Here is a 72,089-nt window from a genome sequence, read left to right on the forward strand (position 1 = left end):
TATGGAGGTGACAAAGAGCTCATCGTAAATGGTTACGTTGATGCAAGCTTTGACACTGATCCGGACGATTCTAAATCGCAAACCGGATACATGTTTACATTAAATGGTGGAGCTGTCAGTTGGTGCAGTTCAAAGCAAAGCGTCGTGGCGGGATCTACGTGTGAAGCGGAATACATAGCTGCTTCGGAAGCAGCCAATGAAGGAGTCTGGATGAAGGAGTTCATATCCTATCTAGGTATCATACCTAGTGCATCGGGTCCAATGAAAATCTTTTGTGACAATACTGGAGCAATTTCCTTAGCGAAGGAATCCAGATTTCACAAGAGAACCAAACACATCAAGAGACGCTTCAATTCCATCCGGGATCTAGTCCAGGTGGGAGACATAGAGATTTGCAAGATACATACGAATCTGAATGTTGCAGACCCGTTGACTAAGCCTCTTCCACGAGCAAAACATGATCAACACCAAGACTCCATGGGTGTTAGAATCATTACTATGTAATCTAGATTATTGACTCTAGTGCAAGTGGGAGACTGAAGGAAATATGCCCTAGAGGCAATAATAAAGTTATTATTTATTTCCTTATATCATGATAAATGTTTATTATTCATGCTAGAATTGTATTAACCCGAAACATAATACATGTGTGAATATATAGACAAACAGAGTGTCACTAGTATGCCTCTACTTGACTAGCTTGTTAATCAAAGATGGTTATGTTTCCTAACCATGAACAAGGAGTTTTTATTGGATTAACAAGGTCACATCATTAGTTGAATGATCTGATTGACATGACCCATTCCGTTAGCTTAGCACCCGATCGTTTAGTATGTTGCTATTGCTTCCTTCATGACTTATACATGTTCCTATGACTATGAGATTATGCAACTCCCGTTTTCCGGAGGAACACTTTGTGTGCTACCAAACGTCACAACGTAACTGGGTGATTATAAAGGTGCTCTACAGGTGTCTCCGAAGGTACTTGTTGAGTTGGCGTATTTCGAGATTAGGATTTGTCACTCCGAATGTCAGAGAGGTATCTCTGGGCCCTCTCGGTAATGCACATCACTTAAGCCTTGCAAGCATTTCAACTAATGAGTTAGTTGCGAGATGATGTATTACGGAACGAGTAAAGAGACTTGCCGGTAACGAGATTGAACTAGGTATTGGATACCGATGATCGAATCTCGGGCAAGTAACATACCAATGACAAAGGGAACAACGTATGTTGTTGTGTGGTTTGACCGATAAAGATCTTCGTAGAATATGTAGGAACCAATATGGGCATCCAGGTCCCGCTATTGGTTATTGACCGGAAACGTGTCTCGGTCATGTCTACATTGTTCTCGAACCGTAGGGTCCGCACGCTTAAGGTTTCGATGACAGTTGTATTATGAGTTTGTGTATTTTGATGTACCGAAGGTTGTTCGGAGTCCCGGATGTGATCACGGACATGACGAGGAGTCTCGAAATGGTCGAGACATAAAGATTGATATATTGGACGGATATATTTGGACACCGGAAAGGTTCCGGATGAGATTGGGATTATACCGGAGTTCCGGGAGGTTACCGGAACCCCCCGGTAAGTATATGGGCCTTATTGGGCCTTAGTGGAAGGGAGGGAGAAGGAGCAAGGGAGGGGGCGCCCCCCCCAAGCCCAATCCGAATTGGGAAGGGGGCCGCCCCCCCTTTCCTTCTCTCTTCCCCCCTCTTCCTTCCCTCTCCTACTCCTAATAGGAAAGGGGGGCCAAACCTACTTGGAGTTGGTTTGCCCCCCCTAGGGCGCGCCTCCCCCTTAGGCCGGCCTCCTCCTCCCTCCCTCCTTTATATACGGAGGCGGGGGCACCCCATAGACACACAAGTTGATCATTGAGATTGTTCCTTAGCCGTGTGCGGTGCCCCCCTCCACGATATTACACCTCGGTCATATTGTAGCGGTGCTTAGGCGAAGCCCTGCGACAGTAGAACATCAAGATCGTCACCATGCCGTCATGCTGACGGAACTCCTCCCCGTGCCTCTGCTGGATCGGAGTTCGGGGTACGTCATCGAGCTGTATGTGTGTCAAGAACTCGGAGGTGCCGGAGTAACGGTGCTTGGATCGGTTGAACCGGGAGGACGTATGACTACTTCCTCTACGTTGCGTCAATGCTTCCGCTTCGGTCTACGAGGGTACGTAGACAACACTCTCCCCTCTCGTTGCTATGCATCACCATGATCTTGTGTGTGCGTAGGAATTTTTTTGAAATTACTACATTCCCCAACACATCATAGATGAATCCATGATGATTGGGGGCATCGATTGCTCCTTCCCACTGAAACTATGGAATGGATCCGAGATGAACGCCAACACAGGGAGGATAGCAAGAGCTCTGGCCTGCATACAATCATTAGGAGATAACAACAATGGCAGGAATGGAGGCAGTGATCTTGTGAGGGAGGAGGCATGGGAGGCACATGTAGAGAAATTGAACATATATACACGTGGAAGGGAAGCGGGTTGAGAATGGAAGGGAAGAAGACACCCTCAATCTATGGAGGAGCCCAACCTGTTCGTCTATCTTCCGAATTATTCAAGGCCTAATTAGTGCCCGGTTACTCACCCTTGATGTGTCAAATCAGTCAACTAACTCTGTTAATTATTGCTTACTTTATTCACCTACTCATGAAGCCAACGGGCTGAGAGGAATAGACTCTCCCTTGATGTGTGAAATCAGCCACTAACTCCCATAATTATTGCCTTTTTTGCATTCCAATCGGAGAGCTTTATTCAACGAACGAACTCCTGGCATCATCAGCTAATAAGCTGGTAAGCAGGAAAGCGGGTTTTGAGCCAGTCCAACTTTTGGTAACCATCAAAGTGCATGCATGTTTTGCACAAAGATGGGCCGGCACATTGGCTGCTCATTTTACATGTTGAATATCAAAGGAAGAAAAAACTGAAGCTAGCTCTCTAATCTCTCCTAGTACTGGTGCCACTACAGAAAGGCTATAGTGACGAGTTTTCCAGAGATTGACAATCTCCAGGCAATCTGCTTCCATGATCACATGTGAGAAGCCGCGTAAATTTGCAAAGATGACTCCATCTCGCAGCACCAAAGTCTCAGGAATGAACGGATCGGAGACCCCGAAGTGAGGCTTACTCCAAGCCCCAAGTAATGCAGTACTTGAGCGCGCCACTCCGCCTGCACCCACCTTATCAGAGTCCATTCCCAAGGCTGCATCCGTGTTGATCTTCACCACTCCTTCATCAGGCGGTACCCAGCCATGTCCAGGAAGAATGGACGCATGAGACTCGGGTATATCAAGCAAAGCAAGATCCTCCCTGATGCGCTTGACAGAAGAAAAAGGATCGAGCTGCTCGTCATCATGGGTGACCCTATTTCTTGAATGGCAGATAGACAACATGACCGAGATCATCACCGCCCTCTCGCTGTCAGAGAACTGCCCATCACATAGAATATCACGAGACCATGTATTTGGGTGCAAACGAGGTCTTCGGATGCCAAACATCGAATGCGCTTGGTTCCCAAACATCTTGGCATGAGAGCAATGCACTAGAGCATGCATCAAATCCTCATCCATCACAAGATTACTGATGACTTTGATATGACGGCGCCGAAGGGTGCATTCATCGGGTAGTATACCATGGATAACCCGCCACCAGAATACACGCACCTTTGGCAAAACCTTGAGCTTCCATAGTAGTTTCCACATCTATTCATCGGTATGTGAGGTATTGGTCACCGTCCCTTCCTCTAGAGCAACACGCTCTTTTCGAGTCATGAGAGCACGATACGTGGATTTCACAGAGTAGATACCACTTCTTTCATGGGCCCAAGTGAGAAAATCATCACCACCACCACGGCGCAAAGGAATGTTTAGGATAGCTTCGGCTTCTGGTGGGATAAAAAAGTGTCGGACCAACTCTTGCCGCCATGTCCAGTTTTCTGAGTTAATAAGTTGATCAACAGTGACAAGTGTTGTGCCCCCAAGCATGACCGAAGGAGACAAAGTGGAAAGACCCGGGATCCAACGATCCTCCCATATAGAAATAGAAGCTCCATCGCCCACTCTTTTGATCAAACCAACTGTGAGTGCTTCCCTTCCTGACACAATAGCTCGCCAAATCGCGGAAGCAGACTGTGGAACCGTAGCTTCCATGAACTCACAATCGGGAAAATAACGCCCCTTCATGACCCTTGCACAAAGAGAGTTAGGATTTGTAATGAATCTCCATCCATGTTTGCCCAAAAGCGCCAGATTGGACAATTCCAAATCACGGAAACCCATGCCACCTTGGGCTTTTGGAGATGCAAGTTTGTCCCATGCCACCCAATGCAACAAGCTGCAATCAAGAGACCCACTCCACCAAAACTTTGCCATGCTAGATGAAAGGCTTTTGCAAACCTTTTTTGTTAGTCTGAAACAACTCATACTGAACATTGGAATGGCTTGGATGACTGACTTAATAAGCGCTTCTCTTCCAGCACAAGCCAGAAGTTTTTCTGCCCAACCGTTCATATAACTCCTCGATCTTTCACCTATATGATCAAACGTATCACTTGTAATCCATCCAACCGCAGTAGGTAATCCCAGGTATTTACCACTGAACGCCTCCACCATAATTCCCAACACTAACTTCAGAGCTTGCCGTCTATTGGTGTGGGTATTTGGCAAGAAAAATATAGTGCTCTTATCTCTGTTCGCTGACTGACCAGAACATATGGCATATATATGCAGAATCTCATTCAGTCTGTGCGCACTTTCTTCTGTTGCACTAATGAAGATAAGACAATAACCGACAAAAAGCAAGTGACTCACCCATGGTGCTCGAAAGGACACTCTTATACCTCTGTCCACATTAGGACCACCATAGAAGTTGAGTAGAGAAGTAAGGCCTTCCGCACATAAGAGAAAGAGGAATGGTGAAACAGGGTCCCCTTGTCGCAATCCACATGACGGTGTAAAATATGGTTGTAGTTCACCATTTACTCTCACCGAGAACCTGACCAAAGTTACACATCTCATAATCAAGTTCACAAAATTTCTGCTAAAACCAAGCTTGAGCATGATTGCCTCGAGTGATGCCATTCAACACGGGCATAGGCCTTCATCACATCCAAGTTGATAGCACATGTATAATTCTTTCCCTTCTTCCGCCTCCTCATAGTATGGACACTTTCAAAAGCTACAACCACATTATCAGTGATCAAGCGGCCAGGAACGAAAGCACTTTGTTCCTCTCCCACCACTGCATCCATAATCTCTTTCATACGGTAAGTAATCATCTTAGCCCCAATCTTGTAGGGCACTAGATACAAAGAGATGGGTCGGTATTGAGTTATAGTCTGTGGATTTTTTGCCTTAGGGATAAGAGTAATCGAAGTATCATTAAAGCCCACCGGTAAATCACCACCATTCACAAAACCAAGGATAGCCGACACAAGGTCACCTTGAACAAGGTTCCAGTGCCTTTGAAAGAAGCCTACAGTAAACCCATCGATTCCCGGAGCTTTTGAAGGTGACATCTGAAATAGTGCAGTCCGGACCTCCTTTGGCTTGAATGGTTTACTCAGGAAAGCGTTCATGTTCTCGTTCACACACTCCGGAACAAACTGCAGAAGCTCGCTCATATCATTAACACCTTGGGAAGTATATAAATTTTGATAGAACGCCTGCATCTCCGCCTTATCTTCAGCTTCAGACTGACAGAATGACCCATCTGAACATCAAAGATTGGCAATCCGATTCAGCCGCTTCCGCTGCGCTGCTTGTGCATGGTAATACGAAGTGTTTCGGTCTCCTTTGCGAAGCCAAGGAACGCGGGAGTGCTGCTTGATCCATATTTCCTCTTGCCGTAGTGCTTCTCGAAGTTTCAGCACCGTGGCCTTCTCCTCATCGGTTGGTTCACTGCCAATAGATTGCTGTCGCAAGAGCTCCAGCTTCTTCTGCAGTTTCTTTACTTTCTTGGCTAGGCAACCAAACTCACGAGCGCCCCAATTCCCCAGCTCGCTCTGTAGCTGAGTTAAAGTGGCTTGAATACCTGCAAGTCCCTATCCATTACAGTTTCTACGCCACGCCTCCGCTACAAACTCATCATAATTCACATGGGACTGCCAAACGTTTTCATACCGAAAGTGTTTCGGTCCTTTTCTATGTTGCTTCTCTTGGGTATGAACCAAGATCAAACAGTGGTCTGATTCCACCATGCTAATGTGACGAACGCGCACATGGTCAAACATTTGTAAGAACACTTCGTTTGCCAAACCTCTGTCAAGACGGGCTTTAACATTCATATTGCCCGCCTGCCTGTTATCCCAAGTATAGGGTAACCCTGTGTAGCCAAGATCTTGCAAACAGCATTCCTCCAAGGTTTCCCGAAATGCACGCATCTGTCATTCCGGTCTTGCAGCCCTACTGAAATGTTCTGTATTGTACAAGGTCTCATTAAAATCTCCTAGGCACAACCATGCTTGATGTGGGATCGCATGCAATGCCCTCAAACATCTCCAACTATGGTGCCTATCTTCACTTCTCGGTTCCCCATAGAACCCTGTCAATCTCCACTCACGAGCAAGCAAGTCAGCTTCCCTAACCATGACATCAATATGGCTGGGACTAAAATTTTTCAGCTCAACATTAACCTCTTGTGACCAAAACAGGCCTATACCACCATTTAGTCCCGAACTATCCACCGTAAGACACCCCACAAACCCCAGATTAGACTGCAAACTTTCCATCCTCTTTGCCCTGATCTTCGTCTCCATAACAAAGAGCAGCGCGGGCCCGTCTTGCTTCACAAAGTTGCGAAGCTCTCGAACTACCTCGGGGTTCCCAAGCCCCTGGCAGTTCCAACTTAGGCATCTCATTGACCCTGGCAGGGCTGACCTGCAGCCGCTACCAAATTTTCAGAAGATGGGGGTGTAGGCTTCTTCTTTTTAGGATCAGGTTCTGCGCCATTAGCATCACCATGTGCATCTCCATCCAGATCAACTGAGCCATCACTTTTCTGCGCAGTAAATACCACCATATCCGTAGGGGCACCACCGGTTACCTGGTTGCTAACATTACTTGGCAAAGCCAGCGGATCAACCATGCGATAAACTTTCTCTGGCTGAGGTCCACCTTTTCTCTTCGGATTTTCTCTCTTCTTAACTGGAGAAGTGACTTCAGCATAAGTAGCCACTTTGTAACTTGACGAGGAGGCAGCTTTCTTATTAGATGTTGAATTCTGGGGTTCCTTGAAAGATCCATCACTCGAGCTAGCCGGTTTCCTATCCTCGGTCGCCCTCAGACTAGTGCTAAAGGGCAGGTCTCCGTTCTCATCACGAGTACCCGGGGTAGGACAAACCAGATCAGAGTGGCCTAGGCGACCACACGAAAAACAGAAGTTTGGGACTTGTTCATATTGGACGTCATACCAGTCCCTGGACTTTCTTTTTGCCGAATCGATCAATATCCATCTGCGTAAGGGCTTACTCACGTCAATCATGACCCTAGCTCTCAGGAATCCTCCCACAGGATCAAACTAAACTGAGGTTGCGTCTTTATCTATCTGTTTAGCAATCGCTTTACCCCAAGCCTCCATTCACAAGTTGAAAGACAGGTTAAGAACCCTAGCCCACAACTGTAGTTTCTCAAACCTTAAGTCTGACGGCCTCATGCAATCTTCAAAGTCTGTCAAGATCACTGCATGCCGACTCACATGCCAAGGAGATCCTTCCCGCACGCGATCACGATCACGTCGGTTCTCAAACTCTGCCACAAAACTATTCTCCCCCACGGGCTTGAAGAACAGACCCCTAGGGTTTCCCTAGGCCGGCCTCAAAGCATTAGCAATTGTTTGTATATGTAGCACCTTGCGATGCAGTACCTTGCCAGCGATCACCCACTTTTACTGGACTCCTTCTTCAAGATCATCCACCACCAGAGGGGTGGATTCTTCCTCTGTGAGATCCAGATTTCCCATAGCCTCCTCCAAACCCGCCCTTGCCGCGCGAGGCGACTGCTGCCCCCTTGCGCTGCCACTTGGATCTGTGGACGTCGCCATCAGCAGACCAAAGAGATGTGCGCCCCGCCAACGAAGACCGGTGGCCACCGCTTTTCCACCAAAACCCTAATCGCCTCCACAGGGGCTCCTTGTTTTTCAGGGAATTTTTCCACGCCTGTTAAACGTATTGCCTCGTTTATTTACCTCCCCATGTAGCCCGGGCTGGGAGGAAAAGACTCTCCATATACATACATGCATGGGCTACTGATGTGGATTATGTGCATGTAAGAGAAATATTATAATGGGGATGACATGGCACATCGCTGATGTGGACAGTGTGCATGGTGAAAGAATAGGGACGAGACTTGCCTGCTCCCTCGACGTGTGCCCATCCGTGCTCCCGCATACGTGGCTTGATTTCATTGAAACAGAATAAGGCCCGGCCCCACTGTCAGGACCCCGACTCAATGCCACATTGATCTAGCATGTAACACCTCATATCACTTTGCGGCCTCACGCACGGTATTCCCACGGGTGTCGCCTTACCTTTGCCCGGGACCGTTTGCGCCTTTTGGCACAAGTATATGATAGTGTCGCTAGCATCCATATGATAAGGAGCCCGGGCTGACATGGCTAGTCGTAAACCCAAAGTGGCACAAACTTACAGGGACAGGCATCCATGACCCAACATCGAACGTGTCGGTCATCAGCGAGTGAATTCCAGGCTGTAGCACTGGGCTAGCAGGACTTCGGTGAACCGGGCTGTAGCGGGCTAACAGGACTCTGGTATTCATCGCGTGACATTTCCCCGAAGGGACAGACACATGAACGAAGAAGGACACATGCCGGCCAGCCTAAGTGTTCCCTAGCAGTAGCAAGCTACCATGGCTCAGTGGAAACACTAGGAGACATTTCCCGGTAAGAGAGGCTACTAAAGATAAACAACTAGATAGTCAGATCCCACACATACCGAGCATTTCAATAACATACACACAATATGCTCGATATGTGCAAATACAACATGGCATCACAACACGACTCTACGACTCGAGTATGTATTCATTAGGCTCCAAGGGGCGAGATATTACAAACAGGGGTCTCACGACCCAACATTCAGAGCATACAAGTCAAAGCACAAGCGGAAGCTAATATGTCTGAGTACAGACATCTACAAATGAAAAAGGCTTGGAAGCCTGACTATCTACCAGATCCTGCCGAGGCACAAGATCGTAGCTGAGGTATCAAGCTAAACGTCGAAGTCCACACGGAACTACTAACGAGACTGACGTCTCTCTGCAAAAACATAAAATAGGCAAACGTGAGTACAAATGTACCCAGCAAGACTTACATCAGAACTAACTACATATGCATCATTATCAACAAAGGGGATGGTGGAGTTTAACAGCAGCAAGCCAGCTTTGACTCGGTGGCTATCCTAAACTACGACTGCAAGTAACTCTTTGAGGTGGCGCACACGAGTCCACATATTCACCATATCAATACACCACTATGGATCCGCTCCCGTCTCCCTATGAGAACGCCATCCATAGCACTCACGCTTATCTTGCGTATTTTAGAGTATCCACTTTCACTTGTCTATGAACTATGCAAGGGGTCCAAGCTTCCATATCCGAGGAATCCGACTATTTGAATAGATAATGATAACCCTGCAGGGGTGTACTTCTTCACACACGCTCTCGCCACTTATCGCCCTGTACACGTCATGTACCTCGGCAACCTTCAAGCGGAAGCCGGGCGAGGGAGTCGGCCACGGCCTACCTAAATACTCAAGTCTCTCGTCCAGGTTTATCGCCTATTCGAGTTCCATACGCAAGGAGATCCGGCCGGGGTGTTGCTCACGGCCCCAAACAATGTGTGCAGGGTTCCCGAGCCCACCATCCGGGTGCCACTCGGTACACCAGGCCATGTGTGCCTAGTCTGTCCCAAGCCCACCCTGCTGGGTGCCACTTGGTAGAAAAATAGCACTACCTACAAACACCAGAAACTAGTTGCAACTCCTGGACAGAGAACAAGGGTGATTAAGAAGCCGAGAGGGCACTTAAGCATTCCAATGTGTGTTAGTAACTGTTCATGGATCACAAACACAGAACTCAGTTCCTAAGGACGGCTGCAATGAGACAACCCACCATGTACTCCTACATGGCCTCTCACCGCTACCTTTACCAAATTGTGTTCTCACACTTAGCTCACACACGGTAGGACATGTTCACACACCTCTGACTCATCCCCGATGAATCAGACCTAACTCAACTCTAAGCAATAGCAGGCATGACAAACAAGCATGGATGAGTAGGCACATCAGGGCTCAAACAACTCCTACTCATGCTAGTGGGTTTCATCTATTTACTGTGGCAATGATAGGTCATGCAGAAGATAAAGGGGTTCAACTACCGCAGCAAGTAACAGTTGTATCGTTGTTGTCCTAATGCAATAAAATAGAGCAGGAGCGAGAGAGTAGGATTGTATCGGAATGAACAAGGGGGTTTTGCTTGCCTGGTAGATCAACAAGGGAGGCACTGCTTCATAGACAGGTACTCTGGAACGGTCTCCGGAGCAAGACCTATCGAGAAGGAACGGTGCCAACAATCAATACACAAGCATATGCAACAATATGATGCATGAACATGGAATGAAGATGTGATGTTGTTTGAGCTAATGCAACTAGTATTCAATTCGAATGAAGTCCATTTGAACCAAAGGTTCAAATGCAATTCCAAAATAAGCTCTTTATATAAGCCATTATAGTGTTTCACTTATACAGCAGGTATAACTTGGTTTTTCATGCATGAAATTGGTACAGATGGATAGATTGCATTTTTCTGATAATTTTTCATATATAATTTATTTCAATCTGAGCTACGGTTGAATTGATATGAATTTTTGAAGTTTTGAACATTTTCTGGAATTTCCTGATTTATTTTAATTCCAGAAAATATATTACTGCGCCAGCATGACATCAGCACGACGTCAGCAGGTCAACCGGGGCTGACCAGGGTCAAACCTGACGACCGGGTCCCACATGTCATTGGCTTACTGTTAACTGGGAGTTAATCCCGTCTTGACTGAGATTTGACCCGCTGTAGGGCCCGCGTGTCAGTGGTAGTGAGGTGGCTAATTAGGGGGGGTTAGTCCTAATGACGTGCCACGTCGGCACCCGCCGGAGCACGGCCGGCGAGGTCGTCGCCGGCGACCACAGAACACGGCGGAGTCCGCGTTGGGGGCCACGGGGCGGCGTCTGAGAGCACCGGGGCGTAGCCCGTGCTCTCGCGCATCTAGTGGAGCAGGCGGGAAGCCGCGGGGGCGCCGGAGCTCGCCGGAGCGGAGCTCGCGGCGGCGGCCGGAGCTCGGCTCGAGCGGGCGCGCGGCTACGACACACGGGAAAGCAGGGGAGGAGGGGGAACCGACGCGGGGGGGAGCTCACAGGGGACCGGAAGAGACGACGGCGAGCTCGGGGGAGGCGCTGACGGCGGCGAGCGGCGACGGAGATCCATGGCGGCCGGAGGTGATGAAGGCGACGGCGACGGCTCCACGGGCGTCCGGCGATGCACAGCTTGGCGGAGAGGCTTCAGAGCGAGGAGGCGGAGCTCCTGGGTGCGTCGGAGGAGCGAGGGGACGGCGGGGAGCGTGGCAACAGCGAGCGGCGGCGACGGCGATTCTCGGGCGCGCGAGAAAGAGAGCGGCAGAGAGGGAGAGGGAGTGAAGGAAGGGGAGGGCTCGATCCAGACGGCACCCACGCATCTAACCGCGGCGTCGACGTGGCGGGGGAAGCAGGCAGGCGACCAGGAGGTGGCCGGACGCGTGCGGGCGCGCCGCGGGCACACGCCCGTCCTCCTGTCGGGGAGGAAGACGACAGAGGAGGGGGGCCAGGTGGGCTGGGCTAGCTGCTGGGCTGCGCGGTGCCGGGCCAGCACAGGATCTGGGCCGCAGGTAGGTCCAGGTAAGGTTTTCCCTTTTATTTTTATTTTTCTATTTTCTGACATTTGTTTGGTTTAATAAAATACTAAACCATTTTATTTTCTTATGCCAATTTTTGTAGGAACTAGTGGTATTATTCCAGAGCTCCCCAACAAGTGGCACAATTTTTGGACATATATTATATATATAACATATATATATCCAATGCAAATAATTATGCATTAATTCCAATGGCCAAAAATAAATACTTCTGAGCTCCCAAAAATATTGGTTCGAATTTTACCTCTGACCAATATTTTTAGAGAAAAACAGGAACATTTACTTGGGCCAAATTGAAGCAATTTTTATCTGAGTCATTTCCAGAAATGATTATGAGGGTTTCACAAATCCTCATTTCAAACTTAAATGGAATTTAAACATGATGCACACATGACTAGCTAGTCTAGGTCATACCAGAACTAGGGATGTGACAACTCGCCCCCACTTAACAAGAATCTCGTCCCGAGATTCAAGCGTAGGATAAGATGAAAGGGAAGCGCAAACTAATATAATCTTCACGATCCAGGTTGCACTTCAAATGAACGTTGATTCGTTCACCATCATTGTCTCGAAGTCTTGCTCTGAGAACTCCATCCCACATGACAACAAGTAGAAAGGAAGAATTTTAGAGGAATCAATCTTCCTGAGATTCGAGCAACTTAGGATCATATTAATGATCACAAGATCAATTCACGGAATGAGACATAGAAACATTTCTGGAGTTGAGAGGCAAAACATGCATCAGGAGGGACGGAGGACGCAATTTGATGAGGGTTCCAAGTAGCAAGGATAAACTGCCATGATTCCATAACGGGGCACCTTAGGGAAGGTGGCTCGTAGAATCATCCCTTAAGTGGCAAAAAGAATTACCTTTGATTCAAAGATCACTGAGGCTCTTTATACCAGCTTAAGGCAAATCACAATCGATCATTTGAAGAAGTCCGAAAGAAGGACATTCTCGGGCCAGAATGGATGATGTGGACTACCTTGTTGAAGACAACACAAGGGATGATTTTGCTTATCATCGGAAATGGATGGGACCCAAGATAGGATGGCACAATGACAATGCAAGTTGGGAACAAAGTACAAGTGCTGGGAATGATTCTAGTAACTGGGGAGAAACTCAATAGCAGAGAGTGATTCCACTATTGAAATGGTTATAGCATAACTGGGGAAACTGAGAACAATCCCGGTTAGTAACTATGATAGCACCTAATGCTTGTGCGTGCTTTCAAAAACTTGAGCATTTCCATATTCATCAAGGTTTTACAACATCCGTGTCAAGGGTGCTGACAACACAACATACTACCATGATGAATAGCGATGGACGATGCAGATGCAAAGGAAGATAACACTTTCTCAGATTTCACCTTAGCGAGCCCAAAGGGACATAATCTGGATGATTGACCGAGAGGCATTTAGCACTCCGCTTCTAATGTTCTCCTTGATGTGCTGGTGTATCCCATTCATAGATATGGTTTGATATCTAGAACATCAGGTAAAAGGTCGGACTTCGGGAACACAAAAATCATAATGCACAACTAGGGAGTAAATCCTACGAAGTCCTTATGGGAAGGTGGCCAACTTCTTCAATCAAGATACTACAATAATAGGTCTTCCGGCGGGGTGTGTTGGCCACGATATCCATTTTATCGGTTATCACGAGACCAATATTATAGTTCTTGGGAAATGTTCCAACCATCATATCTGCCTGAGATTCAGATCTGGTTGGTGTCAGAATAATCCAGACTCATCGGGTCTGGAAAGAAAAATGAAAGTTTGCAACACAAATCGACGAGATGACGTTGCGAGATTCTCGGGAAATGAACTACGATAGCAAGCTCCAAAACATGAGCTGGTTCTGCTACAAACATGTGAACACATTGTCCCAGACAAACATGATCCCATGATAGTCTTACAATAAAACACTAGCGAGTTCCGGTGGGGAACCATCATCGAGGATAACGAAATCTTGTACAAATCCGTCTGGTACCTTCAGGACTAGTACTTAGAACTTATTATCCTTGAACAAATCAACCAGTGGCTTGGTGTGCTAGGAATACGAATGGGGTGGAGGTAATTAATCTACCAAACCATGGAATACTTTGCACGTATGCATGACTGATTTGGGATGATTCCCGAGGAACAAAAACAATCTTTCTCGAACTCACGGCGGCAACTTGCACCAAGTACCGTGAATTAGAGGAAGTCACTTCTTTCACCCAACATAGACTTCATGAACGGAATATGAAGATAATGCTTATAGAAGTTTCCAACACTAGCTTAATGTTCAACAAAATCATGGAGGAGATAAGGATGTTGTCGATGGGATCAACAACAATTTATCCAGATTCCCATGGAGATGGAATTCCATAACTATGTGGACAAGGTGATAGTATTGGTCAGACCCAAAAGATATAATGGTGTATGCCCGAGGAAAATCCACGAGTAAGACAACATTACGAACATCGTTGGTTCTAATTTGATTTGATGATAGCTCAAACTCAAATCAAGGGTTTGGGGTAAGACAATAAATCCAACAATGGACCACGAGGATCAATCAATGAAGATATCATCTTTCTTCAACACACACACACACACAAAGATATCCCTTTGGAATGAACTGAGTCGGACAAGCTTTCATCTTCCAACTCTCCAAGTTGTTGTTTAGCTTAACCAACCAGCTCAGGGGTATCCAACACGGCGTCTTGGAGAAAGGGTGGTTTCGAAAACCAACTTGATCACGAGCTCAACATAGCGGTCAGGTGACATCCTGGTGATACCTCCGAGAAGACATTCGGAGAATCACGAACCACCGATATGTTACTAAGCTCGAGAACAATCTTGCTTTTCAGGGCAAGACGATATGACCAGAAGAGCGAGGGATTGCCAAAATCCTAACTCATTGATCGAAGGGTGCACCAGGAAATAAGGACTAGGTAGCACCATCAGTCTTAGAATGATGATTCAAGAACCAACACACTAAGAATGAAATTATTGTCCATTAACTACCAAGCAACACAGTTGCTAGGAGTATTGAGTTCACACACCACGATTCACTTGTCGGCATTCCGGTTACAATAACATGGAAACCGAGGAATGAACAATGATGGCAAGAAGCATCACTGTATCAAGAGTTCATAGGACGGTGTGCAATTCCCATGACATTCTTGATATAAAGATGGTAATACTCCAAGGTAGAACAGAGCAAAAGCTGGATTGGCAATTGATCTGCAGAACACGACTACTTTGACCACTCCAAGAAATGGATAAGGTGCCGGAGTTTGTTTCTCCTAGTCATTCCGGAATAGAATGGCTTGACGGACCACAAAAGTAATAGGTATCGATGAACGAATGCACGCATACTCTTGACTATCAAATGATAGACGGGGGTCAGAATACAGCTAAAGAGAACAACTCAAAGGAACATATAATTTTCTGAGTTGTGGATGCATAGATTAGTATGTCGAGCGAAGCTCAACATTTCTTCTGGATAACCCATGCGGAAAGGTAGAACTGGCAGATTCACAATATAGAATGGATGACTCATCATGAGTACTCTGGTTGTGATCTTTTGATCCAACAAACTTCTGCCATAAGTGGTTCATAGTATTTGGAAGAAGGAAATACCACGGACCTCGAGGACTAATGCAAAGGTTACTAATAACCTAAAGGAACTAGCAACACTATCAACACGAGGTAAGTGGAGTGAATCTTGGGTCAAGAACCCAGGAGTAGAATACCTACTACTAAATGGCATCACAGGATGCTTTCGAGAAGAAAGGCCAGAATCATCACACTAGGATACAAATCATGGCTAGATTACTAGATGATCCCCTAAGACACCTAGGGTCATAATAATAGTTCCAACATATATGTCGAGGCAATAGAATACCTCAACTCAGCAATTTGTGTGATTAACCTGGCCCAAAGGAACATCAAAACCAGAAGGAAAGGATTTGCAAGTGCATCAGATTGTTTAGAATCCTGGGATGACTCGGACAGCATAACGGCTGTAAATGCTCAAAAGATTGGAGACATGCTACAAAATGGTGGCATAGCCACTCCGAAGCACAATATCAAGGTTTCAAGATCAACAGTTATGAACATACGGAAGTAGTAAAACTGAGCTGAGATTTGAAACTAACAATTCTATAAGTCTATGGATTTGTGACACGTCATCCTAATAGATAGATGAGAAGGCCTAGTTCTTAATCCCCGTAGAAGAGAAGAGGATGACTCAGATCAGAAGGCCATGAGGTATAAGGAGTAAAAAGAGCCTTACGCTCCCTCCCACAATCAATTCCCTTACATAACTAAAGCATTTCTAGACTCAACTTCGACCAGTTTGGCTTGGTAATCCTACAGGCAGTCAGGCTCTGATACCAAAGCTGTCAGGACCCCGACTCAATGCCACATTGATCTAGCATGTAACACCTCATATCACTTTGCGGCCTCACGCACGGTATTCCCACGGGTGTCGCCTTACCTTTGCCCGGGACCATTTGCGCCTTTTGGCACATGTATATGATAGTGTCGCTAGCATCCATATGATAAGGAGCCCGGGCTGACATGGCTAGTCGTAAACCCAAAGTGGCACAAACTTACAGGGACATGCATCCATGACCCAGCATCGAACGTGTCGGTCATCAGTGAGTGAATTCCAGGCTGTAGCACTGGGCTAGCAGGACTCCGGTGAACCAGGCTGTAGTGGGCTAACAGGACTCCGGTATTCATCGCGTGACATTTCCCCGAAGGGACAGACACAGGAACGAAGAAGGACACATGCCGGCCAGCCTAAGTGTTCCGTAGCAGTAGCAAGCTACCATGGCTCAGTGGAAACACTAGGAGACATTTCCCGTTAAGAGAGGCTACTAAAGATAAACAACTAGATAGTCAAATCCCACACATACCAAGCATTTCAATAACATACACACAATATGCTCGATATGTGCAAATACAACATGTTGGGTTTCGTAGTAATTTCAAAAAATTTCCTACGCACACGCAAGATCATGTGATGCATAGCAACGAGGGGGAGAGTGTTGTCTACGTACCCAACGCAGACCGACTGCGGAAGCGATGACACGACATAGAGGAAGCAGTCGTACGTCTTCACGATCCAACCGATCAAGCACCGAAACTACGGCACCTCCGAGTTCGAGCACACGTTCAGCTCGATGACGATCCCCGGACTCCGATCCAGCAAAGTGTCGGGGAAGAGTTCCGTCAGCACGACGGCGTGGTGACGATCTTGATGAACTACAGCAGCAGGGCTTCGCCTAAACTCCGCTACAGTATTATCGAGGAATATGGTGGCAGGGGGCACCGCACACGGCTAAGGAACAGATCACGTGGATCAACTTGTGTGTTCTAGGGTGCCCCTTGCCTCAGTATATAAAGGAGCCAGGGAGAGGGGGCGGGCGGCCAAGGTGGGCGCGCCAAGGGGGAGTCCTACTCCCGCTGGGAGTAGGACTCCTAGTTGGACAAGGAGAGAGGGGGAAGAGGTGGAAGAGAGGAAGGAAAGGGGGGGCGCCGCCCCCCTTCCCTTGTCCTATTCGGACTAGGAAGGGGAGGGGCGCGCGGCCACCTCTTGCCTCCTTCTCTCTTCTCCCTCAAGGCCCATGTAGGCCCAATAAATCCCCGGGGGGGGGGGGGGTTCCGGTAACCCCCCGGTACTCTGGAAAAATGCCAGTTTCACCCGGAACGATTCCGATATCCAAATATAGGCTTCCAATATATCAATCTTTATGTCTCGACCATTTCGAGACTCCTCGTCATGTCCGTGATCACATCCGGGACTCCGAATAACCTTCGGTACATCAAAATGCATAAACTCATAATGTAACTGTCATCGTAACCTTAAGCGTGCGGACCCTACGGGTTCGAGAACAATGTAGACATGACCGAGACACGTCTCCGGTCAATAACCAATAGCGGGACCTGGATGCCCATATTGGCTCCTACATATTCTACGAAGATCTTTTATCGGTCAGACCGCATAACAACATACGTTGTTCCCTTTGTCATCGGTATGTTACTTGCCCAAGATTCAATCGTCGGTATCCAATACCTAGTTCAATCTCGTTACTGGCAAGTCTCTTTACTCGTTCCGTAATACATCATCTTGCAACTAACTCATTAATTGCAATGCTTGCAAGGCTTATGTGATGTGCATTACCGAGAGGGCCCAGAGATACCTCTCCGACAATCGGAGTGACAAATCCTAATCTCGAAATACGCCAACCCAACATCTACCTTTGGAGACACCTGTAATGCTCCTTTATAATCACCCAGTTACGTTGTGACGTTTGGTAGCACCCAAAGTGTTCCTCCGAAAACAGGAGTTGCATAATCTCATAGTCATAGGAACATGTATAAGTCATGAAGAAAGCAATAGCAACATACTAAACGATCGGGTGCTAAGCTAATGGAATGGGTCATGTCAATCAGATCATTCTACTAATGATGTGACCTCGTTAATCAAATAACAACTCATTGTTCATGGTCAGGAAACATAACCATCTTTGATTAACGAGCTAGTCAAGTAGAGGCATACTAGTGACACTTTGTTTGTCTATGTATTCACACATGTATTATGTTTCCGGTTAATACAATTCTAGCATGAAAAATAAACATTTATCATGATTATAAGGAAATAAATAATAACTTTATTATTGCCTCTAGGGCATATTTCCTTCAGTCTCCCACTTGCACTAGAGTCAATAATCTAGATTACACTGTAATGATTCTAACACCCATGGAGCCTTGGTGCTGATCATGTTTTGCTCGTGGAAGAGGCTTAGTCAACGGGTCTGCAACATTCAGATCCGTATGTATCTTGCAAATCTCTATGTCTCCCACCTGGACTAGATCCCGGATGGAGTTGAAGCGTCTCTTGATGTGTTTGGTCCTTTTGTGAAATCTGGATTCCTTTGCCAAGGCAATTGCACCAGTATTATCACAAAAGATTTTCATTGGACCCGATGCATTAGGTATGACACCTAGATCGGATATGAACTCCTTCATCCAGACTCCTTCGTTTGCTGCTTCCGAAGCAGCTATGTACTCCGCTTCACATGTAGAACCCGCTACGACGCTTTGTTTAGAACTGCACCAACTAACAGCTCCACCGTTTAATGTAAACACGTATCCGGTTTGCGATTTAGAATCGTCCGGATCAGTGTCAAAGCTTGCATCAACATAACCTTTTACGGTGATCTCTTTGTCACCTCCATATACGAGAAACATATCCTTAGTCCTTTTCAGGTATTTCAGGATGTTCTTGACCGCTGTCCAGTGATCCACTCCTGGATTACTTTGGTACCTCCCTGCTAAACTTATAGCAAGGCACACATCAGGTCTGGTACACAGCATTGCATACATGATAGAGCCTATGGCTGATGCATAGGGAACATCTTTCATATTCTCTCTATCTTCTGCAGTGGTCGGGCATTGAGTCTTACTCAATTTCACACCTTGTAACACAGGCAAGAACCCTTTCTTTGCTTGATCCATTTTGAACTTCTTCAAAATTTTGTCAAGGTATGTGCTTTGTGAAAGTCCAATTAAGCGTTTTGATCTATCTCTATAGATCTTAATGCCTAATATGTAAGCAGCTTCACCGAGGTCTTTCATTGAAAAACTTTTATTCAAGTATCCCTTTATGCTATCCAGAAATTCTATATTATTTCCAATCAGCAATATGTCATCCACATATAATATTAGAAATGCTACAGAGCTCCCACTCACTTTCTTGTAAATACAGGCTTCTCCGAAAGTCTGTATAAAACCAAATGCTTTGATCACACTATCAAAATGTTTATTCCAACTCCGAGAGGCTTGCACCAGTCCATAAATGGATCGCTGGAGCTTGCACACTTTGTTAGCTCCCTTTGGATCGACAAAACCTTCCGGTTGCATCATATACAACTCTTCTTCCAGAAATCCATTCAGGAATGCAGTTTTGACATCCATCTACCAAATTTCATAATCATAAAATGCGGCAATCGCTAACATGATTCGGATAGACTTAAGCATCGCTACGGGTGAGAAAGTCTCATCGTAGTCAACCCCTTGAACTTGTCGAAAACCTTTTGCGACAAGTCGAGCTTTGTAGACAGTAACATTACCATCAGCGTCAGTCTTCTTCTTAAAGATCCATTTATTCTCAATTGCTTGCTGATCATCGGGCAAGTCAACCAAAGTCCATACTTTGTTCTCATACATGGATCCCATCTCAGATTTCATGGCTTCAAGCCACTTTGCGGAATCTGGGCTCACCATCGCTTCTTCATAGTTCGTAGGTTCATCATGATCTAGCAGCATGACTTCCAGAACAGGATTACCGTACCACTCTGGTGCGGATCTTATTCTGGTTGATCTACGAGGTTCAGTAGTATCTTGTTCTGAAGTTTCATGATCATTATCATTAACTTCCTCACTAACTGGTGTAGGTGTCACTGAAACAGTTTTCTGTGATGAACCACTTTCCAGTAAGGGAGTAGGTACAGTTACCTCGTCAAGTTCTACTTTCCTCCCACTCACTTCTTTCGAGAGAAACTCCTTCTCAAGAAAGTTTCCGAATTTAGCAACAAAAGTCTTGCCTTCGGATCTGTGATAGAAGGTGTATCCAATAGTTTCCTTTGGATATCCTATGAAGACACATTTCTCTGATTTGGGTTCAAGCTTATCGGGTTGAAGCTTTTTCACACAAGCATCGCAGCCCCAAACTTTCAGAAACGACAACTTTGGTTTCTTGCCAAACCATAGTTCATAAGGCGTCGTCTGAACGGATTTTGATGGTGCCCTATTTAACGTGAATGCGGCCGTCTCTAAAGCATAACCCCAAAATGATAGCGGTAAATCAGTAAGAGACATCATAGATCGTACCATATCTAGTAAAGTACGATTACGACGTTCGGATACACCATTACGCTGTGGTGTTCCGGGTGGCGTGAGTTGCGAAACTATTCCACAGTTTTTCAAATGTACACCAAACTCGTAACTCAAATATTCTCGTCCACGATCAGATCGTAGAAACTTTATTTTCTTCTTACGATGATTTTCAACTTCACTCTGAAATTCTTTGAACTTTTCAAATGTTTCAGACTTATGCTTCATTAAGTAGATATATCCATATCTGCTTAAATCATCTGTGAAGGTGAGAAAATAACGATATCCGCCACGAGCCTCAATATTCATTAGACCACATACATCGGTATGTATGATTTCCAATAAATCTGTTGCTCTCTCCATAGTACCGGAGAACGGTGTTTTAGTCATCTTGCCCATGAGGCACGGTTTGCAAGTACCAAGTGATTCATAATCAAGTGGTTCCAAAAGTCCATCAGTATGGAGTTTCTTCATGCGCTTTATACCGATATGACCTAAACGACAGTGCCACAAATAAGTTGCACTTTCATTATCAACTCTGCATCTTTTGGCTTCAACATTATGAATATGTGTATTACTACTATCGAGATTCAATAAGAATAGACCACTCTTCAAGGGTGCATGACCATAAAAGATATTACTCATATAAATAGAACAACCATTATTCTCTGATTTAAATGAATAACCGTCTCGCATTAAACAAGATCCAGATATAATGTTCATGCTCAACGCTGGCACCAAATAACAATTATTTAGGTCTAATATTAATCCCGAAGGTAGATGTAGAGGTAGCGTGCCGACCGCGATCACATCGACTTTGGAACCGTTTCCCACGCGCATCGTCACCTCGTCCTTAGCTAATCTTCGCTTAATCCATAGCCCCTGTTTCGAGTTGCAAATATTAGCAACGGAACCAGTATCAAATACCCAGGTGCTACTGCGAGCATTAGTAAGGTACACATCAATAACATGTATATCACATATACCTTTGTTCACCTTGCCATCCTTCTTATCCGCCAAATACTTGGGGCAGTTCCGCTTCCAGTGACCAGTCTGCTTGCAGTAGAAGCACTCAGTTTCAGGCTTAGGTCCAGACTTGGGTTTCTTCTCTTGAGCAGCAACTTGCTTGCCGTTCTTCTTGAAGTTCCCCTTCTTCTTTCCTTTGCCCTTTTTCTTGAAACTAGTGGTCTTGTTAACCATCAACACTTGATGCTCCTTCTTGATTTCTACCTCCGCAGCTTTCAGCATTGCGAAGAGCTCGGGAATAGTCTTGTTCATCCCTTGCATATTATAGTTCATCACGAAGCTCTTGTAGCTTGGTGGCAGTGATTGGAGAATTCTGTCAATGACGCAATCATCCGGAAGATTAACTCCCAATTGAATCAAGTGATTATTATACCCAGACATTTTGAGTATATGCTCACTGACAGAACTGTTCTCCTCCATCCTGCAGCTATAGAACTTATTGGAGACTTCATATCTCTCAATTCGGGCATTTGCTTGAAATATCAACTTCAACTCCTGGAACATCTCATATGCTCCATGACGTTCAAAACGTCGTTGAAGCCCCGATTCTAAGCCGTAAAGCATGGCACACTGAACTATCGAGTAGTCATCTGCTTTGCTCTGCCAGACGTTCATAACATCTGGTGTTGCTCCTGCAGCAGGCCTGGCACCCAGCGGTGCTTCTAGGACGTAATTCTTCTGTGCAGCAATGAGGATAATCCTCAAGTTACGGACCCAGTCCGTGTAATTGCTACCATCATCTTTCAATTTTGCTTTCTCAAGGAACGCATTAAAATTCAACGGAACAACAGCACGAGCCATCTATCTACAATCAACATAAACAAGCAAGATACTATCAGGGACTAAGTTCATGATAAATTTAAGTTCAATTAATCATATTACTAAAGTACTCCCACTTAGATAGACATCCCTCTAATCCTCTAAGTGATCACGTGATCCAAATCAACTAAACCATGTCCGATCATCACGTGAGATGGAGTAGTTTCATCGGTGAACATCATTATGTTGATCATATCTACTATATGATTCACGCTCGACCTTTCGGTCTCCGTGTTCCGAGGCCATATCTGTATATGCTTGGCTCGTCAAGTATAACCTGAGTATTCTGCGTGCGCAACTGTTTTGCACCCGTTGTATTTGAACGTAGAACCTATCACACCCGATCATCACGTGGTGTCTCAGCACGAAGAACTTTCAGAACGGTGCATACTCAGGGAGAACACTTCTTGATAATTTAGTGAGAGATCATCTTATAATGCTACCGTCAATCAAAGCAAGATAAGATGCATAAAAAGATAAACATCACATGCAATCAATATAAGTGATATGATATGGCCATCATCATCTTGTGCCTGTGATCTCCATCTTCGAAGCACCGTCATGATCACCATCGTCACCGGCGCGACACCTTGATCTCCATCGTAGCATCGTTGTTGTCTCGCCATTCTTATGCTTCCACGACTATCACTACCGTTTAGTAATAAAGTAAAGCATTACATCGCGATTGCATTGCATACAATAAAGCGACAACCATATGGCTCCTGCCAGTTGCCGATAACTCGGTTACAAAACATGATCATCTCATACAATAAAATTCAGCATCATGCCTTGACCATATCACATCACAACATGCCCTGCAAAAACAAGTTAGACGTCCTCTACTTTGTTGTTGCATGTTTTACGTGGCTGCTACGGGCTTAAGTAAGAACCAATCTCACCTACGCATCATAACCACAACGATAGTTTGTCAAATAGACTCCGTTTTAACCTTCGCAAGTACCGGGCGTAGCCATACTTGGTTCAACTAAAGTTGGAGAGACAGTCGCCCGCAAGCCATCTCTGTGCAAAGCACGTCGAGGGAACCGGTCTCGCGTAAGCGTACTCGTAAGGTTAGTCCGGGTCGTCTCGTCCAACAATACCGCCGAACCAAAGTATGACATGCTGGTAGGCAGTATGACTTGTATCGTCCACAACTCACTTGTGTTCTACTCGTGCATATAACATCAACATAAATAACCTAGGCTCGGATGCCACTATTGGGTTTCGTAGTAATTTCAAAAATTTTCCTACGCACACGCAAGATCATGTGATGCATAGCAACGAGGGGGAGAGTGTTGTCTACGTACCCAATGCAGACCGACTGCGGAAGCGATGACACGACGTAGAGGAAGTAGTCGTACGTCTTCACGATCCAACCGATCAAGCACCGAAACTACGGCACCTCTGAGTTCGAGCACACGTTCAGCTCGATGACGATCCCCGGACTCCGATCCAGCAAAGTGTCGGGGAAAAGTTCCGTCAGCACGACGGCGTGGTGACGATCTTGATGAACTACAGCAGCAGGGCTTCGCCTAAACTCCGCTACAGTATTATCGAGGAATATGGTGGCAGGGGGCACCACACACGGCTAAGGAACAGATCACGTGGATCAACTTGTGTGTTCTAGGGTGCCCCTTGCCTCAGTATATAAAGGAGCCAGGGAGAGGGGGCGGCCGGCCAAGGTGGGCGCGCCAAGGGGGAGTCCTACTCCCGCTGGGAGTAGGACTCCTAGTTGGACAAGGAGAGAGGGGGAAGAGGTGGAAGAGAGGAAGGAAAGGGGGGGCGCCGCCCCCCTTCCCTTGTCCTATTCGGACTAGGAAGGGGAGGGGCGCGCGGCCACCTCTTGCCTCCTTCTCTCTTCTCCCTCAAGGCCCATGTAGGCCCAATAAATCCCCGGGGGGGTTCCGGTAACCCCCCGGTACTCCGGAAAAATGCCAATTTCACCCGGAACGATTCCGATATCCAAATATAGGCTTCCAATATATCAATCTTTACGTCTCGACCATTTTGAGACTCCTTGTCATGTTCGTGATCACATCCGGGACTCCGAATAACCTTCGGTACATCAAAATGCATAAACTCATAATGTAACTGTCATCGTAACCTTAAGCGTGCGGACCCTACGGGTTCGAGAACAATGTTGACATGACCGAGACACGTCTCCGGTCAATAACCAATAGCGGGACCTGGATGCCCATATTGGCTCCTACATATTCTACGAAGATCTTTTATCGGTCAGACCGCATAACAACATACGTTGTTCCCTTTGTCATCGGTATGTTACTTGCCCGAGATTCGATCGTCGGTATCCAATACCTAGTTCAATCTCGTTACCGGCAAGTCTCTTTACTCGTTTCGTAATACATCATCTTGCAACTAACTCATTAGTTGCAATGCTTGCAAGGCTTATGTGATGTGCATTACCGAGAGGGCCCAGAGATACCTCTCCGACAATCGGAGTGACAAATCCTAATCTCGAAATACGCCAACCCAACATCTACCTTTGGAGACACCTATAATGCTCCTTTATAATCACCCAGTTATGTTGTGACGTTTGGTAGCACCCAAAGTGTTCCTCCGGTAAACGGGAGTTGCATAATCTCATAGTCATAGGAACATGTATAAGTCATGAAGAAAGCAATAGCAACATACTAAACGATCGGGTGCTAAGCTAATGGAATGGGTCATGTCAATCAGATCATTCTACTAATGATGTGACCTCGTTAATCAAATAACAACTCATTGTTCATGGTCAGGAAACATAACCATCTTTGATTAACGAGCTAGTCAAGTAGAGGCATACTAGTGACACTTTGTTTGTCTATGTATTCACACATGTATTATGTTTCCGGTTAATACAATTCTAGCATGAATAATAAACATTTATCATGATTATAAGGAAATAAATAATAACTTTATTATTGCCTCTAGGGCATATTTCCTTCACAACATGGCATCACAACATGACTCTATGACTCGAGTATGTATTCATTAGGCTCCAAGGAGCGAGATATTACAAACAAGGGTCTCACGACCCAACATTCAGAGCATACAAGTCAAAGCACAAGCGGAAGCTAATATGTCTGAGTACAGACATCTACAAATGAAAAAGGCTTGGAAGCCTGACTATCTACCAGATCATGCCGAGGCACAAGATCGTAGCTGAGGTATCAAGCTAAACGTCGAAGTCCACGCGGAACTACTAACAAGACTGACGTCTCTCTGCAAAAACATAAAATAGGCAAACGTGAGTACAAATGTACCCAGCAAGACTTACATCAGAACTAACTACATATGCATAATTATCAACAAAGGGGACGGTGGAGTTTAACAGCAGCAAGCCAGCTTTGACTCGGTGGCTATCCTAAACTACGACTGCAAGTAACTCTTCGAGGTGGCGCACACGAGTCCACATATTCACCATATCAATACACCACTATGGATCCGCTCCCGTCTCCCTACGAGAACGCCATCCATAGCACTCATGCTTATCTTGCGTATTTTAGAGTATCCACTTTCACTTGTCTATGAACTATGCAAGGGGTCCAAGCTTCCATATCCGAGGAATCCGGCTATTCGAATAGATAATGATAACCCTGCAGGGGTGTACTTCTTCACACACGCTCTCGCCACTTATCGCCCTGTACACGTCATGTACCTCGGCAACCTTCAAGCGGAAGCCGGGCGAGGGAGTCGGCCACGGCCTACCAAAACACTCAAGTCTCTCGTCCAGGTTTATCGCCTATTCGGGTTCCATCCGCAAGGAGATCTGGCCGGGGTGTCGCTCACGGCCCCAAACGATGTGTGCAGGGTTCCCGAGCCCACCATCCGGGTGCCACTCGGTACACCAGGCCACGTGTGCCTAGTCTGTCCCAAGCCTACCCTGCCGGGTGCCACTTGGTAGAAAAATAGCACTACCTACAAACACCAGAAACTAGTTGCAACTCCTGGACAGAGAACAAGGGTGATTAAGAAGCCGAGAGGGGCACTTAAGCATTCCAATGCGTGGTAGTAACTGTTCATGGATCACAAACACAGAACTCAGTTCCTAAGGACGGCTGCAATGAGACAACCCACCATGTACTCCTACATGGCCTCTCACCGCTACCTTTACCAAATCGTGTTCTCACACTTAGCTCACACACGGTAGGACATGTTCACACACCTCTGACTCATCCCCGATGAATCAGACCTGACTCAACTCTAAGTAATAGCAGGCATGACAAACAAGCATGGATGAGTAGGCACATCAGGGCTCAAACAACTCCTACTCATGCTAGTGGGTTTCATCTATTTACTGTGGCAATGATAGGTCATGCAGAGGATAAAGGGGTTCAACTACCGCAGCAAGTAACAGTTGTATCGTTGTTGTCCTAATGCAATAAAATAGAGCAGGAGCGAGAGAGTAGGATTGTATCGGAATGAACAAGGGGTTTTTGCTTGCCTGGTAGATCAACAAGGGAGGCACTGCTTCATAGACAGGTACTCTGGAACGGTCTCCGGGGCAAGACCTATCGAGAAGGAACGGTGCCAACAATCAATACACAAGCATATGCAACAATATGATGCATGAACATGGCATGAAGATGTGATGCTGTTTGAGCTAATGCAACTAGTATTCAATTCGAATGAAGTTCAAATGCAATTCCAAAATAAGCTCTTTATATAAGCCATTATAGTGTTTCACTTATACAGCAGGTATAACTTGGTTTTTCATGCATGAAATTGGTACAGATTGATAGATTGCATTTTTCTGATAATTTTTCATATATAATTTATTTCAATCTGAGCTACGGTTGAATTGATATGAATTTTTGAAGTTTTGAACATTTTCTGGAATTTCCTGATTTATTTTAATTCCAGAAAATATATTACTGCGCCAGCATGACATCAGCACGACGTCAGCAGGTCAACCGGGGCTGACCAGGGTCAAACCTGACGACCGGGTCCCACATATCATTGGCTTACTGTTAACTGGGAGTTAATCCCATCGTGACTGAGATTTGACCCACTGCAGGGCCCGCGTGTCAGTGGCAGTGAGGTGGCTAATTAGGGGGGGGGGTTAGTCCTAATGACGCGCCACATCGGCACCCGCCGGAGCACGGCCGGCGAGGTCGTCGCCGGCGACCACAGAACACGGCGGAGTCCGCGTTGGGGGCCACGGGGCGGCGTCTGAGAGCACCGGGGCGTAGCCCGTGCTCTCGCGCATCTAGTGGAGCAGGCGGGAAGTCGCGGGGGCGCCGGAGCTCGCCGGAGCGGAGCTCGCGGCGACGGACGGAGCTCGGCTCGAGCGGGCGTGCGGCTACGGCGCACGGGAAAGCAGGGGAGGAGGGGGAACCGACGCGGGGGGAGCTCACAGGGGACCGGAAGAGACGACGGCGAGCTCGGGGGAGGCGCTGACGGCGGCGAGCGGCGACGGAGATCCTCGGCGGCCGGAGGTGATGAAGGCGACGGCGACGGCTCCACGGGCGTCCGGCGATGCACAGCTTGGCGGAGAGGCTTCAGAGCGAGGAGGCGGAGCTCCTGGGTGCGTCGGAGGAGCGAGGGGACGGCGGGGTGCGCGGCAACAGCGAGCGGCGGCGACGGCGATTCTCGGGCGCGCGAGAAAGAGAGCGGCAGAGAGGGAGAGGGAGTGAAAGAAGGGGAGGGCTCGATCCAGACGGCACCCACGCATCTAACCGCGGCGTCGACATGGCGGGGGAAGCAGGCAGGCGCCCAGGAGGTGGCCGGACGCGTGCGGGCGCGCCGCGGGCACACGCCCGTCCTCCTGTCGGGGAGGAAGACGACAGAGGAGGGGGGCCAGGTGGGCTGGGCCAGCTGCTGGGCTGCGCGGTGCCGGGCCAGCACAGGAGCTGGGCCGCAGGTAGGTCCAGGTAAGGTTTTCCCTTTTATTTTTATTTTTCTATTTTCTGACATTTGTTTGGTTTAATAAAATACTAAACCATTTTATTTTCTTATGCCAATTTTTGTAGGAACTAGTGGTATTATTCCAGAGCTCCCAACAAGTGGCACAATTTTTGGACATGTATTATATATATAACATATATATATCCAATGCAAATAATTATGCATTAATTCCAATGGCCAAAAATAAATACTTCTGAGCTCCCAAAAATATTGGTTCGAATTTTACCTCTGATCAATATTTTTAGAGAAAAACAGGAACATTTACTTGGGCCAAATTGAAGCAATTTTTATCTGAGTCATTTCCAGAAATGATTATGAGGGTTTCACAAATCCTCATTTCAAACTTAAATGGAATTTAAACATGATGCACACATGACTAGCTAGTCTAGGTCATACCAGAATTAGGGATGTGACACCCACCCCCTTAAAATCAGGGGATGATTAAATTAGAAAGAAAAAAGGAAAAAAAAAGACAGCCGTATGGTGAAGTAGGAGCACAGATGGGAGCATGAAGAGGGAGCAGGCAAGCTGGATCCAAAGAATAGGGGTAGTGGGGAGCAACTTCTTAAGAATGTTAGATTTGTTCCAGATTGGTGTCCATCTGCTCCCTCTCCACGACAACTCTCCATCTTCTACACGGGAATTAATCTCCCACTATATTAATCCCCCTCTCCCTCAGATGGATTTCGTTCTCCTTCCTCATCTAAGAGTACCACGATTCAGTGTCTGTGGCGAATCGATTCAGCTTCTGACTTGCTATATAGTGTGTCCCCTGCCGTTCTTCCCTCCCAGAGTTCAAGAGGCACCTGTAGGAGGAGTAGGTCATGATGATTACAGGTGATCCGTTCGTGCCGCTACCCATGTCCAATCTATTGGTCTCCTCAGTTCCTCGCTGATCGGGGATGGAGATTAACAGGCGCCTTTTTGGTTTGGGGGCAACTTGGAAGCAAATCTGCCTGATCCTTTGTTTTAGTTTTGAAGTCCCTGTTATTCAAATCGGTTGACTGTTGATGCGGTGCCTGCTGACCGGGAAACTTCTGCAGTTCTGGGCGTCACAAAAACTTGTTTCAATCTCCTCTTTATACCAGGTTCTTACTAACCCCCTCACCCCAAATACTTCCTCTACTCTGTTACTCTTTTGTTTATTATATATCCATTTTTAGTGCATATCTTGAATATGTTAAGAGATGAGTAAAAAATTGAAATATGAGTCACACATGTGTGTTGTCGTACTTTTCCCAAACTTAATTTATCAGCAGGCTATTACCTTGATTGACACCATTTTGTTACAACAATGTTAAGGTTCGTTGGGTCTCAAAACAATTAAACGACCATTATTCCATTAGTTAATCTCATTTCTGATTAAAAAAATATCGAGCCCTTCTATTTATAAGATTAGATAAAAAATAAATATATACCCCAGATTATTTTTCACATGGTTGTCCTGTTTGGCGAGATCGTGGACGTCAAGTGGACAGCGATACCGATCATCACCACCTGTTTTAATCCCTCGGCTAACCCTAGTGGGTGCTGCTGAGAACTGTTGCATGTGTATACAACCTTATAGAGGTTAGTTAGGTTTATTTATGAAGGCCCTGAAATCTTCAGTCCTATGATATATACGATATGTATCGATTTATCTACAACGCATTTGATCATTCTATTGAAAACTAACATGTTTGTTAGTTCGTGTAGCAGTTCACAATCTTGGATTTTGGAACAGAAGGACTTCAATAAGTTTATGATCCCTGTCTATCTATCTAGCACCCGAGTAGTACATTTTTTTCTCTCCTCTTCATAGGCAGGATATATGTTATCTTCATAATCTTTCTCAAGCAGAATCTTAAAATATGGCATACAAGAGCATTGCACTATAGTCCTCTATCCTTTACATTGATGTACGGACCTAAATGTGATGCCAAATTCATGATTTCTCTTAGTTCCCTAATCTCTGGTCAATGTTACTTTATTGAGTCTCAAGGTCATTTTGACTATTTATGTACATCTGCTTCATCTTGAACCAGCTCATGATCCATACATTTATAGATTTTCTTGCGAGAATCCTTGATCTGTACTTCTATTATTATGTTTCCTGTACTTTGTGCAGAACCTTTTCTCTGTATAGATTATTTTTCTAATGTCTACCAATGAATTATTTGACAAATCGAAGCAGTGTAGCCATATCTTGCTTGAACATATATTATTGTCATCCAAGATTTTGTAAGTTCAATGCAATCCAAGAAGCTTGCAATTTCGAAAAAACAATCCAGAGCTAAATCTCTAATCACGCCTCTAATTGTATTATGCCCACTTTCTTATTCTTGCAATCTATGGCTATATTATTCTTACATTCATGTACTAAGGTCATCTCTCTATTGTATCAGCTACCCTATATATCCTTCTATTAACATATAACATATATATTTGATGGTGAAACTTGTGCAAGCAAATATTGTAATGTGAAGACTTGCCAAAGATGGTGTATGTTTGGGTATGTATAGGGTGTCTTCCAGGCCGGTAATTATTTATTGTCTGATCGTTTGATGTCGATATACTTGCATCTTAAAATCTTCGAGTGATGGCTCAACAAGTCATGCATTGTAAACTGATTTGTATATATGGAATTTGGTTAAGCAAACTACTGTATTTAAATCTCCCCATCATGTTTTACAATACCTTTGTTTGTAGTACAATCAACTCCGGATCATTGCAAGAGAAGTAAATTATATTTTTTGGGTTGGCACCTGTCTTTCTAAAATATACCAAGTTTACGTAAACTCATTTTTTAAATATGTATATCTAAATTAGTCATAATTTCCAGGTCTCCTATTTGACCTCTAAGAATACATGTAATGATTTTTAAGTGTTATATATAGTGTATACAATATCCCTCTTCATAATACCCTGCTTCATCTCACACTGGTTAAGTGCAGAACAAAGAGCCTTTCTCTCTGATTTCATATATAAAACTCTGAAGTGTGATACGATTACGATATTTTAATTGCTCCATGGCATGCCAGCATAATGCTTTCTGAAATGGCAGGCTATCTTTCTCTAACCATACTGGTTGTACATTATTATAACATTTAGACTGAATGAATGTGTCTGTAAGGGAATGGAAGCATTGATCATCTACCCAATACTATTTTCTTGCTGATGATTCTTTTTGTTAATGTTCTGCAAATTCTATTATACAAGATATTAGAAATGTTTTATACCCTATCAATCTTTAAAACTACATACTGCTATGCTAACTTTCTTATCAATGTGCGCTGATTGAATCACTGTTTCCCCTTCTTCCTTTTCATGAAAAAATGAGCCATTGTTATTAATAGTCTCATATGTTCTTAATGATATTTCAAGAAATTTTGAGCTATCAATTCCCGCTGCAACCCGCGGGGAATCATCTAGTTTATGAAGTATTCATGCCATTATATTATCATTCTTGGATGTTTTACAATCATTTTATAGCAACTTTATATCATCTTTTGGGACTAACCTTTTGACCCAGTGCCCACTGTGAGTTGCTATTTTTTTTATTTTTTACATCGCAGGAAATCAATATCAAACGGAGTCCAAACACCGTGAAACTTTTTGGAGATTTTTTATGGAGCAGAACACCCAGGATGGGCTAGAGCAGCACCTGGGGGTGCCCCCAGGGGGGCACAACCCACCAGGGCGTGCCTGGGGGCCCAGACGCGCCTAGGTGGGTTGTGCCCACCTCAGTGGCCTCCCGCACCCCCTATTTACCCTATAAATTCCCAAAAATTCCAAAAACCCTCGGGGTTAACCTGAATCAAAAGTTACGCCGCCGCAAGGCTCTGTAGCCACCAAAAACCAATCTAGACCCTGTTCCGGCACCCTGCTGGAGGGGGGAATTATCATCGATGGCCATCTTCATCATCCCGGCAGCCACCACGATGAGGAGGGAGTAGTCCACCCTCGGGGCTATGGGTTTGTACCAGTAGCTATGTGTTTAATCTCTCTCTCTCTCTTTCTCGTGTTCTTGAGATGCCATGATCGTGATGTATCACGGGCTTTGTTAATATAGTTGGATCATATGGTGTTTTTCCCCCTCTATCTTGTTGTGATGAATTGAGTTTTCCCTTTGAGATTTCGTTGTTATCGGATTGAATACTTTTATGGATTTGAGAACACTTGATATATGTCTTGCAATTGAATACTCGTGGTGACAATGAGGTATCGTATTGATTCACTTGATATATGTTTTGGCACTCAACTCACGGATTCCCGAGGTGACATTGGGGTAATCTATGCATAGGCACGTTCTTTGTCTTTGTTTCTCCGGTAGAAATCTTGGGGCACTCTTTGAAGTTCTTTGTGTCGGATTGAGTATTATGAATATGAATTTGCTTTGGTGTTATTTTAGTACAAACTCTAGGATAGATCGAACGGAAAGAATAGCTTTGAGGTGGAGTAGCGTGTCATTTACTCTTGTGCTTCACTTATATCCTACGAGTAAATTGTTGAATGAATTGAATATCATGAAGTTGAAATTATATAATGCCTAGTGGTAGCTTCACATTGGATTTAGAAAGTGAAATCTTTTGAGGCTTGACAATCATAATATCGGTCATACAAGCAATTCACGAATAATTAGTACAAGGAAGAGAACTTTCACATGCAAATACACTATCCTCGAAATCTTTTGTGATTGTGAGCCCCCATCAAAATATTATGTGCCAAAATTGTTGACGTTGGACAAGGAAGACAACGTAATGATTTATGTTTGTTTATATTCACATAGAAGTTATATTGTCATAGATCTTTCAACATGTGGTGCTTGCCCCCCATAGCCAAAAATTCTGCACCAAATAGATATACTACTTGTGCATCCAAAAACCCTTAAACCCAAATCTTATTTTCAAGAGTCCACAATACCTACCTAAGGATTGACAAGATCCTTCAAGTAAGTTGTCATCGGTGCAAAAAGGCAATAAAAGTTGCTTCTAAAAGTGTTAGATCATTTAGTTTAAGAGAAAATTAAGCGTTGTACGAACTTGTGATGGCAAAGAATAAAAGCGACAGACTGCATAATAAATGTTGCTATCATAAGGGGCAATATAACGTGACATCCTTTTGCATTAAGGGGTTGAACATACAAACAAATAAGCGCATGACAACCTCTACTCCCCTATGCGAAGGGCCTATCTTTTACTTTTCAGTATATACTTTCATGCAAAGAGTCAAAGTTTTTCTCTCTACTCCTTTTTACTTTTCTATTTTGGCAAGCATCATGTGGTTAGGAAAGATCTAGGCACATATGTCCAGTTGAATATGGGTAGCATGACTTATTATTGTTGACATCACCCTTGAGGTGAATACGTTGGGAGGCAAAAAAATAAGCCCCTATCTTTCTATGTGTCCGGTTGAAATGTTTTGCTCATGTGTATGCGGTGAGTGCTAGCAATCATAGAAGACTATATGATGGTTGAGTATGTGGAGCTCTTACTTAAACTCTGTTGAATAAGTTGAATTGCAATTGCTTGGTGATTGAGAACATAGGTTATTGGGTTTCAGGAGAATTCATTGTTTGAACCTTAACATGTGAATTGGTTACCACTATAACATGAGAAGTTTTATGAGAAAGAATTGCTGTTATGATGCTAGGAAAAATGATTGAAATTATCATTGATCAAACTTATGCACTTTGCTAGCATTCACACTTCATAAATTATTTCTTTTATCATTTACCTACTTGAGGATGAGTAGGAATTAAGCTTGGGGATACTGATACATCTCCAACGTATCTATAATTTATGAAGTATTCATGCCATTATATTATCATTCTTGGATGTTTTACAATCATTTTGTAGCAACTTTATATCATTTTTTGGGACTAACCTATTGACCCAGTGCCCAGTGCCAGTTGCTGTTTTTTGCTTGTTTTTTACATCGCAGGAAATCAATATCAAACGGAGTCCAAACACCGCGAAACTTTTTGGAGATTTTTTATGGACCAGAACACCCAGGATGGGCCAGAGCAGCACCTAGGGGGGGGGGGGTGCCCCGAGAGGGGCACAACCAGCCAGGGCGCGCCTGGGGGCCCAGGTGCGCCCAGGTGGGTTGTGCCCACCTCGGTGGCCTCCCGCACCCCCTCTTTACCCTATAATTTCCCAAAAATTCTGAAAACCCTCGGGGTTAACCTAGATCAGAAGTTCCGCTGCTGCAAGGCTCTGTAGCCACTCAAAACCAATCTAGACCTTGTTCCGGCACCCTGCCGGTGGGGGGAATCATCACCGGTGGCCATCTTCATCATCCCGGCGGCCACCACGATGAGGAGGGAGTAGTCCACCCTCGGGGCTGGGGGTTTGTACCAGTAGATATGTGTTTAATCTCTCTCTCTCTCTCTCTCGTGTTCTTGAGATGTCATGATCTTGATGTATCACGAGCTTTGCTAACATAGTCGGATCATATGGTGTTTTCCCCACTCTATCTTGTTGTGATGATTGAGTTTTCCCTTTGAGATTTCGTTGTTATCGGATTGAATACTTTTATGGATTTGAGAACACTTGATATATGTATTGCTATTGAATACTCGTGGTGACAATGGGGTATCGTATTGATTCACTTGATATATGTTTTGGCACTCAACTCCCGGATTCTCGAGGTGACATTGGGGTAATCTATGCATAGGGGTTGATGCACGTTCTTGACTTTGTTTCTCCGGTAGAAAACTTGGGGCACTCTTTGAAGTTCTTTGTGTTGGATTGAGTATTATGAATATTAATTGCTTTGGTGTTATTTTAGTACGAATTCTAGGATAGATCAAATGGAAAGAATAGCTTTATGTTATTTTAGTACGAACTCTTGAATAGATCGAACGGAAAGAATATCTTTGAGGTGGTTTCATACCCTACAAACAATTTATTCTTATGTTCTCCGCTAGATAGAAACTTTGGAGTGATTCTTCATTGCACTTTGAGGGTTGGTTATATGATCCAATTATATTAGCATTGTTGAGAGATTGCACTAGCGAAAGTACGGACCCTAGGCCTCATTTTCAAGCATTGCAATACCATTTTTGTGCCCGTTTACTATTTGCTACCTTGCTGTTTTTATTTATTCAGATTATAAAAATATATTTGTACCATCCATATTACACTTTTAATACCATCTCTTCACCGAACTAGTTCACCCTTACAATTTTCCATTGTATTGGGTGTGTTGGGGACACAAGAGATTTTTTGTATTTGGTTGCCGGGTCGTTTGAGAGAGACTATCTTCATCCTACGCCTCCCATGGATTGATAAACCTTAGGTCATCCATTTGAGGGAAAATTGCTACAATTGTCGGATATCGGGTTCCGGCAAAACCCTTAAGGTTTGAACTCTGGGGTGCGCACGAAGATCTTCTCCCTACCGAAACACGCCCACAACCTCGCCGCGAATCTAAGCTAGCACGATGAACAACACAAGAGACACAAGGTTTATACTGGTTCAGGCCATCGTTGTGGTGTAATACCCTAATCCAGTGTGTGGTGTGGTGGACTACCTCTTGGGCTGATGATGAATAGTACAAGGGAAGCACAACCTCTCGAGGAGAGGTGTTCCGGTGGTGGTGGGTGTTCTGCTTAATCAGGATTCGATCCCTTCCTACTGTGGTGCTATCTCTATTTATAGAGTCCCTGGTCCTCTTCCCAAATATTGAGCGGGAAGGGATCCAACAACGGCCATTTTGAAAGGGGACAACTAGTACAAGCTATCCTGACTAAAGGTGGTCTTCGACTACCAAAGGCACTGCCGATGACGCCGTCTTGGGCTCCAAGGTGACCTTCGTCCTGCCGTCCTGCTGGTGTTCGTCTCGTTGCACTGATATGGAAACCTTTGCTTGATGCCTCGCTACTCCGCGCCTGCGCTTGCCCCCTTTGCACCAAAGAGGAAACGAGGACACTGCGCAAGCTGGCGCCCGCCTGGTCTTGATCGTCATGGCTTGCGTCATGAGCACCTCGCGAGGTACCCCTTGCCTTGATCTCTCCGCCTCCTCGCGAGCCTGCCTGGTGAGGTCGCTCCTGAGGAGGCCTTGTGTTGTCCACCCCACGAGGCTTGGCCCCTCGTGAGGGTCCTGAGCTTGGGTTGATGAAGACGGGCCGTACTGGGCCGGTAGTTGAGCCACGCCGCAGGCAGGCAAGTCTGGGGACCCCCATTCCCAGAACACCGATAGTAGCCCCCGGGCCCAAGGCGTGCTCGGACTTGGCTTAGCAGCGAAGCCAAAGGGCAAGGGCGGAGCGCCGCGGGCCCCAACAGCCTGCGGCCTTGGTCGACGCTTGGCGACTGATTGGACGTGGGTGTCTCCGCTTCCCCACGCTCCCCCAATATCCGCCTGGCTAGGCGGCCATGAAGCTTTACATAGTTATTTCCTCTTCGCTGCCCGCGTGCTTCCTGTCCCGTTTCTTCCTCGAGCCTCTGTTTCCGCTTCCAATCTGAATTGAGCTCTGCCCCCTCCACCACCATGGCGCCAACGAGCAAGGAGAAGGGGAAGAAGCCTCTGTCCTCATCCAGTTCGCCTCCGGCAATCGAGCCCGCCGTCGGCCGGTCGTTGGTGCTCAACTTGGAGGCCCTAAGCAAGGTCTGCCCTCCGCTCGCATCAAGCTTCAATGAGTGCGGAAATACGATGGCTTGGCCCGCGTCCCACGCGTCCATTGATAGGACAGTCACCGAGGTTTGATTCTTCGTCGATGCCCTGTGGGCTGGCCTGATTCCCCCCTTCTCTGCTTTCTTCAATGCGGCGCTCACTCATTATCAGATCCATATGATGCATCTTGATCCTCAATCCATTACCCTCCTCTCCGTCTTCGCCTTTATTTGTGAAGCCACGGTGGGCATTGCTCCTTCCGTCGCCCTCTTGCGCCACTTCTTCTCGTTGCACCTAACCGACCCCTTGTAGTGCTCGGGGTGCGTGAGCTTCCAGGCCGTGGCGGAGACGGCCGCATCGGGGATCGATTTTGGACTCATGCCTTCCACAAGTGGGTTTCGGACGCGGTGGCTGTATGTGGATGTTGGAGTGCCCAGCCCTCTGCTCTCGCCTCCGATGTTGCCTGCTGTGCCCAATCTAGGCTGGGGCCACGAGAGACTCGTAAGCCCCCGGCTCTCCTTCGTCTGGCATCGACTGAGGAGGCTGAGGGAGGTCGGTGTGACTGTGCCCCGGGTGGTGAAGGAGTTCCTCCATTGTTGCATTGCTCCTCTTCAGCGCCTCTCCCGGCCGATGTGGGCCCTGACGGGCGACCTAGACCGCATGAGGCTTCAGGAGACGAAGTTGGCGCCAGAGACGCTGAAGAAGGTGCTCGAGGTCTTGACTGGCGACCCTTCGCTGGGCGATATTCGGCACGGGGGTAGCCTCCTGTATCTCCGCTCAAACAGGGCTGATTGCGCGAGACAGATGCCTCTCTTCGATGAATGGGGGCTGCGCCTAGCTGGCCTTGCGGGGCCTCGCGAGAATCCTGTCGCTGTCGCTCCCTTCCTCGCCACCAGCACCGATCTTGCCCCAGGAGCGGGTGCAGGGAGGCAAGCATCGCTTGAGGATGGAGGCTCTGGTGTCACGGCGCTGACGCTGCACGGGGCTCCCGAAGCGTCGTCCTCCGGAGCTTGTGAAGCCTGCCCTGAGGCGATCGTCGATGGGGGGACGCAACCCACGGCTCCCGAGGCCGGAGCCCCCGAGGCCTCGGCAGGCCATCAGGAGGTGGTGCCTGATTGCTCCTCCCAGCTTGGCGCCCCTGAGGTTGCCTGCCTAAGTGCATCTTCATCCGCGCCGCGCGCTGGTGAAAGTGCAACTATCCCTAGGTGGTTTTGGTAATTCCTAACAACATATAGCTCATTGAGCTAACATTATTCCAAGATGAATATTTCAGGAAAAGCTCAATGAATGGCATGGCATGGATGAGAAAAGTGGACCCCTCAAAAATGCTAAGGATAAAAGGATTGGCTCAAGCTCAAAGCTCAAGACATTTTATATTTTAGTGATCCAAGATCACATTGAGTCTATAGGAAAAGCCAATCCTATCAAGGAGGGATGAGGTGTTGCTTAATGAGTTTCTTGCTCCATAGTGCTTAGTGATATGCTCCAAAGCCCTCAACTACTTTCCCACATCCACATATGACCTAAACCTAAAGTCAAACTCGGCCCTACCGATTCTTTCTATCCGGCGCCACCGATTCCAAAAGTCATAGCCACTGCCACAAACCCTAAGCAAATCGGTCTTACAGATAGGGATCTCGGTCTCACCGAGATGGGATTGTAATCTCTCTGTTTCCCTTCGTAATGTTTCGGTACCACCGAGATGAGCGATCTGTCCCACCGAGATTGCAATGTAAACTCCCTGTTTCCTTTTCGTAACATTTTGGTTCCACCGTAATGAGCGAACCGGTCCCACCGAGTTTTCCTAACCAACTCTCTGGTTAGCTTATTACCAAAATCGGTTCCACTGAGTTTCTGTAATCGGTGTCACCGAGATTATGTTATGCCCTAACCCTAATCATATCAGTCCTACCGAGTTGCATGTCGGTCCCATCGAAAATCCTAACGGTCACTAGATTTGCTGAATCGGTCTGACCGAGTTTCTCAATTCGGTCCCACCGAGTTTGGCAAGTTGTGTGTAATGGTTAGATTTTGTGTGGAGGCTATATATACCCCTCCACCTCCTCTTCATTCGCGGAGAGAGCCATCAGAATGAACCTACACTTCCAACTTGCTGTTTCTGAGAGAGAACCACCTACTCATGTGTTGAGGCCAAGATATTCCATTCCTACCATATGAATCTTGATCTCTAGCCTTCCCAAAGTTGCTTTCCACTCAAATCTTCTTTCCACCAAATCCAAATCCTGTGAGAGAGAGTTGAGTGTTGGGGAGACTATCATTTGAAGCACAAGAGCAAGGAGTTCATCATCAACACACCATTTGTTACTTCTTGGAGAGTGGTGTCTCCTAGATTGGCTAGGTGTCACTTGGGAGCCTCCGACAAGATTGTGGAGTTGAACCAAGGAGTTTGTAAGGGCAAGGAGATTGCCTACTTCGTTAAGATCTACCACTAGTGAGGCAAGTCCTTCGTGGGCGATGGCCATGGTGGGATAGACAAGGTTGCTTCTTCGTGGACCCTTCGTGGGTGGAGCCCTCTGTGGACTCGCGCAACCGTTACCCTTCGTGGGTTGAAGTCTCCATCAACGTGGATGTACGATAGCACCACCTATCGGAACCACAACAAAAACATCCGTGTCTCCAATTGTGTTTGAATTCTCCAAACCTTCCCTTTACATTCTTGCAAGCTGCATGCTTTACTTTCCGCTGCTCATATACTCTTGGCATGCTTGCTTGAATTGTGTTCAGATTGCTTGAGTTGTGCTAAGATAGTAAAATCTGCCAAAGACTAAAATTGGGAAAAGGATAAGTTTTTATTTGGTCAAGTAGTCTAATCACCCCCCTCTAGACATACTTTCGATCCTACAAGTGGTATCCGAGCTTTGGTCTCCATTTGCTTTGATTTCCATAGCTTTTGGTGGTCATAGCCTTGGTTTCACAACCTAGGAGATTATGGCGTCTAGCGAGGGAAATTATCACCGTAGAGGTCCTTACTTTGATGGTACTAATTTTGCTAGTTGGAAGCATAAGATGAAAATGCATATTCTTGGACATAACCCCGCCGTTTGGGCTATTGTGTGTATTGGCTTGCAAGGTGAATTCTTTGATGGGAGAGAACCGAACCGTGAAGCTAGAGCGGAAGAGTTGAAGATGCTGCAATACAACGCTCAAGCTTGTGATATCCTCTTTAACGGATTGTGCCCCGAAGAATTCAACAAAATCAGCCGTCTTGAGAATGCAAAGGAAATTTGGGATACTTCGATTGATATGCATGAAGGTACCGACTCCGTCAAGGAATCCAAGTTGGATGTGCTTCAAAGTCAACTTTACAAGTTCAAATGAAGGATGGTGAAGGTGTCGCTGAAATGTACTCTAGGCTTTCTCTTATCACAAATGAGATTGCCGGCTTAGGAAGTGAAGAGATGACCGACAAATTCATCATAAAGAAGATCCTAAGAGCTTTGGACGGAAAATATGATACCGTGTGCACATTGATCCAAATGATGCCCAATTACAAAGATCTCAAACCAACGGAAGTCATTGGAAGAATTGTTGCTCATGAGATGTCACTCAAGGATAAGGAGGAACTTCACAACAAGTCAAGTGGTGCTTACAAAGCCTCATGTGAAGCCCCCACATCATCAAGTGAGAAACAAACCTTCAATGAAGAATTGAGCTTAATGGTGAAGAACTTCAACAAGTTCTACAAGAGTAGAAGCAAAGAGAGAAGCTCCAAGTCAAGGTCCTACAATGACAAAAGATCTTCTAGTCGAGAGCGCAATTGCTACAATTGTGGAAGACCCGGACACTATTCCAATGAGTGTACGACACCCTACAAAAGAAGAGAAGAATCACCTAAAAGGAGAAGTAGAAGAGAAGAATCACCATCAAGAGAGAGGAGGAGTAGAGATGATCGTTATGAATGAAGAACATCCTGGAGAAGCAAGGATTCGGAAAGGAAGAACAAATCATCAACGAGCTACACAAATTGAAGACATCAAGCTCATGTTGGTGAATGGGTATCCGACTCCGCCTCCGACAATCTCTCCGAGAGAAGCTATCACTCTGACTCCGAATATACTCAAGATGAAGGTGTTGCCGGTCTAGCACTTGTGTCAACCAACTCCTACGACATATTTGATTCACCAAACGAAGGACTTGGAAGATGCTTCATGGCAAAAGGCCCAAAGGTAACACACCCCGAGTATGTTGATTTCAATAGTGATGAAGATGACTTGTTAGGTGATGATGATTTACTTGTTGACAACTCTAGTGATGAATACTATGATGAAACGTCAATTAATCATGCTAATCAAGATAAAACTAATGACAATGATAAGGAGAAGATTGAACTCCTAACTAAAGAACTAAACACTCTTAAGTTAGCTCATGAAACTATCTTAGAAGATCATCGAGAACTTTTAAGGACTCATGAGAAGTTACGCTTTGAAAAGCTCAACCTTGAGCAAGGGCATGAGTTCTTAAAGGCAATCAATGGTGATCTTCGTAAGAAAAGTTCTTCTTACATTGCCAAGTGTTTACTCTTATCTACTTACATGCCTCAAGTCAAGTCTATTAACAAGAACAAGAAGGATTCTTCCTCTAGTAGTAACAACAATTATGCTAAATCCAATGTTGTTGCTTCTAGTAGTTCTCTTGATTCCACTAATGATTCTCTTAGCCAAGTTACACTTGAGCAAGAAAATAGCTTATTGAAGGGAATTATAGAGAGAGGTGTTTACAAGAGCCTTGCCGGGAGTAAGCAATTTGAGGAAATTGTACGCAAGCAGGGAAGGCACCGGAAGAACTAATGTGTTGGTTTTGAACGAAAGTTCAATGCCAATGGAGTTGAGTGGGAAGAAGATCAATACCCCAAGAAAAAGTTTGTTACTCAACAAGAGAAGTATGATCCTACTTCCTTCAAGGGGACACAAGCTCAAGATGATCTTCCACCACAAGACCACAAGCAAAAAGGCAAGGATAAGCTTCAAGAGGAGATTGATGCATTTGAAGAAGCTCCAATGGCCTTGGTCAAGTGGGTTCCCAAGACTACGTCAAGCTCTACTTCATCAAGTACGACTACAACTCCAAGGATTCCCATCAAGATGATGTGGATCCCGAAGAAGAAGAACTAGAGAGTTCTTGAGGGTGACTCCACCAACATATTTCACTCATATCATTTTGGCAACAACAAGTGCAATCAACTTTCACATCTTGCACTAGTTCATGGAGTCACAAACCCTCTTGTTGGTAAGACAAGGGACAAGGTAACCTAATGCTTTCATAGACATCATCTTGTGTGTGCATCACTCTATGTCTATGGATATCCTTGTTTGTTCCTTGTGGGACTAACCCGTGTAGGTATTGAAAGTGCAACTCACTCCAAAGGATTGCTCCAAATGATCTACATCAACATTGAGCATCCACATCTTCAACACCTACATGAAGCCATCATCGAAAAAACCCAAGGTTAGTTCATCCCTCTTAGGGGGATCTCACATCTAGGGGGAGATTTACTCTAAGAATTGAGTCAAAGCAACTCTAATGGTGTGAACACATCAATGCATTATGTAAAAGTGGTAACCCCACTTGAGCTTAAACGATGAGTATGACCTATGATCAAATGTTCTCATTTGACTCCTAAGCCAATATACTCATATATAGATGACCTAGTCATCGCCAATTGCTTGATAGATGCTAGAATTGGTTGTGCATGCTTTGCCACATATTTCATTTGCCATTTTATTGTGTGAGCATGTTGGTTGCATATTTTACTCATTCGAGGACATCCACTTGTTGTTTTGATTGATTGGTTCCTTTTCTTTTGTCAAGTGGATGGACAAGAATGCCTAAGAACCTTCTCTAGCTATCTATGCTTTTCTTGTCTCAAACTCTATTCATGCTACATCACAAAATTTGATCAAGTCAGATTTGAACCACTCTGTGTGAGGAGCACTCGGAGTCCCCGATTCGTCATAGACTTAAACTTCCAAAACTTCTTTGTGCGTTTCGGTCTGACCGATTCTTCCATTTCGGTCATACCGAGATCACTAAGTCGATCTAGGTTTTCAATCTCGGTGCAACCGATTTGAACTTTTCGGTCACACTGAGTTGCTGTAACTGTCAGTAGTTATGCATCTCGGTGCCACCGAGTTGTTCCACTCGGTCACACCGACAGGTTGGGCTATATATACCCACGGGCAAAAATTTGGAAACTTTCTCCGAACTCTTTCGCCCGCGCTTAGCCTGCTCTGCCTCCAGGGTCTCCGGATCGTCCTCCTCGTCGCCAGCTGCCTCCAGTCGCTGGTCTCCGCCGCCGTCAACGGAAATCATCCCCGCCTTTGTCGTCGTAGCGAGTTCATCGCTGAACTAGGGTATGGACTCGATCACTGTGCTATCCCCATCTGATTCCTAGCACATTGTGTTCGCCATGAATCTTGCCACGATTGAAACTATCTTATCTAGTCAAAACACTCCGTAGATTAGAGATGAATTGAGAATTTAGGGTTAGGTTTCCGCCGAAACCATCTCGGACCCACCGAGTTGTAGAACTCGGTACCACCGATTCGGCTAAGGCCATTGCACATGTGATTCTCGGTCTGACCGAGAATTGCAAATCGGTGTGACCGACTTCAGGACTTTGTGAAACCCTAGCAGTCTCGGTGCCACCAAACTATGACTCGGTCTGACCAAGTTCACTAGTTTAGGTTCCAAAAGCTGCTTCGGTATCACCGATTTTACAAATCGGTTGATCCGAAATGCTTTCTATGGAAAACTAAACCTAAGTTTTTGTTTCATTCTTTTGCAAAAACCTCTATATTTTGTGATGCTCATCCACTCTATCTCATCTCTCTATCTCATCTACATCTATTCACAGGGTCTGCAGTTAGTGTTTGCAATATGTCTGATCAAAGTGATAGCCAGAACAAGTCAGAGGAGCAGGTTCAAGTGAGTGAGGGCACTAGTCCCTCTAGCAGCTCTGATGAGGGTAGCAGGAGTACCCCAAGCAACTTACCCAAAGCTGCCACCAGGGCCAGAAAGAAGAGAACCTCAGAATCTGAGGATGAAGACTATGTGGCTGTTGAGGATGAGGCCACTTCCAAGAAGAAGGTGCTCAAAAAGGAGTATGGCTCAGCTGCAACCACTAAGCCAGGAATGCAGAAGAAGGCACCTGCAAGAAAGATTCCCACTTCCAAACCTAGGAAGGTTGCCACTGGGGAAACCATGAAGTTTACCATTGAGTCAGAAGATGAAGCTGTTGGCCAAGACAAGAAGAAAAAGAGAGTCAGAACCACTACTGCCAAAGTTCTTGGCAATCACTCTATGAGGAGAGACTCTGAAGAGGAAGAAGAAGAAGAGGTTGCTGCACCAGCACCCAAAGCTCAGAAGCTTATGGGTGATGCCATCAGGTCAGGGGCTGCTTCATCAAAGCCCAAAGAAGCACCCAAGGCTGCCTCCAAGCCCGAGACTGCACCTAAGAGGAATACCAAGAACATATCTGGTGCTGAGAAGAACAAGGCCCTAGTGCCTGAAACTGTTGCTGAAGAGGAAGATGATGAAGAGCATGTCTTGAGAAAATTGAAGCCAAAAATTCCAGATCATAATGATGCTCATCCTGTGGATGAGAACATGAAGCCGAGAAAGGATGCAGGCCTCAGACAGTGGAGGTTGTCTGATCCTTATGCAGTCAGGAGGAGAACTGCTGTTGACTACAGGTTCCATACAAAGGAACATCAGGATTTCTATGAGACAGTGCTGCTGGACAAGAAGACAATAGTGTGTGACATGAGGTGGGTTGACTGGAAGTACATGAAGGAGAATGAAGAACACTATCCTGGTGTGTATGACAGCTTTAGTGCTTGTGGAGTGGGAGACTTTGTTGGGCAGAAGCTCACAAAGTGGAATGATGAGCTCATAATGCAATTATACTCCACAACACACTTCTATCTAGATGGCAGGATAGTATGGATGTCTGAAGGTACTAGGTATCAATCATCAATTGAAGAATGGGAAAATCTGATCAATGCACCTAAGGAGAAAGAGGATGACTTGGATGCCTATGCCAAGAAGAAGATGGATCACAACTCTATGGCACATACAAGGAGATCCCAGATGCTGCTGTTGAAACACATAAGTTTGGATCAGTACATTACCTTCTGTCAGGACTGCCAACCATCAACTGGATCCTCAGGCACACTCTCTTGCCCAAGTCAGGTGATCACAACATGATCAGAGGCCATGCAATAAATCTGCTACTCTTATTTGATGTGCCACAAAAGTTCAAGGTCATGAGACTTATAGTTGAAACTATCAAGAGGACAACAGCTGACCAAAAGAGAAGTTGTGGGTATGCCCCACAGATCCAGGAGCTGATTAACTCCAAGATGGGCACTGGCACATACTTGTTGGACAAGGATCACATGCCTATCTATCTAGACTTTGAGGACAACCAAGTGGTTATGGATAAAGATGAACCATCTTCTGTGCAAGCACATGCAAAGAAAGAAGGCAAGGACAGAGAAGGCTACCAAGATGCCTACAATGGAAGAGGCATCTCAGTACTTTTTGAAGAGCAAACAGGATCAGCTTGGCTACTTGATTGCATCCACTCTGAGGATTGAGAAGGGGCTGGACACCTTAACTCAAAACCAGGGGAGTCTGGAGAGGATCATGGAGCAGAAGTTCTATGACTTGGATGTGAAGGTAACTAAGATCCAGTCTGTTGTTGAGCAGCTCCAGGATGATATGTAGGAGAGGAAGGGCAAGACAACCACTGAGGCATTTGCCAGAGTGCCTAGAGCTCAGAGATCAGCTGCAGTGCCAGTGACAGACACCAGATCCACTTCATCTACACCAGCTACAGCTCCAGTGCAACCAGCTCCAGTACCTACTCCTCCAGCTCCATCCACATCTACTGAAGTCTTCGTCCAAGGATCCATCTCTACACCACCACCTGAAGATCAAGCCTGAGAGACGATTTAGTCCTATGCATTTTCTATGAACTTTTTGGTAACTTGTTGCCAAAGGGGGAGAAAGATGTATAGATCATAGGCTTCGAGAGGGAGCGTTGCTTTTTATTCTCTCTTGCTTTGGTGGTTGAACTTTATTTGCTTGTTTGAGATACTTTATGTCTGTGTGATAGTTGGATGATCATGTGTTTGATCATATTATTTGCTTGTTGGATGTCATTATCCTTTTATCTCCATATGATCATTCACTTTGCTTGGTGATGAGTGCATGTATTCAATTATTATCATTTTGAGCGCTCCACCAAGATGTATGTGACATGGAAGAGTAACCCATGAGCCTAACTCTTTGTGCATTTGCAGTCCAAAGCAAATCTTAAACTATGCACAAATTTAGGGGGAGCTTTTGCTTATCACATACTTCTCAGAGCGACAATGTTTTTCACTCTTATTATTATTTGTCGAAGCTTTGATCTATATGTTGTCATCAACTACCAAAAAGGGGGAGATTGAAAGTGCAACTATCCCTAGGTGGTTTTGGTAATTCCTAACAACATATAGCTCATTGAGCTAACATTATTCCAAGATGAATATTTCAGGAAAAGCTCAATGAATGGCATGGCATGGATGAGAAAAGTGGACCCCTCAAAAATGCTAAGGATAAAAGGATTGGCTCAAGCTCAAAGCTCAAGACTCTACATTTTATATTTTAGTGATCCAAGATGACATTGAGTCTATAGGAAAAGCCAATACTATCGAGGGATGAGGTGTTGCTTAATGAGTTTCTTGCTCCATAGTGCTTAGTGATATGCTCCAAAGCCCTCAACTACTTTCCCACATCCACATATGACCTAAACCTAAAGTCAAACTCGGCCCTACCGATTCTTTCTATCCGGCGCCACCGAGTTCAGATGTCATAGCCACTGCCACAAACCCTAGGCAAATCGGTCTCACCGATAGGGATCTCGGTCACACCGAGATGGGATTGTAATCTCTCTATTTCCCTTCGTAACATTTCGGTACCACCGAGATGAGCGATCGGTCCCACCGGGATTGCAATGTAAACTCCCTGTTTCCTTTTCATAACATTTCGGTCCCATCGAAATGAGTGAACCGGTCCCACCGAGTTTACCTGACCAACTCTCTGGTTAGCTTATTTCCAAAATCGATTCCACCGAGTTTGTGTAATCGGTCTCATCGAGATTACGTTATGCCCTAACCCTAATCATATCGGTCCTACCGAGTTGCATGTCGGTTCCACCGAAAATCCTAACGGTCACTAGATTTGCTGAATCGGTTTGACCGAGTTTCTCAATTCGGTCCCACCGAGTTTGGCAAGTTGTGTGTAATGGTTAGATTTCGTGTGGAGGCTATATATACCCCTCCACCTCCTCTTCATTCATGGAGAGAGCCATCAGAACGAACCTACACTTCCAACTTGCTGTTTCTGAGAGAGAACCACCTACTCATGTGTTGAGGCCAAGATATTCCATTCCTACCATATGAATCTTGATCTTGAGACTTCCCCAAGTTGCTTTCCACTCAAATCTTCTTTCCACCAAATCCAAATCCTGTGCGAGAGAGTTGAGTGTTGGGGAGACTATCATTTGAAGCACAAGAGCAAGGAGTTCATCATCAACACACCATTTGTTACTTCTTGGAGAGTGGTGTCTCCTAGATTGGCTAGGTGTCACTTGGGAGCCTCCGACAAGATTGTGGAGTTGAACTAAGGTGTTTGTAAGGGCAAGGAGATCACCTACTTCGTGAAGATCTACTGCTAGTGAGGCAAGTCCTTCGTGGGCGATGACCATGGTGGGATAGACAAGGTTGCTTCTTCGTGGACCCTTCATGGGTGGAGCCCTCCGTGGACTCGTGCAATCGTTACCCTTCGTGGGTTGAAGTCTCCATCAACGTGGATGTACGATAGCACCACCTATCGAAACCACGACAAAAACATCCGTGTCTCCAATTGCGTTTGATTTCTCCAAACCCTTCCCGTTACATTCTTGCAAGTTGCATGCTTTACTTTCTGCTGCTCATATACTCTTTACATGCTTGCTTGAATTGTGTTAAGATTGCTTGACTTGTGCTAAGATAGCTAAAATCTGCCAAAGGCTAAAATTGGGAAAAGGATAAGTTTTTATTTGGTCAAGTAGTCTAATCACCCCCCCCCTCTAGACATACTTTCGATCCTACAGCTGGTCCTCATGTTGAGTGCCTGGGTCGGTTCCATGTGGACTTCGCCGCCCTCCGCAAGAGGAAGGAGTCTTTGAGTGGCAGTGGGCACCCCTGCCGACCATTGAAGCATAGGAAGTACTTCGCCATAGACGAGTAATTACCTCATTCTTGCAAGTCCTCAATCACTGCTCCCTTTCCTGACTGTGGCTTTTCAGGGTCCCTCCTACCAAGCCTGCGGAGTCTCCCAAGAAGCAACTTATTCCGACCTCGCCCTCACCACTGACCTTGAGCGGCCCGAGCTTGTGCGCTGCCCCTGATGCAGGCTCAGCCGGAGAAGCAAGGCTACCCACAGGGTGTCTTGAGCCTGTGCCCTTTCCACCTTTCCTGTGCAACCTTGCCTAGGGCGTGACCAGCCTGCCCAAGGCTCCTCCTATGATCATGGATGGCGAGTGGTTGGCGTCGGTCCTTGGTTCTTCTTCTAGGGATGGATCTGCGCCGGTCAGGGCCCCTTGCGGAGCCCGTCTGGCACTCGTGGGGGCGCCAGCCCCCAGCCCTTTGCCGAGAGGGGGCGAACCGCTTCAGGGCCCGCCGACAGCGCCGGTAGTGGAGGATGATGTCGACAGCATGCTTGAGTGTGCGCGGGAGTGAAGCGATGTTCGCCGAGAGTTCCTCCGGAGGGCGGTGGACGTGGACGCGTGTCTTGAAGCTGAGGGCCTGCGGCTGATTGAGGCGCGACACAAGCCGAAGGTGGCAGTCAACCTCGCGTGTCATCAGCGCGATCTTGACAACGTGAAGGCCGAAGCATCATCTGCGGCCTCACGAAAGGCCTGCTCCCGAGCTATAGAGGAGGCTCAGGAAGCAGACCATCGATGCGAGATGGCGGAGAAGCGCGCGTGGGAGCTCCTAGCCTAGAGCGCTTCTCTGGAGCAACAGGTGGAGCTACGTCAGGACACCCTTGCATCACTGAAGGGGACGTCTTTCGAGGAGGAGGAGCTCCGGAGGCGCGAGGAGGTGCTGACGCTGGAGGCCGCTGAGCGCAATCTTGACCTTGAGCGGTTGGAGACGAGGGAGCGCCAGGTTACCCAGGTGGAGGACGAGGTTGGCGCGTGTGAGGCTCGAATCTAGGAGGAGGTCGACCGCCGCATGGCGGAAGCTCGCACGGATCTTGAACACAGGTATAACCAGAGGCTGGAGCTGATTGAAGCCGAGGATGCGGGCAGGATTGCCTCCCTCAAGTCCAAGCTGACTGAAATGGGGCAACACACGGAGGCTGCCACAGCTGCCCTGGTCTCGGTGCAGACTGAGTTGGCCTCCACCTGTGTCGAGCTGCTTTTTCTTCAACAGTGGGTCGACGACGCCGAGTCCACTGCGCGGTAGAACAAAGAAGAAATTCTTCAACGGCAGATACTGGAGCACATGCACGGCCTCATGCTCCAAGAGCTCAAGAACAGGGCCAACACGGCTGAGGGAGTCCTGGACTAGGGGGTGTCCGGATAGCTGGACTATCGTCATCGGCCGGACTCCAAGACTATGAAGATACAATATTGAAGACTTCGTCCCGTGTCCGGATGGGACTTTCCTTGGCGTGGAAGGCAAGCTTGGCAATACGGATATGTAGAACTCCTACCATTGTAACCGACTCTGTGTAACCCTAGCCCTCCCCGGTGTCTATATAAACCGGAGGGTTTTAGTCCGTAGGACAACAACCATTACAACAATCATACCATAGGCTAGCTTCTAGGGTTTAGCCTCCTTGATCTCGTGGTAGATCCACTCTTGTACTACCCATATCATCAATATCAATCAAGCAAGAGTAGGGTTTTACCTCCATCGAGAGGGCCCGAACCTGGGTAAAAACATCGTGTCCCTTGTCTCCTGTTACCATCCACCTAGACGCACAGTTCGGGACCCCCTACCCGAGATCCGCCGGTTTTGACACCGACATTGGTGCTTTCATTGAGAGTTCCTCTGTGTCGTCACCGATAGGCTTGATGGCTTCTTCAATCAACAACAACGCCGTCCAGGGTGAGACTTTTCTCCCCGGACCGATTTTCGTATTTGGCGGCTTCGCACTGCGGGCCGATTCACTTGGCCATTTGGAGCAGATCGAAAGCTACGCCCCTGGCCATCAGGTCAGATTTGGAAGCCTAAACTTCTCGACGGATATCCGTGGAGACTTGATCTTTGATGGATCCAAGCCGCAGCCGAGCGTGCCGCACTGTCACGACGGGTATGATCTAGCTCTGCCGCCGGACAGTACTTTGGAGGCCGCACACGAATCCGCTCCGACCCATAGATCGGAGCCGATCGCGCAGATCTAGGACGGGTGGCTGGACACCGCCTCGGGGGCTGCAACTTCTACGGCAATAGGGCCGAACACTGACCTTGTCCCTTATAAAGCTCGTGACTCCAAGGTGCCGGACTCCCCGCCGGACTTCGAACCTCCTGCGCCCCTGCCAATCGAATCCGATGGGGCGCCGATCATGAAGTTCACCGCTGCGGACATCTTTCAGCACTCACCCTTTGGCGACATCCTAAATTCGCTAAAACATCTCTCGCTATCCAGAGAGCCCTGGCTGGACTACGGCCAGGATGGTTGGGATGCGGACGACGAAATTCAAAGCCCACCCACCACCCACTTTGTAGCAACTGTCGACGATCTAATAGACATGCTAGACTATGACTCCGAAGACATCGACGGTATGGACGACGATGCCGGAGCTAATCAAGAACCAGCGCTCACCGAGCACTGGAAGGCCACCCCAACCCATGGTGTATATATGGTGGACACCCCAAAAGGAAGTGATAACGAGGAACAACGGGGCGCGGCAAAAGATAATCCCGCCGACAAACTACCAAAACGGCAACGCAGACGCCGCCCTAAGTCCCGCCTCGACAAAAGCAGCGCTCCTAATGACCCAGCAATAGAGCAGGGCAAACCAGTGGACGACGAACATGTAACCAAGCAACCGTCCGAACAGGACGAATCGGATAATCAATCCATGCCCGGCGAAACCAACAGTCCAGACGACCTCACGCCGGACACACCACCAATGAGTAAGAACCTTCACAAAAGACTCGTCGCCACTGCAAGAAGTCTGAAGAAGGAAAAACGGAAGCTCCAAACAGCGGAAGATATACTCAGAATGAGGTGGAGCAAAGTACTCAAGACAGCAGAAAAATATGGCAATGGCCACCAAACAAAGAGCTACCCGAAGCGCAAGCTGCTGCCAGAATTTGACGAGGAAGCCATAGAGCCCCCACAGTCAAAGAACAAAGAGGCCGCCTGGCCGGATAGACGGCCAGATGACAGGCCAAAAGCGACAAGCGGCGCCGCACACAAGCCAACTCATGATCCTGGGAATACAGATGGCCCAGCCAGGTCCATCTACGGGCCAAAATAGAGGGCCCTAGGAAACAACACAACACGCCAAGTGTTCGAAGACAGCGGCACACCCAAATACAGGGGCGCCGCACACCCACTATGTTTCACCGATGAGGTGCTGGACCATGAATTTCCAGCAGGGTTCAAACCCATAAACATAGAGGCATACGACAGAACAACAGACCCCGGAGTCTGGATAGAGGATTACATACTACACATACACATGGCTAGAGGAGATGATCTCCACGCCATAAAATATCTACCCCTCAAGCTCAAAGGGCCAGCTCGGTATTGGCTCAAAAGCCTCCCAGAAAACACTACTGGAAGTTGGGAAGAGCTTGAGGACGCGTTTAGAGCAAATTTTCAAGGGACTTATGTCCGCCCTCTGGATGCAGACGATCTAAGTCATATAACTCAACAGCCCGGAGAGTCAGCGTGCAAATTCTGGAACAGGTACCTTACCAAAAAGAACCAAATAGTCGACTGTCCGGACGCCGAAGCCTTAGCAGCTTTTAAACACAACGTCTGAGACGAATGGCTCACCAGACACCTCGGCCAAGAGAAGCCGAGGACAATGGCCGCGCTAACAAGCCTCATGACCCGCTTTTGCGTGGGGGAAGACAGCTGGCTAGCAAGATGCAGCACCAGCGACCCAAGTACATCCGAGATCAAAGATGGAAACGGAAAATCACGACACAGAAAAGATCAGCGCCGGAATAAAGAAAAAAGCCCAAAGAACACGGCGGTCAACGCCGGATTCAAAAGCTCACGGCTAAACAATAAAACACTGCCTCTTAAGGACGACAATGATGAGCTATCCAGCTTAAACAAAATTTTGGATCGGATATGTCAAATCCACAGTACCTCCGGAAGGCCTGCAAACCACACCCACCAAGATTGTTGGGTTTTTAAACAGTCCAACAGACTCAACGCCGAACACAAGGGGCTCGACGCGCCAAGCGAGGACGATGATGAACCCCACCAGCAGAGCACCGGAAGACAAAAGACTTTCCCACAAGAAGTCAAACCAGTAAACTCACTCCATGTGATAGTACGGAAAAACAATGCGGCACCAGCTCAGATAGGTGTCGCACGGTCAACCCCAGCAGAACCGCGAGATTGGATGTCAAAAACAATCACTTTTGACCACCTGGATTATTCCAGAAGTATTCGAAATGCAGGATGGACTGCTTTGATATTGGATCCTATAATCGATGGACTACAATTTACACAACTCCTGATGGACGGCGGCAGCGATTTAAACCTGCTATATCCGAACACAATCCGCAAGTTGGGGATAGACCTTACTAAAATTCGACATAGCCGCACTTCCTTTAAAGGAGTGACGCTAGGCCCTTACGCCAAGTGCACAGGCTCCTTATTACTAGAAGTTGTGTTCGGGTCACCTGACAACTTCCGACGCGAAAAGCTAATCTTTCATGTCGCCCCATTCAAAAGCAGCTATCAAGCACTATTGGGACGTGAAGCCTTTGTCCGCTTTAAAGCAATACCACATTACGCGTCTCTTACACTTAAAATGCCCGGGCCACGTGGCATCATTTCATTAAGAGGGTCATTCAAAGACCCCGGACACGGCTAGACGAGTCCGGCATAAATAAGCTAGGGGCTCCCTAGCCGCACACCCCTTCACAAGGGGCTATGCATATAAGCAATAATGAGTTAATATAGGCTCAGCTTTATTAATTTATTAATATTCCAATTTTTTACGCACTTTTCGCACGATTTCTTTTCAAACTAAGTTCCTCTCTTTTTTACAGATGAGCAATGTGCACACCCGTCCAGGATACGGCACAACGGAGACACAGGCGCAGACGTGCAGTAGGGCCCTGTTTCAAGGATTCTTTTCAGATTATGACCCTGCGTAAACCTTTTTTACTGTCTCTTGTTGCTATAATCCCCTGGTTTTTCATTATAACCAGAGAAGAGACTGACGTTTTGGCATCGGCCGCGTCAGAGGACCTCGCCCATACCTAGACACTAGGGGCTTAGGGCATTGTTCTGCCCGTTATCATAAAGACCGAACACCTTAGGGAGTGTTCGGCGTCTCGAGTTAGGCCTTATATGCATCAGCTCCGAATCATGTCTTTGGTCAAATGTTGGGTTTTCCCGGCTCCTGTGTTTTGCTGCCTTACATTCCGTATCATCGGCTAACGCGGCACCAGGACAACTACTGCGATTGTGCCCCAGTTCGGCTAGGCGAGCACCTCAGTAGAGAAAGCCGAAAACTGACTGTCATGATACAGCGAGAGACTGGTCAACCACTCGATCGACCACAGGAATATTTAGAATTCCTCCGCTTTGACGAAGGACCGTTTCCCGGTCAGGCACATACGCGCCCCGAATTCGGATAGCGCGGTGCCCCCAGGGGCTATATCGTAGCCCCACCCTCGAACTCCAATGGCTAAGTGAAAGTGATAAAGCATTATAGTCCGGTTGCCTCGTTTGCTACGCTACCACCTCCTTAACAGGACCGAGACATCGGATTAAGTGTGAAAATGCGCTATTTTTGTGAACACCCCCGCACCTTGTGCGTGGGGGCTGAAGCCGACGACTGCCATCTTTCAGGTTATACATACGTATACATAAACGGCCGCACAGGAGATACTACAATACTTGAACGCACAAGTACAAAAAGCGCCTACATCATAAACATTGTTTTATAAAATTAAAACGTTCATTTGAACGTGACATTTTTCGAGCACTGCGACTCTATTACACGAGCACCACGCAGAACTTCCCCAAAATAGTGCTCGGCGGATAACCGGCTCTCGTCCGAACCCTGGGTCGCAACTGCAGTGGCATCCATCTCTGTCCGATGTGTCTTCACACGGGCAAGGGCCATCCGAGCACCCTCTATGTAGGCCGACCGCTTCATCGCCTTGATATGCGGCACCGCCCCAAGAAACTGCTGCAATAAGCCGAAATAGCTCTTCGGCTTGGGCCTATCCGGCCAGACATGAGTCACGATATCCGTCATGGCAAGTCCTGACAACCTATTCAGCTCAGCCCACTCGGCCAACCGATCAGTCAGCGGAAGCGAACGCTCCGGACTATGGAATTGAGACCAAAACAGCTCTTCCGTCTTGTGGTCCTTCTGACTTCGGAAGTGCACAACGACATCCGCCGCACTTGCCGCTAAGTCCATATAAGGATCCTCCGGACCCCACAGCTGGCCAAGTTGAGCATACTTTGGATCCGTGAACCTTCGGCGCAGAAGAAAGGGCTTGCCAGCCACAATGTCCCCGGCTTGGCGTAGCTCCTCCTTTATAGCCCGCATTGCAGAACGGGCATCCTTGGCTTCGGCGGTGGCCTTCCCCAGGTCTTCTCGCTCCGCTAGGCGCTCCTTGTCAAGAACCTCATTGTTGTCAGTAGCATTTTTTAACTTCACAGCCATTTCGGCCATCTCCTCCCTGCTTCGGCAGTGTGCAGCCCTTTCGGCTTCTAACTCCTCGGCCGCCCTCGAGGCCGCCGCATTACTCCTTCTGGCTTGCTCCTTGGCTTGAGCAAGTTCGGCCCGAAGGCTCTCCACAGCAGCGGCACCATCTGCATTTCAAACACATGTTGTAAGGAGTGGGCTTCGGCTCCCTTACTAAGTGACCGCACAGAAACACTTACCTTGCGACTCATCAAGTCGCTTGTTGACTAGCGCGATGTCCGCATCCGCAACGTCGAGTTGCCGCTTTAGTTCAGCAACTCCATCAGTCCGGCTGGCCCCCGGACGATCCGCCACCTGCATAGGAACGGCGAAAATTGAAACCTGCGATTTTGATCCTCGGCACGCTGTCGCTTTCGACAACCTACCGAGTATAAGGGGCTACTATCTATACAGGGCGCACTTTTATGTGCAAAACTGTCAAAAAGGTGTGTCGTTTTTACGTACCTCAAACCCCGCCAGCAAACTCCTAACGGCATTATGCAATCTGCTTTCGGCGGACGAAATCCTTCCAATCACCATACTCATCAATGCATGGTGGTCTTCTGAGATGGACGCCTTCTCAAGTAGATCCTTCAGCTCCCCCGGCCGAACTCTAGTCGGCGCCGAACTCTTCGGCTCTGCCGGGCTCGGGGATACCCTCCGTGATGACACTTTAGGCTCGTCCGCCCTATCCGACGACGCAGCAGACGGAGGCGTCTCGCTCTCCACCATCTCCGGACGAAGGTCCCCCGAAGACGAGCTCATCTGAGAAGGTCGGAGATCCGAACTACAAGGTAAAAATTTCGGTTATCCTCAGAAGCACAAATAGGGATGTCTCTTATTACCGAACCCCCTTTTTTCTACTCACGGCTCGCTAGAGGGCTGATTCTTTAGGGGAGAATGTGCGGCCGGGGCCTCCTCGGACGCAGGACCCTCTGGTAAAGATTTCTTCCCCCGCTTAGGGGCTTTGGCCTCCGGGTCTTTGGAGGCGGTCCTCTTCTCCCCCTGGAGGGAGGGATTCTCGATCCCCCCTTCTTCAAGAGCCTCCTTGGGCAAGGCGGTAGCTCCTCTGTTTTCCCATTCGCCTTCCTCTGAAGGCGCAACCTCCAGCATCCTGACCAGCACGGGATCCAGTGCGGTCTGTGGGAGGGGGGCCGGACACCGTATCAATTTTGCTTGTGCTATCCACTCCTGTTTAGAAGGAAATCGGTCAAAAGGCAAACAAATGGTATGTCCGGACTCAAAGCTACTTACTTGTGTATCCGGGCGATTGCAGCTTAGGCCAGCGTCCTCGGTCAGTTCCGGACACGCCTCTCGTGATCCGAAGAATAATTTGTACATCTCCACGGGTGTCATACCCATGAAGTGTTGGAGAATCCGTGGTCCCTCCGGATTAAACTCCCACAGCCGGAGAGGGCGACGTTTGCAGGGCAGGAGACGCCTAATCAGCATGACCTACATTACCACAACCAGATCGATCTCCCTCGCTTGGAGGACTCGAATCCGGCCCTGCAGTAGGGGCACGTCCTTTGACGGCCCCCAATTGAGCCCTTGGTTGACCCACGACATCAACCGTCGTGGAGGTCCCGAGCGGAATAAGGGCGGCAGTTTCTGCCTGCTGCCCTTCGGAGCGGTAATATAGAACCACTCCTGCTGCCACAAGCCGAGCTCCTCTTGGGAGGAGCCCTTGGGCCACGGGGCATCGGCCCTCCTGCTTACGGCTGCCCCGCTGCACTCTGCTTGACGCCCCCCGATCATCTTCGGCTCCACATTGAAGGTCTTCAGCCACAGGCCGAAGTGGGGGGTGACGCAGAGGAAGGCTTCGCAGACAACAATGAATGAGCAAATATGGAGGATGGACTCCGGAGCCAAGTCATGGAATTCCAGCCCATAGTAGAACATGAGGCCTCTCACAAAAGGATCCATCGGGAAGCCTAAACCCCGACGGAGGTGGGATACAAAGATGACGTACTCGCCGGGCTCAGGGGTGGTGATGGCCTGCCCTTCGGCAGGCAACCTGTGCGAAATCTCGTAAGACAGGTACTTGGCCTCTCGCAGCTTTAGCACGTCCTCCTCCGTGACGGAGGAGGGCATCCACCGGCCCTGAAGGTCGGAGCCGGACATTGTTGAAGGTCCGAAGCGCTCGAATCTGGGGCTCTGGGTGTTGGAACTTGGAGCAAGGAGAGGGTTCGATGGAGGATTGAAGAAAAGAAACGAGCCTTGGTCCTATTATAAAGGGGGAGAATACCAAGAGCTGTCTCCGTGACTGTTCGGAACTCGCCTTCGATAGAGGGGGCGTGGCGACGGGCGCGGGTGGGTTACCCACATCCGTATTGATGAGAATCCTGGAATAAGGGGAACACGATCTCTGCTTCAACAAGACATGCCAAGGAAACCGCTTCGCTAAACGCGCTGAGGTGGTATAATAAAAAACGATTCAAGTAAAGGCTTGGTAGTGGCGTGACGTCATGCTACAGGATACGTCAGCAGATTGAACTTGTGTACATAATATTCTCTCTACGGGGAAATGTGGAAATTATTTTGCAGAGCCAGACACTATCCTGGTGTTCACAATCTTCTATGAATTATTCGGAGGAGGAACCCGCCTTGCAATGCCGAACAATATGCGCGCCGGACTCATCGTCATTGAAGCCTGGTTCAGGGGCTACTGAGGGAGTCCTGGACTAGGGGGTGTCCGGATAGCCGGACTATCGTCATCGGCCGGACTCCAAGACTATGAAGATACAAGATTGAAGACTTCGTCCCGTGTCCGGATGGGACTTTCCTTGGCGTGGAAGGCAAGCTTGGCAATACGGATATGTAGAACTCCTACCATTGTAACCGACTCTGTGTAACCCTAGCCCTCCCCGGTGTCTATATAAACCGAAGGGTTTTAGTCCGTAGGACAACAACCATTACAACAATCATACCATAGGCTAGCTTCTAGGGTTTAGCCTCCTTGATCTCGTGGTAGATCCACTCTTGTACTACCCATATCATCAATATCAATCAAGCAGGAGTAGGGTTTTACCTCCATCGAGAGGGCCCGAACCTGGGTAAAAACATCGTGTCCCTTGTCTCCTGTTACCATCCGCCTAGACGCACAGTTCGGGACCCCCTACCCGAGATCCGCCGGTTTTGACACCGACAACGGCCCTAGGCAACATCTGTGATGCGGACGCTCGACATCCTCACGTGACCAACTATGCCAGCCATCTCCAATTCTTCACTGATGTGGTGACACACCTCGAGAACCGCTCTGAGAGGGCTCGCCAACTTGTTGAGGAGAGGAGCCGCAGCCTGCTCGGGCGTGCATTCTCCCGCGTCTTCAGCCATCTTCAGAACGCAGATCCCACTTCGACTTTGATGCCGTCATCGCCCCAGTGCCCGAGGCCATATGGGGCGACTTGGCGTGGTGGGTAGAGGACAACGTGGATGCGCTTGTTAGGGCCTTTGCTTCAGACAACGACGGGGATAGTCGCCGCGGATGAAGGCGATGTGGTGAATGCTGGTGAAGATGGCGCCAATGATGGCGATGGTGGCGCCAGTGATGCCTTTGGAGGTGACCAAGAGATGTGGTGAGCGATATGTCCGATTGATCCCGTGTCCCCCTGCTGTTTATCCTGCACACAAAAGCTCGGGCGCGACCCTGAAGGTTGTAAGAGCATTTTGGGAGGGGATGCCCCTCATGTAAAAAGATTGTTGTCCACATGATTTTAGGAGCGATGCTGAATGTGCGCCTGCATGATGTTACGGGCCCTGCGATGAGTTAGTTGCTGTGGTTTACCTTTAGCCCGGACAAGCCTTGAGTAGGCTTGCGAGGCCGCGATCCTTCGAGGGTCCTCTGGGGGACCTGCTGACCATGTGGTGAGAGCCTCGCGAGAGAGAGTGCTGGCCGTGGGATTACATGCATGCACGTGCTTGGCCCAGCCCCGCCCGTGAGAGGCTTGCGAGGGGGAGGCAGTTGGTGCGAATTCTGAACTAGGGCAGAAACCAGAACACGAGAAAACACACGAACGAGACAAGACACCCCACCCCGCACATACGCAAATGCAAATTCAATTTCAACTTAAATCCGAAGCAAGGAAGCTCGACCGTTGAAAGGGAGGCAAAAGCAAAAGGCCGCGTCCGGCACCTAGTCTAGTCTTTGACGTCTTCTCACCAGCGCGGAGCTAAGTGCTGCCACTGGGCGTGGGGGGATCCCCCGAGGCCCGAGGGCGGCTCTTCGGAGACTCGAGGGCGTGTACAGCCCCAACTCATTATTACGTGAGAGTGTCACGAGCGGCGAGCTTCACAGGCACTGGGCCTTCTTCACAGGTACCGGCCTTGCTTCATATCGCCAAACGAGGGCCCCGCCTTGCGCCACCCTTGACCACCATTGACGGTGGCCAAAAACCAAGGACGACGCCAATGGGGTAAAGGGGACGCCGGCGGTTCCCCCGATGACCACGGGTCCTCTGCCCGGGGCAGGCTTTGCAGCACCTCCCTGGCAGAGGGCCCACCTCCAGGAAACACCTTGCTCCGTGTGCCGCGGGGAGGGGCATGGCTCCCGGCCCCTCTCCTGCAGCCCCCAGTGCACTCCTCCTGGCGGAAGGGAGGCTGCTGAGCTGGGACAGCCTTCCGCTGCAGTGACATGAACTTCCTGCGACCCATGGTTAGCATAAGCTTGCTCCTGAGGAATTAGCGGTACCCGATAGCTGCTGCCGCTAGCATGGTTGGTGAGGCTCCCTTGAGGCTCCTGAAAAGGCTCGGCTTCTGGCATCTCTTCCTCCCAGCCTGGCCTGGGAAACAAGCCATGGTCATCTTCCAGCGCGTATTCCCGATCCACCATGTGGGGCACGTAAGCCTCCGAGGTCGCCGCCCTAAAGACTTCGCCGTAGTGCCCCATGCTCCATGCGGTTTAGCCCGATGCGCCGTCTTGGGGGTGATAGGGCGGCGGCCCGCCCGGGCCATAGGCAGCGATGCACATGCCCTCGCTCACCGGGGGTGGTGCTGGTGCAGCTTGACGCCCGACGCTGATGGTTGAGCTGGTGTTGATGAAGCCTTGGGCCGTGAAAGTGCGTTATATCGACTAGAGGGGGGTGAATAGGCGATCTTTATGAATTCTTCACTGAGGAATTTGCTGGTGAGGAAATTCCTTAGCGAAGAACTACTTGCAGCGGAATAAGTACTCAGAAGTAAACATAATCGGAGACAAGCATGGTCATCATGATGAAATGAAGACTAGCACAGAGTACAGAAAGCGTAATCACAGGATAACACAAGATGAAGACAAACAGACTGAAGAAATTGAACTGAGGAATTTGTGAAAGTCTTCAGTCAAAGTCTTCAAGCACAGATATGAACAAACATTCAACACAGTAATGAGGAGATGAAAGGGTTGAGGAGATAGAACCAGTTAGTTGGTGAAGACAATGATTTGGTAAACCAGTTCCAACTGCTGTCTCAGTTGTACGTCTGGTTGGAGTGGCTGAGTATTTAAACTCGAGGACACGCAGTCCCGGACACCCAGTCACTGAGCCGCAACTCAGGACACCCAGTCCTCACCGTATTCTCCTTGAACCAAGACCACGCAGGCCTCGTCCAATCACTCGTGGTAAGTCTTCAGGTGACTTCCAAACCTTCACAGACTTGGTCACTCGGCGATCCACAATTCCTCTTGGATGCTCTAGACCTTGACGCCTAACCGTCTGGAAGAAGCACAGTCTTCAAAGGTAACAAGCGTCGGATCCATGCAGGATCAATTTCTTCAGTGATGCTCAATCACTTTGGGTTTGTGGGGGTTTGGTTTTGGGATTTTCCTCACTTGATGATTTTCGCTCAAAGTCCTCGGAGGATGGGTTGCTCTCAAATGACAAGTGTCAAGTTCTCTCGGAGCAGCCAACCAACTAGTGGTTGTAGGGGGCGGCTATTTATAGCCTAGGGAGCAGCCCGACATGATAAGACATAAATGCCCTTCAATGATATGACCGTTAGGTGGATAAGATATTTTGGGACAGCCGGCGCGCAGCACAGCAACGGTCGGAAATTTGACTCTCAAATTCCTCAAGGCTATCATGTTCCTCACTGTGTAGGCAATTCGCACTGGTGAATTCCTAACTCCTCAATTAGAGCAAAGTCATCAGTGACCAGAAGAACTGCATCTCTGTCACTGAAGAAATTGATTGAACTATATGAGATTTCCAATGGCTTCACTCGAAGGGATTGGTAGGTGTAGGATTTTGAGTTGAGCATCACATGGAAATTTTTCCTTAGTATTTCCTCAACCCCCTTTAACAGTACGGTGTTTCCTATGACTCAAGAAAGAGAAAATGAAACTATGAAAACAAAAGTCTTCACGCTCCATGTTCCTCGAATGAATACCAAGTCTTCAAGGTCACACCAATTTCTTCACTTTCAAAGTCTTCAGAAAGTCTTCAGAATATCAAAGTCTTCAGTTGAAGAACTTCATTTTTAGGGGTCGACTTTCTCTGTAAATATCAAACTCCTCATAGACTTATAGACCTGTGTACACTCACAAACGCATCAGTCCCTTAACCTATAAGTCTTCAATACACCAAAATCACTAAGGGGCACTAGATGCACTTACAATCTCGCCCTTTTTGGTGATTGATGACAACATAGGTTAAGTTTACAACGGGGATAAACATATGAAGTGTAAATGCTGATATTGAGGAATTTGATTGCAAGATATAGAAGAACTCCCCCTGAAGATGTGCATAGTGAAGAATTTGCTTTTGAGGCAATGCACATTTGAAGGGTTGAATCATGGAGATCTCCCCCTATATCTTGTAATTCATACACGCATTTGATATATAATATGAAGAATTTGAAATGCATGATGAAATATGGTGCCTGATGAAATTCAGCGTGCGTGCAATAATATTAACGAGGAATAAGCATGTAGAATAGCACATCAATAGTATCAGAGCACAGTGCATCAAAAGTATCAAAGCACCATGCACCGTCCAAAAGTATCAGGGCACCATCGGGTTTAAGATTACAACTCGATCCAGTAAAAAGTTTCGGAAGAACGAGAGTTGTAACTTAACAAAACACCCATAATATAAACCTGCTTGAAGACTAACTCAGATTTCTCCCCCTTTGTCATCAAATGACCAAAAGGATCGAAACTGAGGACTAACGCTCCTGAAGAATTTCAAGTCGATGGAGGAGCGCCAGCATTGTCGGGGTTGTTTGTTGAAGTAGGGCCTGCCACAGTGTCGTCCAAATCTTCATACTCATCAGTTTCACGCGATGAAGAATAAGAGCTGGCCACCATATCAGGAACTTTGACTCTCTTGAATTTCTTCGGAGGAGGTGCAGACCAGTCAAATGCTTCCTGGAGACCCATAGTCTTCAGTTCTTCCGCGCTATATACATGAGTGAGAACAGCCCAGGTGCGGTTGAGGGTTTCATGAAGGTGATAATGGTTCTTCTTCACTGCATTATGTGTTGAGGTCATATTGTGAAGAACAGCACCAAACTGACGCTTCACCCATTTGTGATTGCGATCAACCTTCTGATGAAGACTGAGGAGTAACTCACGGTCAGTCATCACCCTGGGTGCTGTGGCTTGAGGATTTTGCTTTGCTGAGGTATTTGCGGCAGTGTCATGTGTGGCAGAATCGTCATTGGTAGAGTAAGATGTAGCCAGACGAAATTGACCATCCAATGGACGAATGCCTTCATCGATCACAGCAGCTGCCTTGCCTTTGGCATCAGATGATGAAACTGGTCGCTTGAGGACTTCAATGGGAGGCAAGTAGCTACCATGGTTCAGAGTGTCAGCTTTGTAATTCAGTGAAGATCTTGCCCTTATGAATCTCATAATCCAAGGCGCATAGGGCTTCAGCTCGGAAGGTGACATAGCAACATTAGCCAGAGTCCTCATGAAGAAATCATGGAAGTTGACGGGAACACCATGAATGATGTTGAAAAGCATGTTCTTCATGATGCCAACGACATCTTCATCATTTGAGTCGTGGCCTTTGTTAGGACTCATTGTCTTCGTCAGGATGCGATAGACAATCCGAGGCACATAGAGCAATTCCTTAACGAGGAATTTGGTTCGTGGGGCCTGCCCTGGCTTCAATGGCTTCATGAGCACTTGCATATAATGATTTGACAATTCAGGGTCATTGTAGATGCAACGTGCACTGTCATGGGGAGGATCAAGAGGAAGGACACGAAGCAATTCAGTTGCCAGTGCCTTGTAGTGAGTGTTTTCGGTCATCCAATCCAACACCCATGAATTGACATCTTCAGCGTCTCCAGTGATATGCAGTGTGGCGTAGAACTGAAGAATGAGTTCTTCATTCCAATCACAGATGTCATTGCAGAAATTGAGCAAATCTGCATCGTGAAGAATAGTGAGGACTGGTTCAAAGCATGGCAGAGATTCCATATCCACATGAGGAATATGTTCATGATCAAAGATTTTGTCCTTGTCAAATAGCACTGAGGAATAGAAGTTGGCTTGACTAGCAGTCCAGAAACGCCTCTTCCTTATGCGAGCAGAGTCATATGGATTATAATCAGTGAAGAACACATGCTCAGAAAAGAAGTCTTCAGCCTTGAACTTTTGCTTGCTTGAGAACGGATTCTTTGGCTTCGGCAGAGGAATGTCAGTGATTTGCAGTACTACCTCAGGAATCGCGATCTCAGGTTCTTTAGGCTGAGGAATTTCTGGTTCCTCTTCTTGTGCAACTTGAGGATCAACAGCAGTAGGTTCTTCAGCACTAGCGGCTGGAATTTCTTCATGAACAGAGGAAGTGGGATGAGTTTCTTCAGAGCCCATTTGAACAGTTGTAGCCGGGGACTGAGGAATCTGTTGAATAGGAGTGAAGAGAGGAGTATTGGGATGCTGACTTTCCCAAAAGTCATCATTCATCACTGGTGTAGTGCATCCAATATCCACATCTTCATTTTCATTTTCAATTTCCTCAACACCAGCCTCTTCAGCTGTGAACTGAGGCATAGGTGAGGAAACGACTGGCGTTGAAGAGAATGCTTCCACTTCAATTTCTTCATCAAGCTGCTCTGACGTAGCAGTAGAATGATTTTCTTCATCAGATCCGCTTGGGATCTTGTAGTCCTCTCCATAAGGAACAATTTCCTTTGATGACATGGAGGAAATTGGAACGACATCAATAGGATTTTCAAGAGAGCTGGTCATTGGCTTCATTTTCTTTGCAGCCGAAGAATTTGACGCAGCTGATGCCTTCCTTTTCTTCACTGCAGCTCGCTCTGCAGCCCTGGTTTTCTTCACTTCATAGGCAGAAGGAAGAATTGGAGTTGGTGTAGGCGCGGGAGGAGCTGAGGACTGTGGTTGATTTTCTTCAGGCGCAACTGATGCAGTTGCCCTGATCTCTTCTGTTTCTTCAGGCGCACCACTAGTGGATGCCCTGGTAATTTCTTCAGCGGCTGGAATGGAGTCATCAGCCCTTGAACTTGTATTCTCATCAGCAGGCTGAAAGTCATCAGCGGTGCTGGCATGTTCTTCAGCAGGCTGAGCAGAGTCTGCAGCCTGAGGATTTTCTTGTTGCGATGGGGCTGCAACAGTTGTCATTTTCTTCGTCAGGTTGACGAATATCACTTTGGCTCCTTGCCAATCAGCATTGTATGCATTGAAGTCTTTGCTGAGGGCTTGGATTTCAGATTGAGCCTTGAGAAGTTCTTCGGGTGTCAGTCTGACAACATTCTTCTTCAGAAGCTTCTCCTTTCTAGATTGAGCTCTCTTTATCTCTCTTGCCTTCTCATATTTCCATTTCTCTTGAGTGATGAAATGGGTCATCATGTGACTTTGGCCAGGAGTCAGAGGCAGATCAGGCATTGGAGTGTTTGGATCCTTGTGCCAGAGGTCAATGTAGTCGAGTATCTTCTTCGGATCCAAAAGCAGTGGCACAGATGTGCCTTTGGCTCTAGCGGCCTTCACTTGTCGGTCTCTGATGATTTCTGCAACTTCTTCATCAGAAGCTTCATCATTAGATGGCACTTGGAATGCAACCTGTTTCTTCCTTGGACTTGGTCGAGGACCGCGTCCAGCTATTGCTTTAGTCTTCAACAGTGTGGGGCCTGATGAGGACATTGGTGCAGCTCAGGAACTCGCTGAGACATGTAACACCCACGATGCGGCTATATCTCCCATGTGTCGAAGCACGACTTAGAGGCATAACCGCATTGTGGTTTTGTTGCAAGAAGGGTCATCTTCACACAATCCCATGTAATGAACAAGACTGGGATAAAGAGTTGGCTTACAATCGCCACTTCACACAATGAACATATAATTCGTACATCATTCAGAGTACAGACATGGTCCGACTACGGACGAAGCCAAAAGAAAAGAAGATAACCCAACTGCTAGATCCCCGATCGTCCCAACTGGGCTCCACTACTGATCAACATGAAACAAAACATAGCAACGACCAAGATCTTCGTTGAGCTCCCATCTGAGCTCGGTTGCATCACCTGCACTGGTATCATTGGCACCTGCAACTGTTGTGATAGTATCTGGTGAGTCACAAGGACTCAGCAATCTCAAAACCCGCGAGATCAAGACTATTTAAGCTTATAGGAAGGATGGAGTAATGAGGTGGAGCTGCAGCAAGCACTAAGCAAATATGGTGGCTAATATACGCAAATGAGAGCGAGAAGAGGAGCAAAGGAATGGTCGTCAACTAGAAATGATCAAGAGGTGATCCTGAACTCCTACTTACGTCAAACATAACCCAAAACCGTGTTCACTTCCCGGACTCCGCCGAGAAGAGACCATCACGGCTACACACGCGGTTGATGCGTTTTAATTCAGATCTGGTGTCAAGTTATCTACAACCGGACATTAACAAATTCCCATCTGCCACATAACCGCGGGCACGGCTCTCAAAAGTTTATAACCCTGCAGGGGTGTCCCAACTTAGCCCATGATAAGTTCTCGTGATCAACGAAGGATATACCTTCTCCCAGGAAGACCCGATCAGTCTCGGAATCCCGGTTTACAAGACATTTCGACAATGGTAAAACAAGACCAGCAAAGCCGCCCGAATGTGCCGACAAATCCTGATAGGAGCTGCACATATCTCGTTCTCAGGGCACACCGGATTGTCCAAACTTCCGGTAGGACAGTCCAGAGTTGCCCCTGGTGACCACCGGCGGCTGACAGGTTGGACCAACACTCACGACGAGCACTGGCCCGAGGGGTGTAAAATAAAGATGACCCTTGAGTCTGCAGAACCCAAGGGAAAAAGGCTTAGGTAGGCAAATGGTAAACCCAAGGTTGGGCCTTGCTGGAGGAGTTTTATTCAAAGCGAACTGTCAAGGGGGTCCCATAAATCACCCGACCGCGTAAGGAACGCAAAATCCGGGAACATAACACCGGTATGACGGAAACTAGGGCGGCAAGAGTGCAACAAAACACCAGGCATAAGGCCGAGCCTTCCACCCTTTACCAAGTATATAGATGCATTAATTAAATAAGAGATATTGTGATATCCCAACATAATCCTGTCCACCATGGAGCAATCTTCAACTTCACCTGCAACTAACAACGCTATAAGAGGGGCTGAGCAAAGCAGTAACATAGCCAAACAACGGTTTGCTAGGAAGGGTGACAAAGGTTAGAGGTTCATGCCAATTTGGGAGGCTTGGTAAACAAGTGATAGGTAGCGCAGCATAGCGATAGAACGAAGCAACTAGCAAGCAAAGATAGAAGTGATATCGAGGGTAATGGTCATCTTGCCTGAAATCCCTCAAGGAAGAAGAACGAGTCCATGAAGAAGACAAATGGATGTAGTCGAATGAATCCTCACAACTCCGGAACGAAACCGAAGCTAACGAGAGAAGCAAACCGGAAAGAAACAAACAACATGGTAAACACACAAGCATAAACATGTCATGATGCACAAACAAGTATGATGCATGTCCGGTTTAATGAGGCATGGCATGGCAATATGCAAAAACAACACTAGAAGTTAAGTGGAGCTCAATATGCAACGAGTTGCATATTGACAAAACACCACATCAATTATTTAGTTTTCTCCCGTTTAGGAACACAACAATATTACATGTTATTAAACATGGCAAGAGGTGAAGCATGATCAAACCACCTATTTAGGCAAGTTTAAATGAGGCCGGAAACAACAAACAACAATTCCGGAAATCCCCATATGTCATTTAGCAATTTAACGCAAGCAACAATTTTAAACATTTTAAATGTTGTTATCATGATGCGGATGACATATACAGGTTTATGCAATTTTTATGAAAACGTTGACATGAGCATGTTATGAAGCATTTGGTCACCATGGCGGAACGAAAGGGGTGCCACGGCAACGACAACGGAAATGGTGCCACGGCAACATTTCGATGATCCGACAACTCGGTGAGATGTCGGTGCAAAAGAAAGTGGGCATGAGCGTGTCATGCGAGGATGGTAGGGTGCTCCCGAATTCCGGGTTCCCACGGGACAGCGGCATGGCAAACAAGGAATGCGTAAGTGACAACTCAATCACGGTGCAAATCTCGAGCATCTCATATAACACACGAGCATACGTTCACGGGCGGTCGTCTCGGGGTTATACCTTCGGAGCGTGCATTTTCGGGGCAGAACGAGTTCGGTGCAATGAAGAGGAAGTAGACGTTCTCGCAACGGTCGTAGTGGAAGTAGTTGAAGTAGTGGTACACGTTTGTTTCCGGAGAGGTACTTGAAGAATCCAACGCCTTCGAGGCGACGGTAGTGGTACACACGACGTCGATGTACTTGTCGGTCCGGTCTTGGCGGTGTAGATGTACACGTTGTCGGGGTGCTTGTGTCTTGTGGAACTTGGCGATCTAGAGAGGCAGCAAAACATAGTCGACCTTGCCGTTTCAGTGTTGTAGTCTTGCCGGTGTGGGGGTCTTGGCGAAATCCAGGAAGGCGTCCTTAGGCTTCCCTGGTTGCCGAGTCTTGGAAGCAACAAGAGGGGCGATGAGGCCAACAGGGCAGCAAGGTGGGTGGAGCTCTTGTGTGCGATGGCCGTGAAGGGGCAGCAACAGAAGATGGGAGCGATGGAGGCATTGGCCCCTGGTTCAAAACAGAAGCAAGGCGCTGGCCTCGAACGACGAAGGCGGCAACAGGAACTGTGGCCGGCGAGGGTGCTGCTTGGCGAGGCGGAGAGGAAGGAGGTGCGGCGCGGGAGAAGCACGGCGCTGCGAACCATGGAGGCCGGCGGTGCCATGGTCATGCGGCCCAGGCAAGCTCGGCGGCCTGGACTCGCTGGCTGAAGCGGCGGCGGGGTCACTAGGTAGCATGGGGACGAAGCAGCAGGAGGATCTGCGGGGAGGGAGAAGGCAGAGGACGGAGGTCCGGCGGTGGTGGTCGTGGAGGTCGGGGTAGTACTGCGGTGGCGCTGCTGCACCGGCTGACGGCGATGGAGTTTCTGCGATGGCGCACGGGTCGATGGAGAGGGGCTTGGCACGACGGGGACGACGGAGGGCGACGCGAGGCAGAGGAGATCGAGGGCGTGAGGTGGCGGCGCTACGGGATCGAGCGAGAGGCTCTCGCTCCTCTCTGGCGGCGCGAGCGGGGGAAGGAGGGAGAGACCAGGGGATCGAGAGGAGGGGATCGGGGCTAGGGTTAGATAGGCGCTAGGGTTGGGCCTTGGCTGGATCTTGGGCCGGCCGGCCTGAGGCTGCAGCTGGGCTTGCTCCTCTCTCCCTCTTACTCTTATTTCCTTTAGCAGAAAACATATTAGAGAGAAGAAAAATAAAGATAGGGTTAAGGAAAGAATTTGCACATGGGGTAATTTTCCCGGACTCGCAAAAATGCGCTGGTTCCAAGGAAATAGAAATGGCCAAGATTGAACGATAAGAATTCAAACTCATTTGAATTTAATTCAAATGGGTTTGAACTAGGACTTGATAAAAGGAAGGTCCAAAAATGTTCGGATTTTTGGTGGAGCTCCGGAAAATGATGAAAGGAATTATGGGCAAGGTTGGAGACCAAGAATTGAGATAACAACGGCATGTGATATTTTGCAAGTGGGTTATGGTTAATTCCAAATAAACGGAATAATTTTATTTTAGCTCCCTAATAATAGTAGGAGACTTTGGATATGTTTTAAATAGAAATCACCATGTGAATATCCCTTGATTTAAATAGATCAATGATCTATGCAATTTATTAGTTGAGTTGAGATGCAAATATTAATGACATGATGGCATGATGACATGATGCAATGCAAAAATAAAAGAGCAAGCACAAAAGAAACACACGGTGATCACGAAAATATGGAAGTCTTCTGAAGCGTCGGTCTCGGGGCGTCACAACACTCCACCACTACAAGAGGATCTCGTCCCGAGATCTAGGATGGCACCGGAGAGAAATGGAAGAGGAAGAGAAGAGGTAAAACTAAGTTGCTTCTTTGACAAAAGAGTGAAACCACGAACCTTGAGAGGTTTAAACAATTGAAAGAAGAAAAACAATGGAGATGAATGAGATTGCGAATACTCCGTTAGATAAGAGGAACATGGGATACGACGAGACCCAAGAGGTTAAGTGACAAGATAGATATTGAAACCACTCTGGTTAAACAAGATAGAGAAGGAATACGAATGATATAATTTGGGCAGCACTCCGATTGATAAGAGATGCAAGACTTGATAAGATGAAAAGAACTTGAGTAGAGAAGATACAACACTCCGGTTAAATGGGTAAGCATGGAAAGAACATGGTCCTCACAATTTGAGATGATGAGCGAAGAGAGCAACATCACAATGCCTCCGAAAGAAAGAATAGAAGATAGATCATTGGAATAAAAGAATGGAGAAGAAAACAACATGTACTACCTCAAATGAATTTGAGAGAGCATCTTTAAAAAGAAGGATTGAACGGAGTTGTTGGAAAACCAACAATGAAACGAAAAGAATAAGCTTGTAGTGGGCTTATGGAAACATCTCAAAATTATGAGGTGACAAATGGCCACTAACGGAAATAATTGATTTGATTGAGAGCACCAAAGAGATGAAAAACTTCTTCCACCAAGATGATAAAGAGATAACTTGGATCATTGTTAAGCACCACAATAGCAACATTCCTTAGGGAAGGCTGTAGGTGAAATCTCTGCCAAGATAACTCGAACGAAGAGATTGATGGATTTAAAATACCTCATTCTTGACAACAAGTGAATCATGGAACATGAATGGAAATTATCAAGAATGACATAACACCATCTTAAAAGATAAGGTAGAAAGAATTGCACTTTGGAATGCACGATGAAGAATGCTTGAACTCCTCAAAACAAGACATGTGTTGAAAACCATGTTTAATTTTGAGTATACCTTGGCGGATCTTAACTTCGAGAGAAATCTTGAAGAACAGTTGAAGGATGAAAGGAATCCTTGACGAACCACCATGTAGAGCCTCCATGAAGAACTCCGGTAATAAAAGGATGATAGAAGTTGAAAACACAAGGTGAAACCTTGCAATGATTTAGATGGAGCTTCGCGACGATATAACCGAGGAAACTTGGAACTCTGGGAACAAAAAGATGAACAACTAGGAACCGAGAATTACTTCCAGATGAATAAACTCCGGAAGAAGGAATTAATCACCTGGATGAAACAAGAATAAGAATTGTGTCATGCCTATCCTTCATCAATTTCAATTGATGACAAGCAATGGATTTGGCATACTACTTATTCTCGTAGAAAGGATTAAGATAGATATAGTGCAAACTTGAGAAAAGACTTCAACGAACCGCCGGTAGGATTGGAAAAAAACCCGAATGAATCTGTATGATAACGAAGGAAGAGAACTCTTGAACAAACCACCGTAAGAATTGAAAATGAAAGTAGCAAAGGCACAATTCACCAGGAAGAATTGGAAAATGAATGAAGATACTTGAGGGGATTTAGATACATGAGAATGAAGAGACCATGAACTGATTAGAGGGTATTTGAATGATGCACCAGTAAGATTTGGAGAACGAGAGCTGAAAGTTGAGAATGAATAATTCTGAGATGATGGGATACGGAGAATTAATCTGAAAAGACTCTTGAATTGCTCTGGATGGGTGAAAAGAATTTCTCATGATCAAAAACAATTAAGAGAGGATGATATAAAGCTAGAACCATGAATCTTCAAGAGAGCGGCCCAAGATTTAAGAGAACCTCTTCTTCAGTCTTCAAATGTTGAGAATGATGATGGGAACCACCATGAATTGTTGAGATACCCCGGGAGAATGAAAAAAACAAAGAGGTTGAGCCAACAATGAAAAAAATAATTTTGAGATCGGTCTTGGAAAACAGCTGACTGATGAGATTCATTCTTACGTCAAACTTCAAAAGAATTTGGGAATAGCTCCGGGAAAATTAGGAGAGTCAGGTAAGATCCTGGGAAAAGACCTGTGGGTTAGGGCCCACTAAAAGATACACCGTTGAACGATTGATTGAAAGGGGGGATTGCACCGGTTGAATTAAATGACTTGAATGAGATAATAATCTCGAAATAGCTTGAACGGATTGATAATGGAGACACAAATCTTTTGAGATATCTTGAACACTCTGGGACAAATGAGTAGCGAGAAGTGAATGATTAAGAGGTGCATCGGCATGAGAAAGCATTAGAAACGAGGAAAGGAATATGATAAAAACGGAAAGCTTGAATTGAATCCACCGGAGAAGAAAAGAGACGAAGAATAATAAACTTCAAGCCCCGTTAGTATCTTCCTGAGAATCACCGGATAAGAACATTGACGGAAAATAATGTAGAGACTTCGCATCAATAAAAGGATACTTGATTAAGAAATCTGAGTCCTTGAAGAAAAGGGTGGGAGGGCGGGAAAACAAAGGCAACTTGGGGAAGATGGAACAAACACCGTTGAGAAAACTTAAAATTGATCTTGCAGATGTTGAAATGATCGGATCCACTTGAAAAGAAG

The sequence above is a fragment of the Triticum dicoccoides genome, chromosome 3B (assembly GCF_002162155.2).
Source record: "Triticum dicoccoides isolate Atlit2015 ecotype Zavitan chromosome 3B, WEW_v2.0, whole genome shotgun sequence".
Lineage (NCBI taxonomy): Eukaryota > Viridiplantae > Streptophyta > Magnoliopsida > Poales > Poaceae > Triticum > Triticum dicoccoides.